This window comes from Thalassophryne amazonica, chromosome 23 (genome assembly GCF_902500255.1).
Source record: "Thalassophryne amazonica chromosome 23, fThaAma1.1, whole genome shotgun sequence".
NCBI lineage: Eukaryota > Metazoa > Chordata > Actinopteri > Batrachoidiformes > Batrachoididae > Thalassophryne > Thalassophryne amazonica.
Genome location: NC_047125.1, coordinates 12,884,918 through 12,948,490, shown reverse-complemented (window position 1 = coordinate 12,948,490; position 63,573 = coordinate 12,884,918). Strand labels below are relative to the sequence as shown.

Below are 63,573 nucleotides of genomic sequence, written 5' to 3'. Positions count from 1 at the left end.
GGCTGAAACACGTGCCAACCAGCGTACCTTCAAAGATGAAGGAAGGTGAACGTATCCAAACTGGCGTTTGGCTACTTGGCAGCTAGATCCAGCAAAGCAAGAACAGACTGATGAGTTCAAGATGAACAAGAATCTTATCCTGCATGTCACTGGAGTGTCCAAGAAGTTGTGAATTTGTGAAAAAATGTACATACGTACTTCTTTTTCCTCAAACACCCAGACTGTACATTCCAAGAAGAGTAGTGCTGTTTATCCAAAAGACAAGCTTCTAAGATCTGATGGGATCAGATTTACACAGAGCAGAATCCTGCAATTGCTTCAGAAAATATGGTCTTGAAAAACATAATCTATACAAACCGTTTCAAACCACACAAAACGCCAAATGAAACAACTGTTTCAAAACATTTGAAACATTAAATGCAACAATTGTTTCATAAGGTTATCGCTTATTTTAAAGAACTACAGCCAATCAATGATGCAACTGCTTCAGAAAATGATTGTCTTGAAATGCAAAGTGTAAGCTATCTGCACAAATTGTTTCAAAAAGCTTGAAACATTAAATGAAACAACTGTTTCAAAAAGCTCGAAACATTAAATGCAACAATTGTTTCAGAATTTGATCAATTATTTTAAATCACTGAATGATCTAATTGCTTCAGAAAATGATTCGGTCTTGAAAAGCTAGGAAAAATGTAAGCCATCTGCACAAATTGTGTCAAACCACATAAAACTGCTTCAAAACGTTTGAAACATGAAATGCAATTTTTTTTTCAGAATTTGATCAATTATTTTAAACCACTAGAGCCACTGAATGATCCAATTGCTTCAGAAAATGATTCAGTCTTGAAGAGCAAGGAAAAACGTAAACCATCTGCACAAATTGTGTCAAACAACATGAAACAGTAACTGAAAGAACTGTTTTAAAATGCTTCAGACATTAAATGCAGTAACTGTTATAGGTCATCAATTATTTTAAACTACGAGAGGAACTGCATGATCCAATTGCTTCAGAAAAATGATTCAGTCTTGAAAAGCTAGGAACGCGTAAGCCATCTGCACAAATTGCGTCAAACCACATGAAACAACAGTTTCAAAATGTTTGAGACATTAAATATAATAACTGTTTTAGAATTTTATCATTTTAAACCACTAAAACCACTGAATGGTTCAACTGCTTCACAAAATGATTCAGTCTTAAAAAGTGAAGAAAAACATAAGCCATCTGCACAAATTGTGTCAAACAACATGAAACACTAAATGAAACAACTGTTTTAAAATGCTTCAGACATTAAATGCAGTAATTGTTATAGAAGGTCATCAATTTTTTTTAAACTACGAGAGTCACTGCATGATCCAATTGCTTCAGAAAATGATTCAGTCTTGAAGAGCTAGGAAAAAGTAAACCATCTGCACAAATTGTGTTAAACAACATGAAACACTAAATGAAACAGCTGTTTTAAAATGCTTCACACATTAAATGCAGTAATTGTTATAGAAGGTCATCATTTTTTTTTTTAAAGTACGAGAGTCACTGCAAGATCCAATTGCTTCAGAAAATGATTCAGTCTTGAAAAGCTAGGAAATGCGTAACCACATGAAACAACAGTTTCAAAATGTTTGAGACATTAAATGTAACAACTGTTTTAGAATTTTATCATTTTAAACCACTGAAACTACTGAATGGTCCAACTGCTTCAGAAAATGATTCAGTTTTAAAAAGTGAAGAAAAACACAAGCCATCTGCACAAACTGTCAAACCATGTTAAACACGAAATGAAACAACTGTTTCAAAAAGCTTGAAACATTAACTGCAACAAATGTTTTAGAAATTCATCCATTATTTCAAACCACTAGAGCCACTGCATGATGATTCAGAAAATAATTCATTTTTGTTTACCCCTGCCAACAAAGTTGGAGGAGGCTCCATTTTCACCTGTTTGTTTCTGAACAGACTGTAGCCCACATTATGGCATTTTTACTGAAGATTAATATCCTGATAGGCAAGAACTGATTCAAATTTTAAGGTCATAGGTCAAAATCAGGAAAAATCCGTTTTTAACGTTGAACGAATTTTCAAAAATCATAACTCTGTCAAAAAAATAAACATTTCTTTCATATTTGAAAGCCTTTATCAACTGAGAAAGTTTGATCCAGATCTGATCCGGATTGTGGATTTTGTAGATATTTGAATTTAATATTGAAAAGCCCATTTGGTGTACATTTTACATTATGTCTCAGTCAAAAGTGTCTCAATCCTTCAAATAAATTATTTTTTTCGTTATAGATTTATGGATTTTAATGACAGTACGTTTATTTATTCAAAGTGAAAGAATAATAAATCAACTCTAAGCGGACAAGATTTAGAGATGAAAAAAATAACTTTTTTTTTTTTTTTGCAAATATATTAAAACTCTATTTGAATCTGGGTTTCCTGCCAATTACACACATCATGTAAATTTATTACCATTGAGGGACGGCCAACAATCTTATCTTGTTTTCCTTCTGCAATTTGCTCTGTCCTCGGTGGAATAAGTTAATTGACTGGATCGTTGTCAGATGTGCAGAAAAACTGGTGCAGATGGAGCTTTAAGGACTGAGGCGGTGAAGACTCCTGATTGGAGAGGAGGAAAAGTTTCCCAGAGAAAAGCATAAAACTGATTGATGACTTCCCTCGAGGAATGTTTCCCCAGGTGTGCTTCAGGGGGGAAAAAAAAAAAAGTTCTTGGAAGCAGGACAAAAGGCAATAAGGAAAATTTGAGGGAGAAAACGGCACGTCTCCGCGTCAATACTGTGCTCGATTTGGCACTGAGATGTCAGTGAGCCGTGAGGTAAATGTCTGTGTTTAACGACTGACTTAACATTAATACTCACTGATATCTGCAGAATAAAATGCTTAAAGGTGCTCAACCTGCCAACTTTTATTTTTTCCACCCTGCAGCCAAAAACACTGAATCACAATAAGCAGTCAACACTGACAGACAGAAAGTCGACTGCACACTTTGCTGGAAGCTCTCCCGAAACACTTAAAGGGGCCTTATTGACCGCAAAGAACTTTTAGATTTAAATGTGGTTTGAGCTTGAAGTTAAATATTCTCAAAATCTTGCAATTACGCCTGCACAGAGAGAAACTACACTGCTTCAAACAGAATTAAGGCTCGACACAGCTCGTTAGCAGCTTCTGTGACGTATGTCACAAAAGTCCTTAGACAGACTTTTCCTTTGCGAGACAACCTCACTGATCCGGCCCGCTTACAAGGTCACAGGAAGGGTTAGATTCTCTTTATTTTATTTCTGGGGGGGAGGGGGGAGGGGGCGTGCAAACAGCACAGCAAATCCTTTACATTTAAAGTGACATGCGCACACATTTTTAATCGAGGCTTGAAATACAGGTATTATTTTTTCTAAAGTGTGCGTTTCAACACGATAACTCATATTTTTTAGATTTTTGAAGTAGTTTGGCCAAATCTCGAGGGAAAAAAACGTGCATATCTCAACAACCGGGAAGCCTAGATGGATGATCCCAAACATATACTGATCAGCAGAATGTTTGTCATTGATTGGTATCAATGACTACATAGTCAAAAAACACTATGTATATTTACTTCTACATTTATATTGTGGCGTGTGCGCACCAGTTCGGATACTTAGGGGTGCCTATTTTTGTGGCGACTGAACATAGCTTGTTAGACTGAATTAAAGTAAGTCATTATGGACTTTTGCTCCATTGTTTTATACTGTATGCTTGTATCTCAACTAAAAAGCCACAAAAAAGTGTTTATAAAAAAATAATTTATCACATTCTTGCCCACATTTCACCTAAACAGTCTACGATGTAATGAAACGCACAAATGTTAAAAAAAAAAAACATGTTTGCATTATTATAAGTTGCTTTTTTTGTTTGAAAGCACTAAAATGATTCAAGTTGTAAGATCTCCAAAAAAAAAAAAATAAAAAAAATAAAAATTGCTGAAATGGGCGTTTTTTCATCTAAAAGCTGAAACCCTGCATAATGCTGTTGTGGCACAATTCAAACACTAGATGGCAGCATTAAACAATGTTAAAGCAGCTTTTTTTTTTTTTTTTTTTGCAATATCACATTTACACTAATATAGGCTCAAAACAACATTAAAGGTGTTGAGCAAAAATGAATATCCTAAATTTTTTTTTAAAAATAGCTGTTTTATTGACAATAATAATAATAAAAAAAAAAATGTACATATTGCTATTTCAAGGATAAGAATAGATGTAGTGTAACAGCATTAAAAATAGACTGTCAGCTTTCATATGAAAATACTGAGATGTGGAAAGAAATTCTGAACTGCAAAATTCCACATTATTCTCCTTCTCATTTTGCTAAAAAGATGCAAAGAGAAAAAAAGTGCAGCGCGCATTATTGCATCACAGCAGCTGCACCGAGTTTGTGAAGCTTTCTGTGCAAAAGGCGACTCTGAGGCCGTCTGTCGCTGGTTTTAGTGCAGATGTTCTCCTCACAGCTCGGAGACATCGTGCGACTTGTTCAACTCCTCTGCGCTGTCGTTTTGCGGCTCCTCTGTGCCTCCTGCGTCGCCTTTCCACACCTCCTTCAGACATTCTGCGACAGGCACAAAGACGAAAGTTGCCTTTAGGTGTTAAAAGTAAGCACATTTTAATGCTCGCTTTTTAAACTGAGCTGCTGCCGGGGTGTGAATGTCTCTGTGGACTTGACAAATACCTCGTTCGGACATCTTGAGGACGCGTTGCTCACAAAGGAAGCTCTCCAGCCTCTGGTCCTGATGGTGGAAGTACCAGTCCTCCACCACCTCCTCGTACTGCTCCAGCATCTTCTCACACTGAACACGTCGTTACAAGTGCGTGCGTTAGAGCGAGACAACAGGATTAAAAACATTTGCAGCAGGCTGGCAAACTCTGACCTGTCTTTTCAGGTCGGACACCTCTACAGAGGGCTCGTCCCACAGCTCGTAGGGCATGCCCAAGTCTACTTTAACACCTTTATGGACCAGGTCCTTCAGTGTTGCCATGGTCTGACTCGTACCCTGAAACATGTACAAGAAAAAGAGTATTATTCGCATAAATCTGCACTCTAATAATGCCAGTTGACTGTCATCACACTGTAGTGATGATCAGATGCGCATATTGTGAATATAAAGTCTATAATAGCATAATGAAGTCATAGATGCATCAAATATAATATGCACCAAATCACACTAAAACATAATCAGCTGATCTTGTCCATGTGGGTTACCTATGGTGTAAGTACCAACTGCCCATTATGTATTGTTCTTGAATTATTGTACACAGAAATTGAAGAATGTAAAATTTATCATAGCATTCTGAACCTCATACCTGTTTAAAAAATACCTTAATCTTCATTCATTTGGAAATATGTACCAAACAACACTAAAACGTAATCACCTGCTCTAGTCCATGTGGGGTACCTATTAGAGCCCGACCGATAGCCGATATTATCGGCTGATATAAGCCCTTTTCAAAGTACTCACTATCGGCCAAAATTTTGCCGATAGAACATAGATAATTTCTCATAAACTGAAATAATGTTTGTGTCGGCAATGTAAAGTGTCCTTGCACCGTTTGTCCAGTAGATGGAGCTCTGACTCCATTCAACTGAGAGCTGCTTACACCCCTTCTTAAATGTGTTCATCACCGGCCCCGTAGTTCGCCGTCACACTGCACTGATCGGCTGAAAAAAGCATACAAGTAAGTTTATAAAGATGTTGTTGGTAATAACATTGCGATTACATTCACCCCACATTTCTCCTGTTTCAGTTCAACTCAGTTTGATTAACTCAGTTTATGTAGTAATGTGTCAAATGTGCTTTATTGCATAAAAAAAATAAATAAATAATATCGGCTGATTTTCTTCCTGTTAAAAGGGAGTTTTCCTTCCCACTGTCGCCAAGTGCTTGCTCATAGGGGGTCGTTTTGACCGTTGGGGTTTTTCTGTAATTACTGTATGGCTTTTGCCTTACAATATAAAGCGCCTTGGGGCGACTGTTGTGATTTGGCGCTATATAAATAAAATTGATTTGATTTGATTTATCGGTTATCGGCAAATCAGCCGATTTATCGATTATCTGCATTTTTTCCATCCAAATATCGTTATCGGCATCGGCCTAAAAAAAAATCCATACCGGTCATGCTCTAGTACCTATGGTGTAAGTACCAAGTGCCTATTATGTATTGTTCTTGAATTACTGTACACAGAAACAGAAGAATATAAAATCTATCATCACATTGTTAAGTTATAGCTGTTTAAAAACCTTAATTAGCATTAATTTGGAAATATGCACCAAATGACACTAAAACATAATCAGCTGATCTAGTCCATGTGGCATACCTATGGTGTAAGTACCAAGTGCCTACTATGTATTGCTCTCAAATTTTTATACACAGAAATTGGAAAATGCAAAATCTATCATAGCATTCTGAAGTCACACTTGTTTAAAAATCCCTAATCTTCATTAATATGCACCAAATTGCACTAAAACATAATCAGCTGATCTAGTCCATGTGGGGTACCTATGGTGTAAGTACCAAGTGCCTATTATGTATTGTTCTTGAATTACTGTACACAGAAAATGAAGAATATAAAATCTATCATCACATTAAGTCATAGCTGTTTAAAAACCTTAATTAGCATTAACTAGGAAATATGCACCAAATGACACTAAAACATAATCAGATGATCTCGTCCATGTGGTGTACCTATGGTGTAAGTACCAAGTGCCTACTATGTATTGTTCTCAAATTTTTATACACAGAAAGTGGAAAATGCAAAATCTATCATAGCATTCTGAAGTCACAACTGTTTAAAAATCCCTAATCTTCATTAATATGCACAAAATTGCAATAAAACATAATCAGCTGATCGACTCCATGTGGGTTACCTGTGGTGTAAATACTAAGTATCTACTATGTATTATTATTGAATTATTGTACACAGAAATTGGAGAATGTAAAATCTATCATAGCATTCTGAACCCCATAGCTGTTAAAAAAAACCTTAATCTTCATTCATTTGGAAATATGTACCAAACAACACTAAAACGTAATCAGCTGCTCTCATCCATGTGTGGTAACTATGGTGTAAGTACCAAGTGCCTATTATGTATTGTTCTTGAATTACTGTACACAGAAACTGAAGAATATAAAATCTATCATCACATTGTTAAGTCATTTGTTAAGATGATATAATGCTGTTTAAAAAGCTTAATTAGCGTTAATTTGGAAATACGCACCAAATGACACTAAAACATAATCAGCTGATCTAGTCCATGTTTTGTACCTATGGTGTAAGTACCAAGTGCCTACTATGTATTGTTCTCAAATTTTTATACACAGAAAGTGGAAAATGCAAAATCTATCATAGCATTTTGAAGTCACAACTGTTTAAAAATCCCTAATCTTCATTAATATGCACAAAATTGCAATAAAACATAATCAGCTGATCGACTCCATGTGGGTTACCTGTGGTGTAAATACTAAGTATCTACTATGTATTATTATTGAATTATTGTACACAGAAATTGGAGAATGTAAAAGCTATCATAGCATTCTGAACCCCATAGCTGTTAAAAAAACCTTAATCTTCATTCATTTGGAAATATGTACCAAACAACACTAAAACGTAATCAGCTGCTCTCATCCATGTGTGGTAACTATGGTGTAAGTACCAAGTGCCTATTATGTATTGTTCTTGAATTACTGTACACAGAAACTGAAGAATATAAAATCTATCATCACATTGTTAAGTCATTTGTTAAGCTGATATAATGCTGTTTAAAAAGCTTAATTAGCGTTAATTTGGAAATACGCACCAAATGACACTAAAACATAATCAGCTGATCTAGTCCATGTTGTGTACCTATGGTGTAAGTACCAAGTGCCTACTATGTATTGTTCTCAAATTTTTATACACAGAAATTGGAAAATGCAAAATCTATCGTAGCATTCTGAAGTCACACTTGTTTAAAAATCCCTAATCTTCATTAATATGCACCAAATTGCATATAATAGCATAATGAAGTCATAGATGCATCAAATATAATATGCACCAAATCACACTAAAACATAATCAGCTGATCTTGTCCATGTGGGTTACCTATGGTGTAAGTACCAACTGCCCATTATGTATTGTTCTCAAATTTTTATACACAGAAATTGGAAAATGCAAAATCTATCGTAGCATTCTGAAGTCAAACTTGTTTAAAAATCCCTAATCTTCATTAATATGCACCAAATTGCACTAAAACATAATCAGCTGATCTAGTCCATGTGGGTTACCTATGGTGTAAGTACCAACTGCCATGGTCTGACTCGTACCCTGAAACATGTACAAGAAAAAGAGTATTATTCGCATAAATCTGCACTCTAATAATGCCAGTTGACTGTCATCACACTGTAGTGATGATCAGATGCGCATATTGTGAATATAAAGTCTATAATAGCATAATGAAGTCATAGATGCATCAAATATAATATGCACCAAATCACACTATAACATAATCAGCTGATCTTGTCCATGTGGGTTACCTATGGTGTAAGTACCAACTGCCCATTATGTATTGTTCTTGAATTATTGTACACAGAAATTGAAGAATGTAAAATTTATCATAGCATTCTGAACCTCATACCTGTTTAAAAAATACCTTAATCTTCATTCATTTGGAAATATGTACCAAACAACACTAAAACGTAATCACCTGCTCTAGTCCATGTGGGGTACCTATTAGAGCCCGACCGATAGCCGATATTATCGGCTGATATAAGCCCTTTTCAAAGTACTCACTATCGGCCAAAATTTTGCCGATAGAACATAGATAATTTCTCATAAACTGAAATAATGTTTGTGTCGGCAATGTAAAGTGTCCTTGCACCGTTTGTCCAGTAGATGGAGCTCTGACTCCATTCAGCTGAGAGCTGCTTACACCCCTTCTTAAATGTGTTCATCACCGGCCCCGTAGTTCGCCGTCACACTGCACTGATCGGCTGAAAAAAGCATACAAGTAAGTTTATAAAGATGTTGTTGGTAATAACATTGCGATTACATTCACCCCACATTTCTCCTGTTTCAGTTCAACTCAGTTTGATTAACTCAGTTTATGTAGTAATGTGTCAAATGTGCTTTATTGCATAAAAAAAAAAAATAAATAATATCGGCTGATTTTCTTCCTGTTAAAAGGGAGTTTTCCTTCCCACTGTCGCCAAGTGCTTGCTCATAGGGGGTCGTTTTGACCGTTGGGGTTTTTCTGTAATTACTGTATGGCTTTTGCCTTACAATATAAAGCGCCTTGGGGCGACTGTTGTGATTTGGCGCTATATAAATAAAATTGATTTGATTTGATTTATCGGTTATCGGCAAATCAGCCGATTTATCGATTATCTGCATTTTTTCCATCCAAATATCGTTATCGGCATCGGCCTAAAAAAAAAATCCATACCGGTCATGCTCTAGTACCTATGGTGTAAGTACCAAGTGCCTATTATGTATTGTTCTTGAATTACTGTACACAGAAACTGAAGAATATAAAATCTATCATCACATTGTTAAGTTATAGCTGTTTAAAAACCTTAATTAGCATTAATTTGGAAATATGCACCAAATGACACTAAAACATAATCAGCTGATCTAGTCCATGTGGCATACCTATGGTGTAAGTACCAAGTGCCTACTATGTATTGCTCTCAAATTTTTATACACAGAAATTGGAAAATGCAAAATCTATCATAGCATTCTGAAGTCACACTTGTTTAAAAATCCCTAATCTTCATTAATATGCACCAAATTGCACTAAAACATAATCAGCTGATCTAGTCCATGTGGGGTACCTATGGTGTAAGTACCAAGTGCCTATTATGTATTGTTCTTGAATTACTGTACACAGAAAATGAAGAATATAAAATCTATCATCACATTAAGTCATAGCTGTTTAAAACCTTAATTAGCATTAACTAGGAAATATGCACCAAATGACACTAAAACATAATCAGCTGATCTAGTCCATGTTTTGTACCTATGGTGTAAGTACCAAGTGCCTACTATGTATTGTTCTCAAATTTTTATACACAGAAAGTGGAAAATGCAAAATCTATCATAGCATTTTGAAGTCACAACTGTTTAAAAATCCCTAATCTTCATTAATATGCACAAAATTGCAATAAAACATAATCAGCTGATCGACTCCATGTGGGTTACCTGTGGTGTAAATACTAAGTATCTACTATGTATTATTATTGAATTATTGTACACAGAAATTGGAGAATGTAAAATCTATCATAGCATTCTGAACCCCATAGCTGTTAAAAAAACCTTAATCTTCATTCATTTGGAAATATGTACCAAACAACACTAAAACATAATCAGCTGCTCTCATCCATGTGTGGTAACTATGGTGTAAGTACCAAGTGCCTATTATGTATTGTTCTTGAATTACTGTACACAGAAACTGAAGAATATAAAATCTATCATCACATTGTTAAGTCATTTGTTAAGCTGATATAATGCTGTTTAAAAAGCTTAATTAGCGTTAATTTGGAAATACGCACCAAATGACACTAAAACATAATCAGCTGATCTAGTCCATGTTGTGTACCTATGGTGTAAGTACCAAGTGCCTACTATGTATTGTTCTCAAATTTTTATACACAGAAATTGGAAAATGCAAAATCTATCGTAGCATTCTGAAGTCATACTTGTTTAAAAATCCCTAATCTTCATTAATATGCACCAAATTGCATATAATAGCATAATGAAGTCATAGATGCATCAAATATAATATGCACCAAATCACACTAAAACATAATCAGCTGATCTTGTCCATGTGGGTTACCTATGGTGTAAGTACCAACTGCCCATTATGTATTGTTCTCAAATTTTTATACACAGAAATTGGAAAATGCAAAATCTATCGTAGCATTCTGAAGTCAAACTTGTTTAAAAATCCCTAATCTTCATTAATATGCACCAAATTGCACTAAAACATAATCAGCTGATCTAGTCCATGTGGGTTACCTATGGTGTAAGTACCAACTGCCATGGTCTGACTCGTACCCTGAAACATGTACAAGAAAAAGAGTATTATTCGCATAAATCTGCACTCTAATAATGCCAGTTGACTGTCATCACACTGTAGTGATGATCAGATGCGCATATTGTGAATATAAAGTCTATAATAGCATAATGAAGTCATAGATGCATCAAATATAATATGCACCAAATCACACTAAAACATAATCAGCTGATCTTGTCCATGCGGGTTACCTATGGTGTAAGTACCAACTGCCCATTATGTATTGTTCTTGAATTATTGTACACAGAAATTGAAGAATGTAAAATTTATCATAGCATTCTGAACCTCATACCTGTTTAAAAAATACCTTAATCTTCATTCATTTGGAAATATGTACCAAACAACACTAAAACGTAATCACCTGCTCTAGTCGATGTGGGGTACCTATTAGAGCCCGACCGATAGCCGATATTATCGGCTGATATAAGCCCTTTTCAAAGTACTCACTATCGGCCAAAATTTTGCCGATAGAACATAGATAATTTCTCATAAACTGAAATAATGTTTGTGTCGGCAATGTAAAGTGTTCTTGCACCGTTTGTCCAGTAGATGGAGCTCTGACTCCATTCAACTGAGAGCTGCTTACACCCCTTCTTAAATGTGTTCATCACCGGCCCCGTAGTTCGCCGTCACACTGCACTGATCGGCTGAAAAAAGCATACAAGTAAGTTTATAAAGATGTTGTTGGTAATAACATTGCGATTACATTCACCCCACATTTCTCCTGTTTCAGTTCAACTCAGTTTGATTAACTCAGTTTATGTAGTAATGTGTCAAATGTGCTTTATTGCATAAAAAAAATAAATAAATAATATCGGCTGATTTTCTTCCTGTTAAAAGGGAGTTTTCCTTCCCACTGTCGCCAAGTGCTTGCTCATAGGGGGTCGTTTTGACCGTTGGGGTTTTTCTGTAATTACTGTATGGCTTTTGCCTTACAATATAAAGCGCCTTGGGGCGACTGTTGTGATTTGGCGCTATATAAATAAAATTGATTTGATTTGATTTATCGGTTATCGGCAAATCAGCCGATTTATCGATTATCTGCATTTTTTCCATCCAAATATCGTTATCGGCATCGGCCTAAAAAAAAATCCATACCGGTCATGCTCTAGTACCTATGGTGTAAGTACCAAGTGCCTATTATGTATTGTTCTTGAATTACTGTACACAGAAACTGAAGAATATAAAATCTATCATCACATTGTTAAGTCATTTGTTAAGCTGATATAATGCTGTTTAAAAAGCTTAATTAGCGTTAATTTGGAAATACGCACCAAATGACACTAAAACATAATCAGCTGATCTAGTCCATGTTGTGTACCTATGGTGTAAGTACCAAGTGCCTACTATGTATTGTTCTCAAATTTTTATACACAGAAATTGGAAAATGCAAAATCTATCGTAGCATTCTGAAGTCACACTTGTTTAAAAATCCCTAATCTTCATTAATATGCACCAAATTGCACTAAAACATAATCAGCTGATCTAGTCCATGTGGGTTACCTATGGTGTAAGTACCAGCTGCCTATTATGTATTGTTCTTGAATTATTGTACACAGAAATTGAAGAATATAAAATCTATCATCACATTGTTAAGTCATTTGTTAAGCTGATATAATGCTGTTTAAAAAGCTTAATTAGCATTAATTTAGAAATACGCATCAAATGACACTAAAACATAATCAGCTGATCTAGTCCATGTGGTGTACCTATGGTGTAAGTACCAAGTGCCTACTATGTATTGTTCTCACATTTCTATACACAGAAATTGGAAAATGCAAAATCTATCATAGCATACTGAAGCCACACTTGTATAAAAATCCCTAATCTTCATTAATATGCACCAAATTGCACGAAAACATAATCAGCTGATCTAGTCCATGTGGGTTACCTATGGTATAAGTACCAACTGCCTATTATGTATTGTTCTTGAATTATTGTACACAGAAATTGAAGAATGTAAAATCTGTCATCACATTGTTAAGTCATAGCTGCTAAAAAAAACAAAATCTTCAATCATTTGGAAATATGTACCAAAAACCCTGAACCGTAATCAGCTGCTCTAGTCCATGTGGGGTACCTATGGCATAAGTACCAAGTGCCTATTATGTATTGTTCTTGAATTACTGTACACAGAACCTGAAGAATGTAAAATCTATCATCACATTGTTAAGTCATAGCTGTTCAAAACCCTTAGCATTAATTTGGAAACATGCACCAAACATAATCAGTTGATCTAGTCCATGTGGGTTACCTATGGTGTAAGTACCAACTGCCTATTATGTATTGTTCTTGAATTATTGTACACAGAAATTGAAGAATATAAAATCTGTCATCACATTGTTAAGTCATAGCTGTTAAAAAAACAAAATCTCCAATCATTTGGAAATATGTACCAAACAACACTAAAACATAATCACCTGCTCTAGTCCATGTGGGGTACCTATGGTGTAAGTACCAAGTGCCTATTATGTATTGTTCTTGAATTACTGTACACAGAAATTGAAGAATATAAAATCTATCATCACATTAAGTCATAGCTGTTTAAAAACCTTAATTAGCATTAATTTGGAAATATGCACCAAATGACACTAAAACATAATCAGCTGATCTAGTCCATGTCGTGTACCTATGGTGTAAGTACCAAGTGCCTACTATGTATTGTTCTCAAATTTGTATACACAGAAAGTGGAAAATGCCAAATCTATCATAGCATTCTGAAGTCACACATGTTTAAAAATCCCTAATCTTCATTAATATGCACCAAATTGCACTAAAACATAATCAGCTGATCTAGTCCATGTGGGGTACCTATGGTGTAAGTACCAAGTGCCTATTATGTATTGTTCTTGAATTACTGTACACAGAAACTGAAGAATATAAAATCTATCATCACATTAAGTCATAGCTGTTTAAAAACCTTAATTAGCATTAATTGGTAAATACGCACCAAATGACACTAAAACATAATCAGCTGATCTAGTCCATGTGGTGTACCTATGGTGTAAGTACCAAGTGCCTACTACGTATTGTTCTCACATTTTTATACACAGAAATTGGAAAATGCAAAATCTATCATAGCATACTGAAGCCACACTTTGGAAATATGTACCAAAAACACTAAACCGTAATCAGCTGCTCTAGTCCATGTGGGGTACCTATGGCATAAGTACCAAGTGCCTATTATGGATTGTTCTTGAATTACTGTACACAGAACCTGAAGAATGTAAAATCTATCATCACATTGTTAAGTCATAGCTGTTCAAAAACCTTAGCATTAATTGGAAACATGCACCAAACGTAATCAGTTGATCTAGTCCATGTGGGTTACCTATGGTGTAAGTACCAACTGCCTATTATGTATTGTTCTTGAATTATTGTACACAGAAATTGAAGAATATAAAATCTATCATAGCATTCTGAACCTCATAGCTGTTAAAAAAAAAACCTTAATCTTCATTCATTTGGAAATATGTACCAAACAACACTAAAACGTAATCACCTGCTCTAGTCCATGTGGGGTACCTATGGTGTAAGTACCAAGTGCCTATTATGTATTGTTCTTGAATTACTGTACACAGAAACTGAAGAATATAAAATCTATCATCACATTAAGTCATAGCTGTTTAAAAACCTTAATTAGCATTAATTTGGAAATATGCACCAAATGACACTAAAACATAATCAGCTGATCTAGTCCATGTTGTGTACCTATGGTGTAAGTACCAAGTGCCTACTATGTATTGTTCTCAAATTTTTATACACAGAAAGCGGAAAATGCCAAATCTATCATAGCATTCTGAAAGTCACACATGTTTAAAAATCCCTAATCTTCATTAATATGCACCAAATTGCAATAAAACATAATCAGCTGATCGACTCCATGTGGGTTACCTGTAGTGTAAATACTAAGTATCTACTATGTATTATTATTGAATTATTGTACACAGAAATTGGAGAATGTAAAATCTATCATAGCATTCTGAACCCCATAGCTGTTAAAAAAAACCTTAATCTTCATTCATTTGGAAATATGTACCAAACAACACTAAAACGTAATCAGCTGCTCTCATCCATGTGTGGTAACTATGGTGTAAGTACCAAGTGCCTATTATGTATTGTTCTTGAATTACTGTACACAGAAACTGAAGAATATAAAATCTATCATCACATTGTTAAGTCATTTGTTAAGCTGATATAATGCTGTTTAAAAAGCTTAATTAGCGTTAATTTGGAAATACGCACCAAATGACACTAAAACATAATCAGCTGATCTAGTCCATGTTTTGTACCTATGGTGTAAGTACCAAGTGCCTACTATGTATTGTTCTCAAATTTTTATACACAGAAAGTGGAAAATGCAAAATCTATCATAGCATTTTGAAGTCACAACTGTTTAAAAATCCCTAATCTTCATTAATAGCACAAAATTGCAATAAAACATAATCAGCTGATCGACTCCATGTGGGTTACCTGTGGTGTAAATACTAAGTATCTACTATGTATTATTATTGAATTATTGTACACAGAAATTGGAGAATGTAAAATCTATCATAGCATTCTGAACCCCATAGCTGTTAAAAAAACCTTAATCTTCATTCATTTGGAAATATGTACCAAACAACACTAAAACGTAATCAGCTGCTCTCATCCATGTGTTGTAACTATGGTGTAAGTACCAAGTGCCTATTATGTATTGTTCTTGAATTACTGTACACAGAAACTGAAGAATATAAAATCTATCATCACATTGTTAAGTCATTTGTTAAGCTGATATAATGCTGTTTAAAAAGCTTAATTAGCGTTAATTTGGAAATACGCACCAAATGACACTAAAACATAATCAGCTGATCTAGTCCATGTTGTGTACCTATGGTGTAAGTACCAAGTGCCTACTATGTATTGTTCTCAAATTTTTATACACAGAAATTGGAAAATGCAAAATCTATCGTAGCATTCTGAAGTCATACTTGTTTAAAAATCCCTAATCTTCATTAATATGCACCAAATTGCACTAAAACATAATCAGCTGATCTAGTCCATGTGGGTTACCTATGGTGTAAATACCAACTGCCTATTATGTATTGTTCTTGAATTATTGTACACAGAAACTGAAGAATATAAAATCTATCATCACATTGTTAAGTCATTTGTTAAGCTGATATAATGCTGTTTAAAAAGCTTAATTAGCATTAATTTGGAAATACGCACCAAATGACACTAAAACATAATCAGCTGATCTAGTCCATGTGGTGTACCTATGGTGTAAGTACCAAGTGCCTACTATGTATTGTTCTCACATTTCTATACACAGAAATTGGAAAATGCAAAATCTATCATAGCATACTGAAGCCACACTTGTATAAAAATCCCTAATCTTCATTAATATGCACCAAATTGCACGAAAACATAATCAGCTGATCTAGTCCATGTGGGTTACCTATGGTATAAGTACCAACTGCCTATTATGTATTGTTCTTGAATTATTGTACACAGAAATTGAAGAATGTAAACTCTGTCATCACATTGTTAAGTCATAGCTGCTAAAAAAACAAAATCTTCAATCATTTGGAAATATGTACCAAAAACCCTGAACCGTAATCAGCTGCTCTAGTCCATGTGGGGTACCTATGGCATAAGTACCAAGTGCCTATTATGTATTGTTCTTGAATTACTGTACACAGAACCTGAAGAATGTAAAATCTATCATCACATTGTTAAGTCATAGCTGTTCAAAACCCTTAGCATTAATTTGGAAACATGCACCAAACGTAATCAGTTGATCTAGTCCATGTGGGTTACCTGTGGTGTAAATACTAAGTATCTACTATGTATTATTATTGAATTATTGTACACAGAAATTGGAGAATGTAAAATCTATCATAGCATTCTGAACCCCATAGCTGTTAAAAAAAACCTTAATCTTCATTCATTTGGAAATATGTACCAAACAACACTAAAACGTAATCAGCTGCTCTCATCCATGTGTGGTAACTATGGTGTAAGTACCAAGTGCCTATTATGTATTGTTCTTGAATTACTGTACACAGAAACTGAAGAATATAAAATCTATCATCACATTGTTAAGTCATTTGTTAAGATGATATAATGCTGTTTAAAAAGCTTAATTAGCGTTAATTTGGAAATACGCACCAAATGACACTAAAACATAATCAGCTGATCTAGTCCATGTTTTGTACCTATGGTGTAAGTACCAAGTGCCTACTATGTATTGTTCTCAAATTTTTATACACAGAAAGTGGAAAATGCAAAATCTATCATAGCATTTTGAAGTCACAACTGTTTAAAAATCCCTAATCTTCATTAATATGCACAAAATTGCAATAAAACATAATCAGCTGATCGACTCCATGTGGGTTACCTGTGGTGTAAATACTAAGTATCTACTATGTATTATTATTGAATTATTGTACACAGAAATTGGAGAATGTAAAATCTATCATAGCATTCTGAACCCCATAGCTGTTAAAAAAAACCTTAATCTTCATTCATTTGGAAATATGTACCAAACAACACTAAAACGTAATCAGCTGCTCTCATCCATGTGTGGTAACTATGGTGTAAGTACCAAGTGCCTATTATGTATTGTTCTTGAATTACTGTACACAGAAACTGAAGAATATAAAATCTATCATCACATTGTTAAGTCATTTGTTAAGCTGATATAATGCTGTTTAAAAAGCTTAATTAGCGTTAATTTGGAAATACGCACCAAATGACACTAAAACATAATCAGCTGATCTAGTCCATGTTGTGTACCTATGGTGTAAGTACCAAGTGCCTACTATGTATTGTTCTCAAATTTTTATACACAGAAATTGGAAAATGCAAAATCTATCGTAGCATTCTGAAGTCAAACTTGTTTAAAAATCCCTAATCTTCATTAATATGCACCAAATTGCACTAAAACATAATCAGCTGATCTAGTCCATGTGGGTTACCTATGGTGTAAGTACCAACTGCCTATTATGTATTGTTCTTGAATTATTGTACACAGAAATTGAAGAATATAAAATCTATCATCACATTGTTAAGTCATTTGTTAAGCTGATATAATGCTGTTTAAAAAGCTTAATTAGCATTAATTTGGAAATACGCACCAAATGACACTAAAACATAATCAGCTGATCTAGTCCATGTGGTGTACCTATGGTGTAAGTACCAAGTGCCTACTATGTATTGTTCTCACATTTCTATACACAGAAATTGGAAAATGCAAAATCTATCATAGCATACTGAAGCCATACTTGTATAAAAATCCCTAATCTTCATTAATATGCACCAAATTGCACGAAAACATAATCAGCTGATCTAGTCCATGTGGGTTACCTATGGTATAAGTACCAACTGCCTATTATGTATTGTTCTTGAATTATTGTACACAGAAATTGAAGAATGTAAACTCTGTCATCACATTGTTAAGTCATAGCTGCTAAAAAAACAAAATCTTCAATCATTTGGAAATATGTACCAAAAACCCTGAACCGTAATCAGCTGCTCTAGTCCATGTGGGGTACCTATGGCATAAGTACCAAGTGCCTATTACGTATTGTTCTTGAATTACTGTACACAGAACCTGAAGAATGTAAAATCTATCATCACATTGTTAAGTCATAGCTGTTCAAAACCCTTAGCATTAATTTGGAAACATGCACCAAACGTAATCAGTTGATCTAGTCCATGTGGGTTACCTATGGTGTAAGTACCAACTGCCTATTATGTATTGTTCTTGAATTATTGTACACAGAAATTGAGGAATATAAAATCTGTCATCACATTGTTAAGTCATAGCTGTTAAAAAAACAAAATCTCCAATCATTTGGAAATATGTACCAAACAACACTAAAACGTAATCACCTGCTCTAGTCCATGTGGGGTACCTATGGTGTAAGCACCAAGTGCCTATTATGTATTGTTCTTGAATTACTGTACACAGAAATTGAAGAATATAAAATCTATCATCACATTAAGTCATAGCTGTTTAAAAACCTTAATTAGCATTAATTGGGAAATACGCACCAAATGACACTAAAACATAATCAGCTGATCTAGTCCATGTGGTGTACCTATGGTGTAAGTACCAAGTGCCTACTACGTATTGTTCTCACATTTTTATACACAGAAATTGGAAAATGCAAAATCTATCATAGCATACTGAAGCCACACTTTGGAAATATGTACCAAAAACACTAAACCGTAATCAGCTGCTCTAGTCCATGTGGGGTACCTATGGCATAAGTACCAAGTGCCTATTATGGATTGTTCTTGAATTACTGTACACAGAACCTGAAGAATGTAAAATCTATCATCACATTGTTAAGTCATAGCTGTTCAAAAACCTTAGCATTAATTTGGAAACATGCACCAAACGTAATCAGTTGATCTAGTCCATGTGGGTTACCTATGGTGTAAGTACCAACTGCCTATTATGTATTGTTCTTGAATTATTGTACACAGAAATTGAAGAATATAAAATCTATCATAGCATTCTGAACCTCATAGCTGTTAAAAAAAACCTTAATCTTCATTCATTTGGAAATATGTACCAAACAACACTAAAACGTAATCACCTGCTCTAGTCCATGTGGGGTACCTATGGTGTAAGTACCAAGTGCCTATTATGTATTGTTCTTGAATTACTGTACACAGAAACTGAAGAATATAAAATCTATCATCACATTAAGTCATAGCTGTTTAAAAACCTTAATTAGCATTAATTTGGAAATATGCACCAAATGACACTAAAACATAATCAGCTGATCTAGTCCATGTTGTGTACCTATGGTGTAAGTACCAAGTGCCTACTATGTATTGTTCTCAAATTTTTATACACAGAAAGTGGAAAATGCCAAATCTATCACAGCATTCTGAAAGTCACACATGTTTAAAAATCCCTAATCTTCATTAATATGCACAAAATTGCACTAAAACATAATCAGCTGATCGACTCCATGTGGGTTACCTGTGGTGTAAATACTAAGTATCTACTATGTATTATTATTGAATTATTGGACACAGAAATTGGAGAATGTAACATCTATCATAGCATTCTGAACCCCATAGCTGTTAAAAAAAACCTTAATCTTCATTCATTTGGAAATATGTACAAAACAACACTAAAACGTAATCAGCTGCTCTAGTCCATGTGGGGTACCTATGGTGTAAGTATCAAGTGCCTATTATATATTGTTCTTGAAGTATTGTACACAGAAACTGAAGAATATAAAATCTATCATCACGTTGTTAAGTCATTTGTTAAACTGATATAATGCTGTTCAAAAACCTTAATTAGCATTAATTTGGAAATACGCACCAAATGACACTAAAACATAATTAGCTGATCTCGTCCATTTGGTGTACCTATGGTGTAAGTACCAAGTGCCTACTATGTATTGTTCTCAAATTTTTATACACAGAAAGTGGAAAATGCAAAATCTATATATAATAATCTATCATAGCATTCTAAAGTCACAGCTGTTTGTGCACCAAACTCCATTAAAACATAATCAGCTGATCTAGTCCATGTGGGTTACCTGTGGTGTAAATACTAAGTATCTACTATGTATTATTATGGAATTATTGTACACAGAAATCGGAGAATATAAAATCTATCATAGGATTCTGAACTTTAAAACAACAACAACAAAAAAACCCAAACCCTAATCTTCATTTACATGCAAATATATACCAAACAACTAACATAATCATCTGATTTACTCCATGTGGGGTACCTATGGTGTAAGTACCAAGTGTCAACCCACCGTATATTTTGGGATTATTGTTCACAAGATGGAAATCATAAAGCATCCTGAAATCATATCTGTTAAAACCCCACTTAAAAAATAAAACACCCAGAATCCTTAATGCACAAATACATACAACAAACAGCGTGTATCGTTCACAAATTACTGTACTGGCAAGAATGTGTCCATAGATTGATGCAAACATGGCAACATATTATGTTTTGCACAAAAATGCATAGTATCAGGGCCAAAATATTAATAATATGGTATTTATTTAACATTTATAATGCCAAGCTGGGTTGGAAACGCTATCCGTACGTGAGTAGGAGGTAAATAAATAAACAAACAGGCTGGGAGGTGAGGTCACCTTGGCGTATCTCAGGCTGCCCAGCCTCTCTGCGTGCACGTTATAGTGCAGGATACGCTCACATATGTCATCTACAGCCTCAGTCAGACGGGTTTCACTGAAACCAGAAGACAAAAAGGCACCTTAAATTTAAGATATTAACCACTTTAATACATTCATCACCTTAAAGTTGATTCAAAACCAACATTTTCCCCATTAAACTTACGACGTGTTGTATTTTATCTTGCGTCTGCTCTTCCCAGAATCCAACACTTCTCCCACCTCCAGGACTTCTTTGGAGCGCCCAGTTTTCTCCAGCGCCCCCTGCAGCTCCGCCGAGAGAATCTTGCACACTGATGGACAGCAAAAGCGGACATCAATTACACCGGTTGAACAGTTTTTGGAAGCCTGTTTTAGTGCATGAAAAGCCTTCTCTAGTCCACTCAAACATGAATGCGCTTAAAAAGTCGAGAGGCCCACCGATACTGATTTTTGGGCTGCTGATACAATATCAATATTAGACAGTAAAAAAAAAAAAATCTGCTGATATATAAATCTGTTTATTCCTCACAAATCTTTACCGTATGTGACGGCAAACATATGAAATTAATACACAAATACAGCTGTCTGGGAGCATATTCCGCCATCTTGTATTTTTTCTTCAAGAAACTAACCGACATACATCACGCGCCACCATGTTGCATCGTTCAGCATTTGCATAAACTAGACTTCTTGTCTATTTTGGACAGTGCCCTATGTACAGATACCATTTGGAACAGACCAGTCTCACCCCTTTTTGCGTGATACGGTACCGGTATCACAAACCAATAGACTAAATCACTTTTTGTGATGTCATCAGGAATTGGTATCAGATCTGGTTGTTCTCTGCAGTGTTAAATAATAAAATAAGACTATTGGCAAAAATAACAACAGTACTGATTAGAGGTGGGCGGATCGATCCTAATATCGATAATATTGATACCAACACTGGTATTGATATTGAACGATCCTCATGTAAAAAGATCGATACTCAAGCTTTTTTTTCTCTCCCGCACACACTGACTGCTGCACACGCAGATTCACCAAAATCTACTCTCTGTCTGTAAGAGCAGCGCTGCGCTGTCACACAACACAGAGCAGCGCACCCTTGTATTGTGGTTTGTCAGCCCTCTACCTCAGGAGATTTTGTTTTAAGTTGTGTTGAGTGATATTTTTTTAAACAAAAATGTTGATTGTGATAATAAAGTATTTTGTTGTCACGTACAATGTTTGGCGAAATTCTATCCTAGGTCTTTTGGATCCTTTGGATCTATGAAGCTTAAATATGAAAAAGTATCAGTATCGGTATCGATATCGGCGATACTGAGCCTGTATTTACTTAGTATCGGATCAATACCAAAATTCCCAGTATCGCCCACCTCTACTACTGATATGTTTGTGAAAGGCTCATATCACCCAGCTGATATATCAGTCAGACTCTAAGGCACTTTTGATTGAGATATAATGCAAAATGTACACCAAATGGGCTTTTCAACATTAAATGCAAATGTCCACAAAAGCCGGAATCTGGATCAGATCAGGATCAAGTGAGTGCCAGTCTGCACCTCACTTTCAAATATGAGAGTGATTGGGGCACATTTGATTAAGATATAACGCAAAATATACATTAAATGGGGGTTTCAATGTTAAATTTAAATAGCCACAAAATCTGTAATCTGGATCAGATCTGGATGAAACTTTGTCAGTTGATAAAGAACACCATCCTACATAATGTGCTCAAATATGAAAGAAATGTAATATTTTAACAGTTGTGAATTTTTGAAAATTTGTTCAATGAAAAAGGAAAGGGATTTTTCCAAGATATTTCCTCACCCTGACCTATGACCTTGAAACTTTAATCACTTTTTGCCTATCAGGATATGAATTAGCTGTTAAAAAAAAAATCATAACAATATATGGAAAATTGTGAGTTACAGGCTGTTCACAAACAAACAGGGGCAAAAATGTAATATAAAGGCTCAAATTCCTAAATCGCTAATGCAATATCGATACTAAAACCCATGAATTAGAACAGAAAGTTAACACTACAAGCGCATCTTGAGTTATTCGATTCACTTGTGGTAGTGCAGTAACAACGTTACAAAATAAATAAATAAAATAATAACTTATAATTTTTATTTATTTATTTTTAAATCTTGTATAATGTAAAAACATTTTCTGTAATCTACAACACTAAATGGATATGGATTTATTTTGTAAAATTCGTATCTGTATAAATGAGAATAACACAAAAGTGAGTATCCAAGTGTTCAAGTACTTTTTAAGTTAAAAACAGAAGAGCCCATACAAAAAAACGTGTTTACATCATCACAATAATATGTACTTTTAAGCCCACATCCGTAATAAAAAGCTTTAAATTTATTTGTGTCCAAATATTTTTGGGCCGAGCGTAAAAAAACGGTTCTACCTTCGCATTTATTCGGAAGTCTCTCGTCGTCGTCTGCTGAAACAAAACTCCACACTAAAAAAAAGACAGAATATAACTATTTTCATTGTCCCCGGTGGTGTTTTAAATGAATTAAAGCACATTTTCTGGAACTACATTTTGAAAACAAAAGCCACATCAGCGTATTTACAGGATAGAAACTGCGCATGCGCCGTGTAGTTACCAGGCAAACCTAGTCGATACCCGATGAACAGATTTCAGGACAGATAGTCGATTTTCCCCTTTTTTCTTTAAAAATTTTGTTTTTTCCAACATTGTATCATGTACAGAGTCATGCAATAAATATTTCGTTGAATTGAGGAAGATGAAAACGCCAACATATAACTCCTAACTTTTACAAAACAGCATGAAACAAAGATTCTGTCCCAGATAGGAACTTCCCACCAGTCCTAGAGCGGGTTGTTACATTTATGGTAGGCTATATGTTGCACTAGAGTGGGTTAATGTTACAAAAGCATGACAAATAAAAAAAAACCCATTTAATTATGGTGAATTGATTTTAAGATTTATAGACAACAGTGCAATTAAAGGTGATTAATGGTGTATGTTTTCTTTATTATATTTGTTTATAGCTTAGCCTAGTAGCTATAATTTAATTTTACTACTAGTCTACAGACTAGGCATACATATACTACAATCTTCTGTATGAATATTTAGGTTTTAGAAGTTAATTCCTATGATATTATGTTGTTTATTACCCTTACTGTGTATACACTTATATACATGATGTCCATATTCTTGAGCCGCTTGGGTGGGTAGGGAGAGTTTTCATGGGATTAAAAAAAGCTTTTCAACCTACCATCCCTGGTTCTCAAGACCAGGCACCTAAGTGGCTCTACTCTACTCCGTTCTATACTCTTCTATTCTACTCTTCTTTTTTTTTTTTTTAGCTATACCTTAGTATACACTAGTAGAGTTCTCCCTTAGAAATGGAATGTATTATAGAAGACATACCTTACTGAATTTTCATATGTTTTATTTTTGTAAAGTGAACTTTAAAATCAGTTTGTACCAAATGCCGAACATTTGGCATTTGGTAAATTCCCTTTCCATCAGAATCTGTCATTTGTAAATTTGTTTAGGGACTTTTTGTAAGAGTCTTCTGCCAGTTGTGAAAGTGTTTTTGCACTTCTCAGCCACCACAAGATGCCCTTCCTGACACAACTACACATGACATGGTGAAATGTAACAAGGGTAGGATTTGAACCACAAACTTGAAACAGACATTCAAACCACCACTTGGCCAACGCCACCAGCCACAAACCTTGATGACTAAATCTAAGTCACAGTGGGTTCCAGACCTCCACTAGATGTTGCTATCATCATAGCTTCAAATGTTTTGAACCAATTAAGTACTCGTGGAACAATTTCTATTTACTGTTTTGTGTTTCAAAACGGTACAGTTTCAAACATTTTGAAACTGTGATCCCTTTCTAAACCATCTGTATTTTGGATATTTCAGCTTTCTAACAGATTTGTTTAGTGTTTCAAGCATTTTGAAAGAGCGAATTATTTTCTGAAAGTATTGTACCTTGTCATTTCAATAATTTTCAAACAGTATTGTATGTTTCGTGATCAAGCATTTTGAAATAATCGTTTTCTGACAACTGTAATGTATACACTGGGTGTTTCAAATAATTTTCAAACAGAATTGTTTTGTTTAGTGTTTCGAACATTGTTGTGAAACAGCGAATCACTTTCTGAAACAACTGTATCTTGGGCATTTGAATAATTTTATAACAGAATTTAGTGTCTCGAGCATTTTGAAACAATGAATCGCAGGGATGCATGCTAAAGTTGTCGACACTGTACTAAGTTTAGCATTGCATTAATACCTATTCGGAGCTGAGTCTTAATGCCCAACCTCACTATGTCAGCTTTGAGACTTGGATCAGAAGTTCAGGTATTCATTACCTCCCCAAACCCCCCATCCTGGGGTACATTTTTCCCTTTTACCCCACACAAATGTAGATGTAGAAAAATAAGATAAGGTACTGTGTGTGTGTAGACCACAATTCTGTGCTTTGTGGGCCACATTTGGCCCTCGGTCCACCAATTTGAGTCCCCTACATTAGCAGGTTAAAGAATTTGGTACCCATTCCACTATTTTATTTTGTCATTTATGACATTTTTCTTTTGTCTCTGTTAGTGTATTTTTGCATGTCCTGTTCCAAACAAGACACCTACTTAAATTCTAAAAAGTTGTTTCCCAATGCATTTTTAAAACACTAATCCTATTTATGGAGGAAGATAATTGATGTGCTTGATACGTGGCAGTGAAGCAGTTAAAATAGAAGGTGCCTCCTCTTGGTTTCTCAGGTGTCAGATGCACCAAGCATGACAGCAATAGATACACCAGGACTCTTGATGTGAAAAGAGGAGAGTGGAGACGTGGAATAAATAAAAAAAAGAGACCAAAATGATAAGAAATCAAAAAGAGAAGATAAGAAGTGAGAACGCAAGGAGACGATCTAAGAAGAGACTTCTGAATTTGCAGCGTCACGGAGCAGGAAGCAGCAGTGTGCAGTAACACACATAGTGGTTAAGGACAAAGTGTCTTAAATCCAAGAAGATCTGAGGTAACTCAACTGTTTCGTCGTCATGATGCGTTCACCAGCTGTAATTAAGTCACTGCTGCCTGTCTATTGTCTGTAGATTGATAAAGAGCAACACTCTGCCTCCAGAGGTAGTCGGAATTTGTTGAGACTGTTTTTACTTGCAGAATTCACTTTTCAGGTCAACAAAAATCCATCACGTTCAGAGGATGGATGTAGGAGGTTGTCAGGTGACTTTCAGTAGCTGACCCACAAACAATAAGAGAACAAAGTCTATTCCGAAAATACAGTCTAATTTCAACCATCCACGGGACACTATGATCCTGGATCCACTGAGTGGATCTTGTCTGAATTCAAAGTGAGTCACTTTGATGTATAAGGTTGTTTTGTTGCGATTCTTGCATGGAAACTGTGACAGGTGCGACGGAACCCATTAAATTTTGATGCTGATCGTATTCTAGGAAAGTTATCAGCTGTGAGAAGGGTTGGACCTGGGGTTTGAGTTAAAGTGGTTGAATAACCTTTTGCACCTTGGAATGCACTCCGATGACTCCTGTAGGTCAACATGGAATAGTATCAGAATCAGTGGTACAAAAAGGCTGGATACAAATGCTAAGCTCAGACTCGGATGGGATTCGGCCAAATGGTTTTAACGGTACAGTGAGCAGGGTTAAAACACAGAAAGGCAGTTAAAAAAAAAACAGCAACAGTAGAAGAAACATTAGGCAAAGGCATGGTCCAAAAACTGGCAGCCCATAAACACAGCAAGGTAACATGTTGAGAAAAACACAAGAAACAAGGCTATGACACGATGGCATAAGCGCAATGATCTGGCGGGGAAGGGATAGAAATGAGAGGCTTAAATACAGGGTGTGATGAGCAGGTAATAGGAAACAGGTGTGTGGGGAAGATCCAGAACAAAGCATGGAAATTTTGCCTGCTTGCTAGCCGAGACGGTCGCATTTTTCTCTTCTCCCTCCCTCCTTATCTTTCCTGCTTCTGTGGCGTGTTGTCTCTGAGGCTACCAGCTTTGCTCTTCTGGAAACAGCAAAAATGGATCTGTTAAAGTGGTCTCTGAACGCAACTGACACTATTTTTTCTACAAGACACTCGGAAGCGGAGGACCTGACCTGTCCTGCCAGGACACATGTGATGGGTTACGTGATGGACAGTTGGAGGAAATGACAGGTCATGTGCCTTTACACGCTGTCTGTGGAGGACGTCGAAGATGTGTATATATTTGGCATGGTGGTGACTGGGTTCCTGCTGTGTGGACCGGGCATAGCGCTGGTTTACCGGAAAATTAAGAAAGTGGAAGCGGCAATAATTGGCCCGTCCAGGCTGCCCCACATGATTGATTCAATTGGAAGGGCAGTGTCAGCTCAGTCGGCGGGTGTTAACCGCGTGTTGGATACCATCTCCGGAAGAATGGCTGCACTGGAAAACCGCATTGATCGTCAGTAATGACCACATCTCCTCTCCTAATTCAGATGTATTGAAAGCCACTCTGTTTCAGACTGTGGAATCTTTCAGGCGTCTGCTAATCTGGATTTTCATTCGGCTTCCCAAAACACAGCTGCACTTCAAGGCCGCTGTGATAAAAACCTCCTGGAGAAGAACAACGCTCATGCCTCACTCCCCTGGTCTTCAGTGGACTGTTCAGGGCTGGGTCCCTCCTCCCTCCAGAATGGACGAACAAGGCCATTGATGGCGCCTAAAGGCAGCCGCCGGGTGTTCTGTCTGATAACTGGACTCTTACAAATCTCGGTCGTCGTCTCTGTTGTTGTGTGTGATCATTGTTCATTGTGCTGATGGGTTTTTTCCTGCTTTGCTGCTGCATGATTCAATGCAGCAGCAGCAATGAAGGTTTTTCTTTCCCAAGTTTTACCTTGTGTGTGCTTTTTATAAGTGTTCATGTACCGGGCCGACTTACGTGTGTGTTATGTGTGTGTCGTCTGTCGTCATGACCGTCATGGCCGGTCAAGGTTTGCTCAGCCCTGCTGTTGACCCAAGGCAGGATATACATCTGGAGCTGGTCCCTGGGCGCCTAAAGGCGACTTCTGCTCCTAACTGGCAATTAGGATGGGTTAAATGCAGTAAACACATTTCATTGTGCAGGGAACATGTTCCTTTGTGCATATGACAATAAATTCTTTTGAATGCTTTGAATCCTTTGAAAACAGAAGGAGAACTGCTCACCACCAAGCACCCAAGTGACAGACAAGAGAAAGCAGTAACACCAAACCCAAGCAGAAAAGTAACAGACAAAATCAGATCAATACATAAGAAAACCCACAATCCTGACAAATAGATGAAATTATTATAAGACAAAGACTCGACCTGCCTGTAATTTTTGAAATTCAGGATAACATGGAACAATACAATTGTAGAAAGTTTAAATAGTGATCTTACAATACCTGCAAGGAGGTTGTTGTACTTGTAGGACTTGGACTCAAGAATGTCTTGACTCCCGATTTTCAAGATGCTACTCTAGTGGGAACTTGGACTCTTTTTTTGAGACTTTCACTCAAACTCAAAAATTGAGGACTCAACAGACTGTTCTTTAGAGACTTGACCACAGACTCAATCACTGAGGATTCAACCCTGACTTGTCTTTAGAGACTTGACCACAGAGTCAATCACTGGAGACTTAAACTTGACTTGTCTTTAGAGACTTGGACTCAGACGCAAACATTTTAGAGTCAACTGAACTTTTCTTTGGAGACTTCGACTCAGACTCAAACACTGGGGAGTCGACTGGATTGTCTTTACAGACCTGGTCTCAGACTTGAACACTGGGGACTTATCTCAGACTCTGATTTCAAGACTTGGTCTCAGACTCAAACACTGGGACTAAACTCAAGCTTTTTACATATTTTGACTCAGACTCAAATGCTGGGGACTCAACTTGAACTCTTCTTTAGAGACTTGCCTCAAACTGAGTTGTTTCGGATTCGACTCAGACTCTTCTTTAAAAAACTGGACTCAAACACTGGGGAGCTATCTCAGACTCTTATTTTGAGACTTGGAATCTGACTCAAACACTGGGGACTCAACTCAAAGTTCTCTTTTGAGACATGGACTCAGACTAAAATGCAGGGGACTCAACTCAAACGTTTCTTTAGAGAGTTGGACTCCAACTCAAACAGTGGAGACTTAAATCGGGGTTCTTCTTTAAAGACTTGGAATTAGACTTGAACACTGGGGTATCAAGTCAAACTCGTCATTGGAAATTTTGACTCAGACTCAACCACTGGGGCTTTGAGTTGGACTTGGAGGCTTGACTACAAAACTGCTCGTACGTTATGTGGTTCAGGTGCTTATTCACAAATTTCATAGTGTGAAGCCAATGAGAGTCTACACATACCCCCTGGATGAGCATTGGTTTGATGCAAAGTATTTCTCCAGCCAAGGCCAGTACTCATTTACAGAGTATCTGTAAAGTATTCACAGCGTGTTGCTATTTCCACATTTTGCTGTGTTACAGTCTTATTCCAAAATGGATGAAATTCATTTTCCCTCAAAATTCAACACACAATACCCCATACTGACAATGTGAAAATTTTTTTTTTTTTTTTTTTTTTTTTTTTAGATTTTTGCTAATTTATTAACAACAACAACAACTAAGAATTCACATGTACATAAGAATTCACAGCCTTTGCCATGAAGCTCAAAATTGAGTTTTGGAGCATCCTGTTTCCACTGATCATCCTTGAGATGTTTCAACACCTTAATTGGAGTCCACCTGGGGTAAATTCAGTTGACAGTGAATGTCAGAGCACAAACCAAGCATTAAGTCAAAGGAATTGTCTGAAGACCTCCGAGACAGGATCGTCTTGAGGCACAAATCTGGGGAAGGGTACAGAAACATTTCTGCTGCTTTAAAGGTCCCAATAAGCACAGTGGCTTCCATCATCCATAAGTGGAAGACATTCAGACCCACAAGGACTCATCCTAGAGCTGGCCACCCATCTAAACTGAGCGATTGGGGTAAAAGGGTCTTGGTAACCAAGAACCCGATGGTCACTCTGTCAGAGCTCCAGCATTCCTTTGTGGAGAGAGGAGAACCTTCCAGAAGGACAACCATCTCTGCAGCAATCCACTAATCAGACCTGTGTATGGTAGAGTGGCCAGGCTTAATAAAAGGCACATGGCAGCCCACCTGGAGTTTGTCAAAAGGTACCTGAAGGACTCTCAGACCATAAGAAACAAAATTCTTGAACTCTTTGGTGTGACTGCCAGGCGTCGTGTTTGGAGGAAACCAGGCACCATCCCTACAGTGAAGCATGGTGGTGGCAGCATCATGCTGTGGGGATGTTTTTCAGCAGCAGGAACTGGGAGACTTGTCAGGATTGAGGGAAAGATTAATGCAGCAATGTACAGAGACATCCTGGATGAAAACCTGTTCCAGAGACTGGGGCGACTGTTCATCTTTCAGCAGGACAGTGACCCTAAGACCACAGCCAAGATATCAAAGGAGTGGCTTCAGAACAACTCTATAAATGTCCTTGAGTGGCCCAGCTCTGCCACAGGAAAAACACCTCTGTTGAAAGCCTTAAGGACAAGTTAGAACATGTCCTGCCTGTTAAACAATTTCTTATATACTCACTCCACTGAAAGCCATCAAACGCCGCCTGGATTTTACAAATGGTTATCAACACGGAGGTGTTTTTCCTGTGCCGCCGCACTGCGCCGGCTGCGTCCCGACGCGCGGATCCGTCCGCACGGATCCGTCCGCACGTCTTTCATTAAAAAAATCTCCTTTAACAGTGGAATATCCGGATAAAATGCTGAAACCGACTTCTTCTGAAACTTCTCTGTTCTCTCACGACGTCCTGGATCAATAGAGCCTGAAATGTGGAGGTTTTCAGCTTGAACAGGCTGACGACGGCGGCTGAGAGCGCTGCGCGACGTCTCGCACCGTGGGAAGTCCTTAAAGCGACAGAATCACCTCAAAATCTCTCATCAGCCGTTAAAATTTTCACTGAAAACCAGCTTAATTTTTCGAACCGTGTCCACTTCGATGTGTCTCACAGGTTTAGAAAACATTTTGATCAAACAACGCGCCAGTCTCTCAGCAACTTCTCAGACAAAGGAATTCCGACGAGGGGCTGGACGACTCCTCCCACAAGGAGTGCTCACAGGCGAATGACGTCACCGACAGGCGTGGAAAAACTCACGCATGCGCACGAGGGTTCAAGCATGTCTGACGTAAAAACATATGAATGAAATCCATATAGTTTTTGAAAAAAATAAAAAGGACCCTTACTTTATTGACAGCCCTCGTATAGTAGTACCTTAGTTCTTAGGTTTCCATTTCATAGCATATAGATTATGCTTTTTATTTTCCTATAGTATGCTAGCAGAGTTACTTTAGATAGATAACAATACACATTACATCATAGCTTCTGTTTCTGTAATAAAATACCATGACCATGACCAAATCTTCTCCTGTATTAATATTTAGATTTCAATACCTACTCCTGTATATTATATAGTACCATAGTAAGTAAGTCCCTTCGGCTGCTCCCTTGTTTGCACTCGGGGTCGCCACAGCAAATCCAAGGTGGATCTGCATGTTGATTTGGCACAGGTTTTAGTACCATATTTATTGTATATGTTGTTTATTACCCTTAATATTTGAATATAGTTTTATATATATGATGTCTTATCTTTCTTATGTCTTATTACTTATTATATTATATATACTTTTTTCTTGAGCCACTTGGGTGGGTAGGGAGAGTTCCCATGGGATAATAAAGCTTTTCAACCTACCATCCCTAGTTCTCAAGACCAGGCACCTAAGTGGCTCTACGCTACTCTTTTCTACTCTCCTATTTTACTCTTCTTTTTTAGATATTTAGATATACCTTAGTATACTAGCATAGTTCCACCTTAGAATTGGAATAATATATAAGATATACCTTACTGAATTTTCATGACGACTACATAAATTAAAAAATACGCTTTAAATGCATGGGGAGCCAAATAAGAGCCATTTCAGGCCTAAATTCTGCTTATGATGTGGAATTTCTGTAAGGCAGACATAGAATTGTGGAAATTGAATGTTCATTATGAAACTCCAAACATACATAGCTGCTTAAAGTAGTTACATTTTGCATAATATGACCACACTGAAATGCTCTGAGTCAAGTATTTGACATGAATTTGCAAATTGGTGGCTAAAGTAGAAAGCTCAAATGTCTCTTATACATTTGATGTATTTCTTTATGTTAAATGTCAATATTCGATTGCAATTTTACTATTTCGTTTCCTCAGGTGACCCTCGCCGAACAAAATGCCAGATAAAGTGAGTCTCTTCCAGGGGCAGAGTTTTCACAAGCTGAAGCGTGACTGTTTGCATCGAGGCACGCTTTTCAAGGACCCCCTATTCCCCGCCACCACCCAGTCCCTCTTCTATAAGAGAGACCCGCCGCCGGGGCTGACCTGGAAGAGGCCGAGGGTGAGTGGAAAGTGCAGAACAAGGGGGAACAAAAGGGGTAGGAAGGTATGTGATCATCAGTATGAAATGTGGCAAACTGGCTTACACACCTGGTAACATCTTCCTGCTTCCAATCAAATGCTAAACATTGTTTTACAAATATATCTCTGCTCCTCCTACGTCTAAATCCAGTGGCAGTTTGAGCATGCTACGCTTTTATCAGATTGGTTTAATTAAAGCACTTTCTATTATAGGAGAGATGCCAGGGTTGTGAAACCTTAACCCTCGGAGAGCGTGCCGTCACTGTGCTGACGGACTGCTGTATTGGTCAGTTTTCTATGCATGGGTTTAGAAAACTCAACAGCGAACTTAAATAGCGCAAGTGTTTTTAGCACAGGCCGTGGTAAAAACAAACCTCTCAATGGGAATACAACAATGAACAAAATCAAAGTGTACATATCTATAATACAGGGTATTTAAAAAAAGTCAGTATCATTGAGTTGTAAATATCTGAGTAAGTACATAGTCTAGGCAAATGAAACTAAACAGGTTTAATGTTGAGCAAAATAGGATGTATTCCTCAAAATCTGAATGAGAAATTCCAAGGTATGTGGAATTCATGAACAATTTCACAAGTTTTTAATATACGCAAATCTGCATGGTAGTTGGTGCATTTTTAGTGAATTCCCTCACAAACGCATGCTGTACAGTCTTCAACTATGCTCTTGCATACGCTAACACACAAAATGCCTTTCCTTTTCCAGTGAATGGTATTTCTATACCTGAAAAGAAAAAGCATAAAACATATCATTTTAAGTTTTTTGTTTGTTTTTACACATGCTGTTAAAATTTGAGATTATTTGAATGAAAATTGGTTGTTATTAGATTACCAAATTATACAAATTTTTCTGAAACATCCTGTGTATCATCTTTTTATTAGATGACTTTCTGTTCTCAACTGTATATAATAAATACTTTCTAATGGTTGAGAATTGTTTATTGTTTTTAAGTATTTTTTTTTTTTTTTTTTGCATTTCCTATTTTTTTAATTAGTGTTATTTATGTGGTTTGTACTTTCTTATCCTTCTATATACGAGATTTTATTTTATTATTTATTTATTTTTATTTATTTGATACGTATTTTACTTTTTGCTTTGAATGTTCAATTTAAAGTTGTATATAAATGTTATTGTTAACTGGCTATTTTTAAAGGACACATGCTTAACCATGTCATGCTATAAATTTGGCTCTTGCATTTTATAAATTGGTACAAATTGCTATGATCCTTATTTGGCTTCCATTCTGCCTCTGAGAATTTATTGCAGTATTATATTAATAGATTGGTTTGCACTGCCCTAAAGGAGTATTGCAGTCAGTTGTTTCTTGTGTATTATAAACACAGAAAAGAACCAATTTCTGGGAAAATTAAGTGTAATAAATAACACACAATTTTTATATTTTGTGTATACACTTTGGGTTTCACTCAATAAAGGCTTGCCCTTTTTGGTGATGGCAGCTTGGTAGCATAATGGCGCATGATAACTCCATCCTAAGCTATTCATATTAGGTAATACGGTTTTATAAAACTCTGAAAGCGTTTATTCATCAGAGACACAGACAAATATATCTAAGCAGTCACTTGGAAGAACATTTTGCAGCATAAATACACTCCCTTCATTTAACTGTCAAATTAAGATAGCTCACCTAGCCTAGTAATGACTCAGCATACTAGATTTGCTAGTTAGCATATACCTGAATCATATATGATGTTTGTGAATAAATCATGTTGAACAATAGGGTCTTCACACAACATTTTAGCTGCTGCTCATGATTTTACTCAATAATTTAACCTTTCAGTTATAGCATTCAATATTTTGGTGGGATTATCTTCACACTGACAGTGAGTCATGCAACAAGACTCTACGCCCACAGTGGGATCGTTTAGTTCATAGAACTCATTTATTTTTATGATGGGGGACTGGAGGCAGTGTGCTTTTAAACATGGATCAACACAGAGTTGAATTATAGGCTGACATTTGCCGAGTCATTCTGCTGACACATGCGAAAGTGCACAGACTCACCTTAACATCCTATCAGCTATCACAGTACAAAATCTAGCTGATCTCATCTATCCAAACCAAGCTCATGATGAGTGTAATATCATCTTAGGGGAAATCAAGTTTGTAACATGAGGTCTTCTTGAAGCTTTTGGTGTGCATCTTTTTGGCTGTGTTTGACATATGTAGCAGCAGGTCTACTGTAACCCGACCCTGTCCAAAGTGACATCAGTCCTGACCCAGGACCACTCAGATCTGTATCCTCAGCAGAGCTCAGAACATTTAAATGTGCTGCTTGCAGCACATTTACATGGTCATGAAATTAAAGAGGCAGTCCTACTGTTGAGTTGTTGGTGTGTGCATTTTCTTTAATGCTAACCCAAATCCACTGTCAACCCAATGTCGCCAATATGGCGGGGTAAGGTCTAGTCTAGACCTCGTTGTGTGTAGTGCCTTGAGGCAACTTGTTTTATGAACTGGTGCTGTATACATAAATAAAATTGATTGAATTCAATCAGTCGCAGTATTGGCTTTGATTTTGGAACACTGCTTTGCCTGTACAAATACACTCAACAAAAATATAAATGCAACACTTTTGGTTTTGCTCCCATTTTGTATGAGATGAACTCAAAGATCTAAAACTTTTTCCACATACACAATATCACCATTTCCCTCAAATATTGTTCACAAACCAGTCTAAATCTGTGATAGTGAGCACTTCTCCTTTGCTGAGATAATCCATCCCACCTCACAGGTGTGCCATATCAAGATGCTGATTAGACACCATGATTAGTGCACAGGTGTGCCTTAGACTGCCCACAATAAAAGGCCACTCTGAAAGGTGCAGTTTTATCACACAGCACAATGCCACAGATGTTGCAAGATTTGAGGGAGCGTGCAATGGCATGCTGACAGCAGGAATGTCAACCAGAGCTGTTGCTCGTGTATTGAAATGTTCATTTCTCTACCATAGCCGTCTCCAAAGGCGTTTCTGAGAATTTGACAGTACATCCAACCAGCCTCACAACCGCAGACCACGTGTAACCACATCAGCCCAGGACCTCCACATCCAGCATGTTCATCCAGCCACTCGGACAGCTGCTGAAACAATCGGTTTGCATAACCAAAGAATTTCTGCACAAACTGTCAGAAACCGTCTCAGGGAAGCTCATCTGCATGCTCGTCGTCCTCATCGGGGTCTCAACCTGACTCCAGTTCGTCGTCGTAACCAACTTGAGTGGGCAAATGCTCACATTCACTGGCGTTTGGCACTTTGGAGAGGTGTTCTCTTCACGGATGAATCCCGGTTCACACTGTTCAGGGCAGATGGCAGACAGCGTGTGTGGCGTCGTGTGGGTGAGTGGTTTTCTGATGTCAATGTTGTGGATCGAGTGGCCCATGGTGGTGGTGGGGTTATGGTATGGGCAGGTGTCTGTTATGGACGAAGAACACAGGTGCATTTTATTGATGGCATTTTGAATGCACAGAGATACCATGACGAGATCCTGAGGCCCATTGTTGTGCCATACACCCAAGAACATCACCTCATGTTGCAGCAGGATAATGCACGGCCCCATGTTGCAAGGATCTGTACACAATTCTTGGAAGCTGAAAATGTCCCAGTTCTTGCATGGCCGGCATACTCACCGGACATGTCGCCCATATGAGCATGTTTGGGATGCTCTGGACCGGCGTATACGACAGCGTGTAGCAGTTCCTGCCAATATCCAGCAACTTCGCACAGCCATTGAAGAGGAGTGGACCAACATTCCACAGGCCACAATTGACAACCTGATCAACTCTATGTGAAGGAGATGTGTTGCACTGCATGAGGCAAATGGTGGTCACACCAGATACTGACTGGTATCCCCCCCCCAATAAAACAAACTGCACCTTTCAGAGTGGCCTTTTATTGTGGGCAGTCTAAGGCACACCTGTGCACTAATCATGGTGTCTAATCAGCATCTGATATGGCACACCTGTGAGGTGGGATGGATTATCTCAGCAAAGGAGAAGTGCTCACTATCACAGATTTAGACTGGTTTGTGAACAATATTGAGGGAAATGGTGATATTGTGTATGTGGAAAAAGTTTAGATCTTTGAGTTCATCTCATACAAAATGGGAGCAAAACCAAAGGTGTTGCGTTTATATTTTTGTTGAGTGTATAAAGTCCATAGCGAATTCCTGCAAACCCCCAACCAACTGACTGACTTGAATGTGAGGGCAAACATATTGATTTGTTGTATTTTCTGTCTCTGTAGGAGCTATGCAAGGACCCTCGTCTGTTTGTTGATGGTATCAGCACTTGTGACTTGCACCAAGGTAGTCTGGGTAACTGCTGGATGGTGGCAGCCATTTCTTGCCTGGCATCTGAGCCATCCCTGTGGAAAAAGGTTGTATTTTGGATATATCCAATTCTTTTTTTTCAAGAAATCATCCTTCCTTCTTTCCAGTCTCAGCTTCCTCTTCTTCTCAGGTGATTCCTGACCATGTGGACCAAGAGTGGAACCCAAAGTGTTTAGACCAGTATGCTGGAATTTTCATTTCCGATTCTGGCGTCTGGGCCGCTGGTTGGACGTAGTTGTGGATGACCGTTGCCAGTCAGCAAAGATGGCGTGCTGCTCTTCTGCCGCTCAGCCACACCACGGGAGTTTTGGAGTGCCCTTCTGGAGAAGGCCTATGCCAAGTGTGTTGGGATATGAAACGGTGTGTTTGTGTCAGAAGGGGATTTGAGACTACTGACGTCCAATATATTTCTGTTTCCATCCAGGCTAATGGCTGTTATGAGGCTTTAGAGGGAGGCAACACACAGAGGCCCTGATCGACTTCACTGGAGGGGTTTCGGAGTCCCTCCTTGTGGATCGTGAGGCACTCAGCCATCACAGCGACCAGAGGAGGTCTTCTTCTTCCAGACGTTGGCTAAGGCGCATGAACGAAAGCCCTCATCACCTGCTCTATACGAGTGAAACCCTTAAGAAGATATTGTGAAAATTTAATTTTAGGAGTAATTTTTTGAAATAAATTTAGTGTGTTGTATTCCTCAGCCAACAGAGGGGGAGACGGTGGAGTCTGTGTTGGCCTGCGGTCTGGTTCGAGGACATGCCTACGGGATCACAGCTGTGAGGAGGGTGCGACTACCAGAGAAGCAGATGGAGAAGAATCGGACATCTAGATTATTGATGGTGCGGATGAGGAACCCTTGGGGAACCACAGATTGGACGGGTGCCTGGAGTCAGGGGTGAGGACGCATGAAAACGTTACTGCTCGGGAAAGTCACCATTGACATTTTGCTATGTTTTGCAACATGGTCACTTTGGATGGGTCTTCAGCTTGTAGGCAAGAACATCTGCATTATTATTATTATTAAAATGGACCAATGAGCACTTTTCAGGAGTTCATAGTTTTAGAATTTCAAGAATAAAGTTAGAATGTGGTCCTAGCTACCATCGTGTGTTATGTTTTAAAGGGAAAGAACTTCCTTGTTTCTAATAATCAATTCTGAAGTACAGTTTTATCACATCATATGTGGCAAATACTGGTAGTTTGATTGAATCTAAAAACTTTTACTTTAATTTTGAAATGTTAAATTAGTTCTTGACATTTTGACTTATATGACAGACCGGCGTACTGTCCAGCCTGTACCCTGCCTCTCGTCCTATGACTGCCGTGATAGGCTCCAGCCCCCCGTGACTCTTAATTGGAGTAGGCGGGTATAGAAAATGGATAGATTCATGGATGGATGTACATTTTGACTTTATTCCCAAAATTGTATTTCATCTCGATCTGGAAATTTAATTCAACTTTTTCTCAACATTTCATCTTTATTTTCAAAATTGTATATCATCTTTATTTTCAATAGATTTTCTACATTTCCACTTCATTCCCGAAATCATCCATCCATCCATTTCCTATACCGCTTACCTCCAATTAAGGGTCACAGGGGGCTGGAGCCTATCCCAACAGTCATAGGGCATGAGGCAGGGTACACCCTGGACAGGACACCAGTCTGTCGCAGGGACACATATAGACAGTATGTCTTTGGATGTGGAAGGAAGGCGGAGCACCCAGAGGGAACCTACGCAAACACGGGGAGACCATGCAAAGTCCTCACAGAAAGGCCACAGGTGGGGAATCGATCCCATGACCTTCTTGCTGTGAGGTAGCAGTGCTAATCACTAATCCACCATGCTGCCTTATTCTCTAAATTGTTTTTCAATTCAGTCTACTGGATTTGACGTTATTACTCGAAATTGTATTTCAGCTTTATTCTTGACACTTTTGGCGAAACGGTTACAGCTCTTGTTTCAGTGCGGACGAAGGTTCCCAGTTCAAAGCCACCCCTGCCCATGCATCAGAAAGGGCATCTGTCTTAAATCTGGTGCCAAATCAAACATACAGATCCGAACAGCTCCGTGGGGCCCTAATACTGTTGTATATAACTTGCAGCTCAGCAGTTGGTTTCTCTTCACCTTTCCTTGGACATTCTCTGCAGGTCAATCCAGTTGCAACAGATTGCCTCGTTTGGAGAGAGAGAAGATGGGGCTCACTGTCCGAGATGTTGGGGAGTTTGGTACAGTCTTTTATTGGGCCACAATAAAATGTCCAGGTTCTCACTAGGATTTTTCACAGCATAGGTGGGAACTTAGCGGGGTAATAGCCACGCGACGAGTGTTTGTGGGCGTGAGTATTGAAGGACGGTCTGGGGGCATCTCCTGAGGAAAATTTTGAAATTCATAATCCTTTGAAACACTATTTCCTGCATTTGAGGGCCACTTTGTGTTGCTAACTGGGACGTTAAATAACGTGCTACATGTCATTTAAAAAAGAAATAAACAGAAAGCCCCCCCCATGCTGGTTAAATCACAGCTTAGGGGATCCAAATCACAGCATAGGGACCCCCTATGCTCACTGTGCTGGCGAGAACCCTGATGTCTATGTTGTGCATATTCCAAATTTCCAAGGTATTCTTCAACAGATTTTCACTCTGCTCTTCCAGGATGGACTTTGAGGACTTCTGTCACTATTTCACAGACGTGGTCATATGCTGGCTGGTGGAGCGGGCCCTCCTGTGGTTGCGGCCCACTGGAGAGAGGTGCGCTGCTACGGGGAGTGGGCCCCTGCATCTGCCACCCCTGGATCATCTCTAACCACTGTCCCCCAGAGCCAACACAAACTGACCCTGATAGAAGAGTGCTGCCAAACCTGAAGGGACCAAACAGCGATGGGAACGGAAAGGAGGCTCGTCTGGGAAAGCCAGAAAGGAGGGGAAGGAAAGGGTGAGAGAAATAAGGCTGTAAAAAAAGCGACAAATGAGGGCAGAAAGGGTGAACAACAGCTGGGAGCCACAGCTGGATAAGAGGAGTAGATTTGGAGATGGTATCAACCACAGGGACACGTTCCTGCATAATCCACAGGTACAGCTGAGTGGAACTTGGGCGATTTTGAAAATGAATGACTTTACTGATGGTAATTCTGTTGATAGTTCATGTTTGAGGTGCGAGGAAAAGAGGAGGAGGAGGGTGTGATCTGTCTGCCTAACAGGAGGACAGGAGGATACACAGGAAAGTTGGAGAGGAGAAAACCTTCCCATTGGTTTGATGTGCTGAAGGTGGGCAGTTTACTGAGCAGGATGTCCATGTGAAGGCCATCTGCAGCCTTCTATACCTGCAGCTTTACTATTTGCACAACTCACTGTCAGCCTGGTTTCACGCATCCTGCAGGTGGAAGTGAACCGCCGCATCCGGGTGCAGTGTGTGGTGGAGCAGGCAGCCAGCTCCGTCGTACATGGACTCACGCAGCGTCAGCTTGAAGGTCAACCTTGCTCCAGGCCGATACGTCGTGTTGCCCACCACGTTCCTACCAGGTGCCACAGGATGCTTTCTGCTACGCCTCTTCTCCCATCACGTCTTCAACTCAGGTATGTACAGTCAAAAGATGAATAGCCCATCAATCTCAATCAGCTTTGACATTCCTGATCGTGGTCTGTCCTCCAGGAACTGAAGGAGGATTTGCCATTGCCCTCTGTGTTTTGAGTGTTTTCTACCTCCGCCATCTGTGGTGACAAACAGTTCATCTCCGCAGGGCATCAGGACTCAGTCCACCCAAACAAACAGGTTCCTCAGCCCAACACTGATTATCACACCCCCGTTTCAGAATGTAGAAACGTTCCTGGAACACGGTTTCAGTCCACATATAGCCTCCTAACCAAACTACTCATATTTTGCACATTTTAATCAGTAGGTGCATTTCCATTACCCCACAAATTGGGCAGATTGAAATACACTTCATGGAAAGTAGAGAAGCTTGAATCTTTGACTGGACTGGGTTGCTTGATGCGAGGACGTTTCGCTTCAAATCGCAGAAGCTTCCTCAGCTAAAATTCTTGCTCTGGGTAAATAATATACAACACTATCCAGAGCAACATTCTGAAAATATCACTAAAGTTTGCACAATCTGTAATGGAAACCCATCTAGTGAAGAACCTGAAGGAACCTTGATTCTTCACTAGGTGGGTTCCTGATATTACAATATTGATGGGATCCTATGCTTAAGATAGTATTTCTGATATTTGTCATTTTTTAAAACTTTTCATTGTCAGAAAGCAGGAATCCAGAAACCATAAACCTAAAATACAAGTCTTTGGAAATATTTCTGCGATATACACTTGATCTTTTCTCTAAATGTTTTTGGAGCTGGTAGCTTATGATGATCTAGCATGTCAGTATGGTGGTGGCCCCTTAATCTTACCAACACCTTATTGGTAACATGTTGTGGTTGGAAGGATCCAAGAAGAGCTGAGATGGAGAAAACCAAGATGTTACGATTGACATGAATCCATATTGTTGAAACTCAAATGTTCTCTCTGTCTTCGCTGGACTCTAACAGAGTTCCTCTTTGTCATAGATACTTTTTACCTGTAGGTTTGGTAAATGTTTGTTACAGGTCTCAGAACTGCATTGCTGATTTTTAAATATTACGTAGTTCTGGGCATTCTTCAGAAAGTAAACTTAAGTGGGCATTAACTATTTGAGTCCAAGTGGGAAGCAATTGGAATGAGAACTGATACCTCCAGATCTCAGTTTTGGGTACCCTGCTGAAAACTGGTGGGTTGGTTATGACTTGGGACTGAGGTATCTTGAGGATTGTTTCTCAAGTGAGGGTAAAATGGACGGATGAGACTGGTTCTGAGAAAGTACATTATTTCCAGCACACGAGGGCTGTGTTTTACATGAGATGTCTGTGACGTGGATTAAGGTCTACAACGTCTCCGAGAGGGATGCTAGCCCATTATTGGTTACTCCCCAGCTGAGGATTTATAGTTGTGGTGGACATGAGGCAGTGCAAATGAAATTTGTCCATGGGGCACACATACAGGAAGCTTCAAGTGGACAAACCAGAACCAAATCCCTGTCTTTAAACTGGTAGCCAAATCCAACTGAAGTCTCGAGGGTGGAAGAACACAAAGATGGGCTTAGTAGACCTACGATTTTTTTGCATTTGAATACTCCAATTAACTTGTTTCAGGCATTCAAATCAGATGCCTCGTAAGTGTCACCTAATGGGGTTTCCCAGGTACAGCCAATCCCTAGAAACATCACCAAAGGCCCAGAGTATCTTGGAGATATTTTTATACTATCTTGTAATACCTTGAAATCCCCCTGGAGGGTCTGTCGGATGTGGCTGAGTTGAACAGTGCCTTTTCCAACCTGGACAAGTGATGGAGAATGACAATAGTGTTGTTCATCTAAGTTGGCCTGGCTAACAAGGTGGAAATGTGCTTTACGGACAGCTCCGAATTCATGAAAATGTTTGCTAATGTGTTGTGTGACCCACAGCTCCGGATGTTTATGCAGTAGTGCGTTGTGAGGCTGACGTCATAAGAACGCGGGTGTTCAAGGCAGAAGAAAACCCTGAATTCAACCTCAGAGCCATTTTCTACAGGAGATACCCCAATGCCTACATCTCTATCGAGGTTAGTCTCAGCCGTCACTCCCTCAGAGACCCACATCTACAGGCTCATTCTTAGTCTCCCTTTTGATGTGTGCAGTTGTGGAGTAGAGGTCTGATGTGGGACTCATTTCTGGGAGTGGCCCAATTTCAGACAGCAGAAGTTGAGAAGAGGCGGAGTCATGTGATTGACCTATGCAATAACCAATCCTGCTCAGGCATCCATGGATGTGTCTACATTGAGACATCCTCTAGTGTGTGCCTGACAGACCTTTGACAGTTTTGGAAAATCATCTAGTTACCCTGGTAACAGCATCACTGCAAATGAAGCACTGATAACCAGATTGGCACAACTGATGCATGTAAATGGACACATGGATGTATTGTAAAATTTGGTATTTTGGAAAAAGATTGAGGTGCTGTTGTTGTTTTTGACAGTATTAGTTATTGGTGCACATTTTCAAACAGTCTGCTGGTTAGACATCTACTAATATGAGCAACAGGTTGGTCACTGCTGTTTTCCTGCATCGGCCGATACTCAAGGTTCTTGAATGGAGCAAGGTCTCCACCAAGTGGACATTTACCGTTAGTGCAGATACAATAGAGTGTCACCAAGAGCTCCAGTACAGTACGTATATACAGCAGTTTCTCAAAAACAGTTGACACTGCTGCCAAAGTGTCTCTGTAAGTTGTAAATATTTAGTGGCGCTATTGCTGTCATTTTCTTTTAGTTTAAATTACGACACTTAGATTGGTTATTATGTCTGTGGCCACTAATATGTTCAAATGTACATTATACATTATATTTTAGCTTATGAAACCCACTTCTAATAGGACTTTGAACTTGAAAATTATTTTCAAGGTACACATTTGTAAAATTGTAAACTAGCGTTGGCGGAGGTTTGCGCTCTATGAGTGCCGTACTCTAGTTCTAATTAGTTCAACTCTTCAGGGCAGGCAGTTGAGCTTTTTGGTAAAATCACCTGTTTTAAGTGCACAGGTGTAGAAGTTTTATTCACTGAAACTGGGGTTTTCCACTTCTGCATATAATTATGATTATTTATTGATTTGTTGGTCTCGTTTAGGTATGATTCTTCTGATGCACACAGTCACAACAATTCTGAATCTGTATCGACAACTTTTTAATTAAATAAACTGGTTGTGAATTGAAATCCCAGTGTTTGCTGTGAGAGCGGTAATTACCGACGCGTTACCTGTGCACCTGAACGCCTCGTCGCACCTGCCCGCGGGCGACAGTTAGAGCTACGCGCGCATTCACACACGGAGCGGAACCTGAGCTGAGAGCACGAGCAGCAGAAGGGAGGAGGTCCGGTCCAAAACAGGAGGTAAGTGTCACAAATAACACAAATAAAATGAGGGTTTTACTGCAATTAAACACAAGCAGGACTCAGCAGATTCACGTAAGGTCGAGTTCCATTATTGGACAGCACCAGTGGGGGCGTGGCCAACCAAAGAATTAAGAACTAAACAAATGAAGGTGAGGCTGTGGACTAGTTTGGAAAAGAAGAAAGAAAAAAGAGCATGTTTACACCTTTTTTTAAAAATGAAACTGTAAATTCAACAGTCAGTAAAGGGTTAACCGCTGTAAAATAAACGTTTACTGACTATTGAATTAGGCTCTACCATCTGATAAGGTCATCCCTTTAGACTCCGTCAGGCCCAATGTCCTACTAGACATTGTTTGTTTGTGTGCTTGAGATCATATCTTGTGTGTTTTTTGCAGTTTCATTTCTCGGCAACTTGCAGCTTGTCAAACTGGCTTGGTTGAGAATGCAGTTACACCACATTGGCTGTGACTCTGCAGCTGCAACCGACATCGAGTGCAGCAGATAAGAGAAATTTACTGAGGAATCCGTCAAAATCTGGCACTAAAATACACCTTAGAGTGCCGCGGCACCCGGTTGAGAATCACTGCCTTAGACATTTACTGTTTTGAAAAGGGCAGGGTGTCCCCTTGAATATTCAATAGGAAGTCAATTGAAAGATTACACAGGGGTCAAACTTAAAAAATTCCCCAATCATCTTAAACACTATACCACATTATTTGTCTGATTATAAAATTTCCAAAAAGGTATAGTTTCGACTAGCTATGAATGAATTCTATGGAGTTATGGGGTAAAACTAGCAAAAATGGTGAGAAAGGTCCATTTCAGTTTGTACAGGGGTCAAAAGTTAAAGTTGCTCCAATTTTGGTAAAAAGTGAAGCAAATTATTGGTTGAGCAATAGAGTTGTGAAGAAGAATAGTTTGCATCATCTGTCATGCTTAGTTATCATATTACAGGGTAACATACGTTATATGTCGTCGAATCCAATGGATGGCGACATTCAAATGGACACCAAACATTTAACACGGTCAAAACTATTCCATTTATTAAACCTATTAGCTCAACCAATAATTTGCATGGCGCATTGCAGCGCAGTATTCTTTGTTTATTGGTTAGCTAAAATGGCTAATTTCTCCAAAAATATTAGCCCTATCAACGGTACGTTCTTTGCAGCGTTCATCCTTGACCCAAAATGCATAAGTATGCCAAACGGCAAATGTCAGCTCTACCTGGATTTGGCATGATCAACCCCCCAAACACACACACACACACACAACTTGGCTATTTGGCCTATAATGTATAAACTAAACTAAAATTTTAATGAGTGATACAAACCAATAATTAAAATTATACACCCTCTCCGATTGTAAATGGTAGAAAATAGGTATATCTTGATTCTGGATATGAAGATACTCACAGAACTTGAATGAATAATTTCATCTAGCAAACTGTTCCAAAACATTTGGTACTTGATACACAAACGCTCTACCACCTGGCGTTTTCTTACGCACACAATGGTTTACAACCGCAACTATATTTAAGCAGACATCTGTTTAAAGTGATTAAAAATGAGAGGAATTTTAAAATGCATTTTCACACCCTGACAGTGAAAATTAAAAATAAGTCGGGAAGCAAGAATAAAAGTTGAGTTTGCACCAGAGGAGTGAAGTACAGGATGAGCTCAACATATTCAGGCTTTCTTTGTGTGAGCTGGACAAACAAAACCCCAAAGTAGCAATCAGAGCTAATCAGTACCTCAGTAATTTGATTTAACTCTGGTTCTGTGTGTGTTCCCATAAAAGAGGAAATTTAAGGTGTCATTTGACTTGTCTTACGTAAAAATGTGCTGGTCACAAGTTGTGTATTTTAGCCCAGAGGAACAGGTTGTTATTATTAGAGCGGTGAGAACGAGCAAGGCGTTACAGCTAATGGCAACGCTGTTGCTACAAATAAGGTAACAGAGGAATGAATTTTTTTTTTTTTTTTATAAAATGCCTCGTGGTGTAACTTTTGTAAGTTTATATATTTAACCAGTCTGCGTTTATGTGGCAGATTTCAAAATTATACTCGGATGTGCAATTAGTTGTGATCATGTCAATAACTTTTAGTTTTAAATTGTATAAATTAATCATTGGTGATAGATAGATACAAAACTTTTTTTCAAATGGTCTTACTTTTTATTGTAAAACACCGTTAAGACCCCTCCCAGAAGTAACCTTAATCGATTGTGACATTACCAATTTGCAATATGATATATCAAAATACTTAAGTATCATGAAACAGATTAATTCACTAATTAGTGTTTCAATAGGTCATTTAAGATAAAATCCTAAACAAACGTCACTGGGCCAGATTAAATTTGTGTCATAAATTACCATCTACAAAGTGGGTATTTAATGTAGCAGGCATGCAAGGGCGTTACCAATGGCCACGCCCCCTCTACAAAGGGAGGAGCTGAACAGTCTTGTGCAGACTGTGGGGTGTGTCACACCATAGGGGAGTTCCTACTGTTTTACTTTCCTGTTTTTTTGTGTATTTCATCCTGGATTTGGCGACATAGTAGATATCATGGTTGCTGTTTTAAATTGTTAGCTTAGGTGCACATTGCATCCAGCAGGTGGCAGACTCATCTGTGTGATATTGCATAGCCCAAACAAAGTTGGTTTTTAGTTGATCTCGTACCTCAAAGTTCACCAAATGTGAATCAGTTCGTCTTTGCTATATGACTTTTGAAGTTGAGGGTGTACAAGACAATAGTATTTTATTGTTGAGTTATTGTCTACAGTCCTATCAGGACCATCTGCACATGGGGGGGGGTAATGCATTGTTACTACCAAATGTACCAGTAAAGAAGAAGCAAATCCTATTTAGGTCCAGAGGTCCATTGGTACTGGTGGTTATCTCAGGATTCCGTACCATGGAGCGGAAGAAATTCCACAAATTTGGAACCCAGATCTACATATTGGTAGCCCAACTCCTTATCCCACTGAACTAACCACTCTAGGTAAAAGAACTCAAACTAGTAAAGAAGACTGAGAGAAATACAGTCACCTCAACTTAATCACTGGTATAAACATCACTAGAATTCTAAAATGAAAAGCATTTGCCGATGTCAGACTTTGGTTTCTATCTTCTTTTTAGCAACCCTCATTTACTAAAGATGGCAAGTTCCACGCTTCTGCAACGTATTCTGAGGCCTGCTGCAGTCGCAACCCCGGTACTGGGTGAGGCCGTGTTTGAAAAAGATACACACTTTTACTGCAGTTTACACCATGTGTTGCCCTAAAGATGCCGTTTGCCTTCTTTAAGTGTTCTCCAAGGTGATCGTCTGCGTCTTGCCCATTGCTCAGATTGCAATCGGTGAGTTCTGCAAGTAGTTTTCGGGAGTGGATTCTCAAATGCCAAAGTCAGATTTTTTTTCTTGTATTGGTTCTATTCTCCCTCCCTTGCAACAGGTGCAAAGTACTTGAAGGAGTGTCCGCGGCAGGACAACATCCCCATCTATCTGGTGGTAATGGGCATGTTCGGCTTAATGCTCACGGTGCTTTCCTGCCTGCCGTGCACGCAGGAGTCCGAAGAAGGAGCCCGCAGCACGCTTAACCGCCTGTGCGTTACGTGGAACTCCATTGTGTCCCTCTTCCTTTTCTGCTGGTTTATTGCAGGTGACATAATGTAGTGACATTTCCTGACCATTAGATGTCGCTGTTTCACACCCACAATCATGATGTGTACCTGCAGATTAGAGGCGGGCGATACCGGGAATTTTGGTATTGATCCGATACCAAGTAAATACAGGCCCAGTATCGCCGATATCGATACCGATACTTTTTCATATTTAAGCTTCATAGATCCAAAGGATCCAAAAGACCTAGGATAGAATTTTGCTAAACATTGTATGTGACAACAAAATACTTTATCACAATGAACATTTTTGTTAAAAAAATATCACTCAACACAACTTAAAACAAAATCTCCTGAGGTAGAGGGCTGACAAACCACAATACAAAGGTGCACTGCTCTGCGTTGTGTGACACAGCGCAGCGCTGCTCTTACAGACAGAGAGGAGACTTTGATGAATCTGCGTGCGCAGCAGTAAGTGCGTGCAGGAGAGAAAAAAGCTTGAGTATCGATCTTTTTACATGAGGATCGTTCAATATCAATACTAGCGTTGGTATCGATATTATCGATATTAGGATCGATTCGCCCACCTCTACTGCAGATTTCAACAGTTCTGTGAAAATTGTTTTCCTTCCTTCTTTTTCCCCTCATCTTTCTGTCTTCATCTTTTTCCTTTCTTATTTTTCTCCTTTTTTCTTCTCCTACCTTCCTTCTTTCTAATAGGTAACGTGTGGATCTACTCTATTTACGAGCCGAGTTATAATAAAACGACGTCCCACAACGAGATGTATTGCAACAAGACGCTGTACCTGTTCGCCTTCTGGACCACCACGTTGGTCTACATTTTTCTGGGTTTGTTCCTGGTAATCAGCTGCTGCGTTCTTGTCTGCTTCTTCATATTGGGCCGAGCCGACCCTGACGATTAGTGAGATTTTCACACCAATCGATGAGGAGATCTGTAACAATTATTAGAGTTCTTTTTAGATTATAAAGTGGAAACAGGAACACCAGACTGAGGCTTTACAAATGAAAGAACTGATAAACAAGCTCATTTCAAGCTACATTTAACTTCAACCACACCTGCTCTTAATTTTCTTCATTCATACACAATCTACCAAACATCCAGCAGGGGCAGTGTTTAACATGTGCATCATATATATATATTTAAAAAAATCTTTCTATCCTCAGTATATGTGCTTTAAATTTGGAGGCATTTTATTTTTATTTTGACTTGTGTTGACAACGTGGGGGATACACTCGTTTTCTTTTCTTCTACAGGATGCATAGTAATAATTTGAGTGTGTCTGCTGGTTTGAATATCGAATCGCTGTCGTGATTTATTTGACTTTAAAGAAAATGTCAAGTTGTTTACGTGTTGAGCTGAGAATTTGGCTCATAATATTTCACAGATGATAAGGTAACATGTGAAACGGCTGTTGAATAAAATGCCATTTATTTTCTCTGTTAATAATAAATTTGGCAGTTACAAGTGTGGATTTTTTTTTGTCTATAAGAGACGTTATTACCATAAAAAGTATTTGCTTTCTCTTTGTGATACCAATACTGCTGTTAAAACTGAATTTGTAAATGTTATCATAAAAGCACTTGCAAAATGAACATTACCATTGGTTTTTTCCTTACCAAACTTTGTAAGACCAACAAAATGTCATATTTAAACAAATAAATAACTTGAGAATAGGTTATTAATTAAATCATTTTGAAAAATGTTTGGGCTTTGCCTGGACTTAACACTATATACTTTTTGAGAACAGAACAATAGTTCTGGGACAGTTGCCATAAATGCAGTGCAATGTCACTCATCAGCCGCTAGATGTCTCTGTATGCCTCTGATGTGAATAAGTCAGGAAGCTTTGCCTTTGTAGAAACATTTATATATACATATATGTGTGTTTCATTGAGTCTTGTGCAATTACAAATTATAGCAGGGCTCATAACTGACACCTGAATGGAATTAGGAATTTGTGGCATCATATTCAATAAGACTTGAGACTGTAACTGCTGCCAAAGGTGCATCAATAAAGTATTGAGCAAAGCGTGTGAATACTTATGTACAAGTGATTTTTTTGTTTTTTATGAATTTGGAAAAAAAAATTCATGTTTTCATGGGGTATTGTGAGTAGAATTTGAGGGAAAATTTAAAAAACTATTCCATCTGGAACAACAAAATGTAGAAAAGGTGAAGCGCTGTGAATACTTTCCGGACGCACTGAAAACGCATTAACATGGAAGTTAAAGGAAAAACTGGACAGTACAAATGGAATTAACTTATTTGGTTCTTGCTCAGTTTCAGTTAGCTAGTGGCGTAGCTTAGCCGCAATTGTTCTCCATGCTAATTTGTTCATGATGGTTTGAAGATGTTAGCTATTGTTGATATCCAAATGATTTTATTCTCATGAAAATATGGCCCAGTACCCCCGAAATGATTAGAGCCTGTGTATTATTTATTTCCCAAATTGTGTGTTGGGACTGTTGCCTCTCCTGATGACGTAAATGACTCATTACCATGAACAAAAGACTGAAACTTCTTTGATCTGGGTACCCCATTGCACCCCATTTCAGTCTTTGTTCTTGGTAATGAGTCATTCACGTCATCAGGAGAGGCTCAGTCCCATTGTTAGGAGGGACAGCTACCCTGTCATTAGGGAGGGTGCTAATTAGAGCACAATAGGTGCTAATTAAAGCAATTGTTTAATCACTAGCCAATAGCAGTCTGCCTCTCGGTAGGAGGTGTCTGGTTAGGTTTAAAACTCCAGCTTTGTGGCTTCTGTTTGTTCTCTCGACAAGGGTCAGACAGAAGTCAGACTGCCAGAGCAAGAATTTTAGCTGAGGAAGCTTCTACGATTTGAAGCGAAACGTCCTCGCATCAAGCAACTCAGTCCAGTCGAAGATTCAAGCTTCTCTACTATGGAAACCCCTGGACAACTGAGAGCCTACACAGAAACATTCATAGTTTCATCCAAATGCTACCACTGGAATACCCTATTTATCAGTTTTAAAAAATTATGACAATCAGCTAGAACTTATAAAATTTCAGACCTCAAGTACCAGCATCACATTTTATATGAATTATTAATCACTGAAATACTGGCGTTATAATTACATACAAAACACAAATTAATATTGAATATTTCTCGACACACACTTGAAATTTCTTTGCGTATATATGATAATATTTTCACTCTTTAGTAAAGTTTGGAGTTCTTATAGATGGGTGGCGTAGCTACTGTGCCCGTTTCAGCTGTGATGTCAGCATGGTTGGCGAGAGAGTTTGGCCAGTGCCCCGGCGTGGATAGGCCTGTAGAGGAGAATGAAGCTAGACGGGGTGAGGAGGCCGTTGCCATGGGAGTCAGCCGATCCCATCAACACGTAGTTCAGTCCTGGTCAAAAGACAAAAATCTGGTCAGCTAATGTCCTCAAACAACATACTCCAAGAACAAGGTCAACTGACCGTGTCAGTTCCTCAAGCTGGGTGGGTTTCATGTCTGGAATGTTTCAATAACAGACAAATTGCAGGATCTTGATCAACAGCACAATCACACGGACCGTCTAGATGCTTATATTTTGGACTTTTTGCCCATTTTTGGCTTTTGTCTTCCATTCTTGGATCTCGTCAAGTCTGCTTTTGTTCTCAACCAAGTTTGATCTCTTGGCGACTGTTTCTTGTACCCACATTTGAAACCTGAACCACGATCTGCTCTGTGTAGTTCAATCCAACCACCACACGATGGCAGCAAACACACTTCGGTGGAGCGTGTGCATGACAGTTTCTAGAAGGTTGGAGTTGGGATTTTACCTTTTGTTAAACCGGGGCATCTCCTACAGGTGGACATCAGTGTGACTGACGAGGCGGGTCCTGATTTGGTAGTTTTCAGGCGTCCCGGCTTATAGACCTTAATGAGGGACACCTCAACTGTGGTGGAGCCCCTCGGACCAGAGGTCACCGATGTAACCTTTCTTTTGTTTAAGTTGTGTTGAGTGATATTTTTTAAACAAAAATGTTGATTGTGATAATAAAGTATTTTGTGTCACGTACAATGTTTGGCGAAATTCTATCCTAGGTCTTTTGGATCCTTTGGATCTATGAAGCTTAAATATGAAAAAGTATCAGTATCGGTATCGATATCGGCGATACTGACCTGTATTTACTTAGTATCGGATCAATACCAAAACCCAGTATCGCCCACCTCTACTACTGATATGTTTGAAAGGCTCATATCACCCAGCTGATATAGTCAACTCTAAGGCACTTTTGATTGATATAATGCAAAATGTACACCAAATGGGCTTTTCAACATTAAATGCAAATGTCCACAAAAGCCGGAATCTGGATCAGATCAGGATCAAGTGAGTGCCAGTCTGCACCTCACTTTCAAATATGAGTGTGTTTGGGGCTCGTTTGATTAAGATATAATGTAAAATATACATTAAATGGGGGTTTCAATGTTGAATTTAAATAGCCACAAAATCTGTAATCTGGATCAGATCTGGATGAAACTTTGTCAGTTGATAAAGACACCATCCTACATAATGTGCTCAAATATGAAAGAATGTAATATTTTAACAGTTGTGAATTTTTGAAAATTTGTTCAATGAAAAAGGAAAGGATTTTTCCAAGATATTTCCTCACCCTGACCTATGACCTTGAAACTTTAATCACTTTTTGCCTATCAGGATATGAATTAGCTGTTAAAAAAAACATAACAATATATGGAAAATTGTGAGTTACAGGCTGTTCACAAACAAACAGGGGCAAAAAGTAATATAAAGGCTCAAATTCCTAAATCGCTAATGCAATATCGATACTAAAACCCATGAATTAGAACAGAAAGTTAACACTACAAGCGCATCTTGAGTTATTCGATTCACTTGTGGTAGTGCAGTAACAACGTTACAAAATAAATAAATAAAATAACTTATAATTTTTATTTATTTATTTTAAATCTTGTATAATGTAAAAACATTTTCTGTAATCTACAACACTAAATGGATATGGATTTATTTTGTAAATTCGTATCTGTATAAATGAGAATAACACAAAAGTGAGTATCCAAGTGTTCAAGTACTTTTTAAGTTAAAAACAGAAGAGCCCATACAAAAAACGTGTTTACATCATCACAATAATATGTACTTTTAAGCCCACATCCGTAATAAAAAGCTTTAAATTTATTTGTGTCCAAATATTTTTGGGCCGAGCGTAAAAAAACGGTTCTACCTTCGCATTTATTCGGAAGTCTCTCGTCGTCGTCTGAAACAAAACTCCACACTAAAAAAACAGAATATAACTATTTTCATTGTCCCCGGTGGTGTTTTAAATGAATTAAAGCACATTTTCTGGAACTACATTTGAAAACAAAAGCCACATCAGCGTATTTACAGGATAGAAACTGCGCATGCGCCGTGTAGTTACCAGGCAAACCTAGTCGATACCCGATGAACAGATTTCAGGACAGATAGTCGATTTTCCCCTTTTTTCTTTAAAAATTTTGTTTTTTCCAACATTGTATCATGTACAGAGTCATGCAATAAATATTTCGTTGAATTGAGGAAGATGAAAACGCCAACATATAACTCCTAACTTTTACAAAACAGCATGAAACAAAGATTCTGTCCCAGATAGGAACTTCCCACCAGTCCTAGAGCGGGTTGTTACATTTATGGTAGGCTATATGTTGCACTAGAGTGGGTTAATGTTACAAAAGCATGACAAATAAAAAAAACCCATTTAATTATGGTGAATTGATTTTAAGATTTATAGACAACAGTGCAATTAAATGATTAATGGTGTATGTTTTCTTTATTATATTTGTTTATAGCTTAGCCTAGTAGCTATAATTTAATTTTACTACTAGTCTACAGACTAGGCATACATATACTACAATCTTCTGTATGAATATTTAGGTTTTAGAAGTTAATTCCTATGATATTATGTTGTTTATTACCCTTATGTGTATACACTTATATACATGATGTCCATATTCTTGAGCCGCTTGGGTGGGTAGGGAGAGTTTTCATGGGATTAAAAAGCTTTTCAACCTACCATCCCTGGTTCTCAAGACCAGGCACCTAAGTGGCTCTACTCTACTCCGTTCTATACTCTTCTATTCTCTCTTCTTTTTTTTTTTTAGCTATACCTTAGTATACACTAGTAGAGTTCTCCCTTAGAAATGGAATGTATTATAGAAGACATACCTTACTGAATTTTCATATGTTTTATTTTTGTAAAGTGAACTTTAAAATCAGTTTGTACCAAATGCCGAACATTTGGCATTTGGTAAATTCCCTTTCCATCAGAATCTGTCATTTGTAAATTTGTTTAGGGACTTTTTGTAAGAGTCTTCTGCCAGTTGTGAAAGTGTTTTTGCACTTCTCAGCCACCACAAGATGCCCTTCCTGACACAACTACACATGACATGGTGAAATGTAACAAGGGTAGGATTTGAACCACAAACTTGAAACAGACATTCAAACCACCACTTGGCCAACGCCACCAGCCACAAACCTTGATGACTAAATCTAAGTCACAGTGGGTTCCAGACCTCCACTAGATGTTGCTATCATCATAGCTTCAAATGTTTTGAACCAATTAAGTACTCGTGGAACAATTTCTATTTACTGTTTTGTGTTTCAAAACGGTACAGTTTCAAACATTTTGAAACTGTGATCCCTTTCTAAACCATCTGTATTTTGGATATTTCAGCTTTCTAACAGATTTGTTTAGTGTTTCAAGCATTTTGAAAGAGCGAATTATTTTCTGAAAGTATTGTACCTTGTCATTTCAATAATTTTCAAACAGTATTGTATGTTTCGTGATCAAGCATTTTGAAATAATCGTTTTCTGACAACTGTAATGTATACACTGGGTGTTTCAAATAATTTTCAAACAGAATTGTTTTGTTTAGTGTTTCGAACATTGTTGTGAAACAGCGAATCACTTTCTGAAACAACTGTATCTTGGGCATTTGAATAATTTTATAACAGAATTTAGTGTCTAGCATTTTGAAACAATGAATCGCAGGGATGCATGCTAAAGTTGTCGACACTGTACTAAGTTTAGCATTGCATTAATACCTATTCGGAGCTGAGTCTTAATGCCCAACCTCACTATGTCAGCTTTGAGACTTGGATCAGAAGTTCAGGTATTCATTACCTCCCCAAACCCCCCATCCTGGGGTACATTTTTCCCTTTTACCCCACAAATGTAGATGTAGAAAAATAAGATAAGGTACTGTGTGTGTGACCACAATTCTGTGCTTTGTGGGCCACATTTGGCCCTCGGTCCACCAATTTGAGTCCCCTACATTAGCAGGTTAAAGAATTTGGTACCCATTCCACTATTTTATTTTGTCATTTATGACATTTTTCTTTTGTCTCTGTTAGTGTATTTTTGCATGTCCTGTTCCAAACAAGACACCTACTTAATTCTAAAAGTTGTTTCCCAATGCATTTTTAAAACACTAATCCTATTTATGGAGGAAGATAATTGATGTGCTTGATACGTGGCAGTGAAGCAGTTAAAATAGAAGGTGCCTCCTCTTGGTTTCTCAGGTGTCAGATGCACCAAGCATGACAGCAATAGATACACCAGGACTCTTGATGTGAAAAGAGGAGAGTGGAGACGTGGAATAAATAAAAAAAGAGACCAAAATGATAAGAAATCAAAAAGAGAAGATAAGAAGTGAGAACGCAAGGAGACGATCTAAGAAGAGACTTCTGAATTTGCAGCGTCACGGAGCAGGAAGCAGCAGTGTGCAGTAACACACATAGTGGTTAAGGACAAAGTGTCTTAAATCCAAGAAGATCTGAGGTAACTCAACTGTTTCGTCGTCATGATGCGTTCACCAGCTGTAATTAAGTCACTGCTGCCTGTCTATTGTCTGTAGATTGATAAAGAGCAACACTCTGCCTCCAGAGGTAGTCGGAATTTGTTGAGACTGTTTTTACTTGCAGAATTCACTTTTCAGGTCAACAAAAATCCATCACGTTCAGAGGATGGATGTAGGAGGTTGTCAGGTGACTTTCAGTAGCTGACCCACAAACAATAAGAGAACAAGTCTATTCCGAAATACAGTCTAATTTCAACCATCCACGGGACACTATGATCCTGGATCCACTGAGTGGATCTTGTCTGAATTCAAAGTGAGTCACTTTGATGTATAAGGTTGTTTTGTTGCGATTCTTGCATGGAAACTGTGACAGGTGCGACGGAACCCATTAAATTTTGATGCTGATCGTATTCTAGGAAGTTATCAGCTGTGAGAAGGGTTGGACCTGGGGTTTGAGTTAAAGTGGTTGAATAACCTTTTGCACCTTGGAATGCACTCCGATGACTCCTGTAGGTCAACATGGAATAGTATCAGAATCAGTGGTACAAAAAGGCTGGATACAAATGCTAAGCTCAGACTCGGATGGGATTCGGCCAAATGGTTTTAACGGTACAGTGAGCAGGGTTAAAACACAGAAAGGCAGTTAAAAAAAAACAGCAACAGTAGAAGAAACATTAGGCAAAGGCATGGTCCAAAAACTGGCAGCCCATAAACACAGCAAGGTAACATGTTGAGAAAAACACAAGAAACAAGGCTATGACACGATGGCATAAGCGCAATGATCTGGCGGGGAAGGATAGAAATGAGAGGCTTAAATACAGGGTGTGATGAGCAGGTAATAGGAAACAGGTGTGTGGGGAAGATCCAGAACAAAGCATGGAAATTTTGCCTGCTTGCTAGCCGAGACGGTCGCATTTTTCTCTTCTCCCTCCCTCCTTATCTTTCCTGCTTCTGTGGCGTGTTGTCTCTGAGGCTACCAGCTTTGCTCTTCTGGAAACAGCAAAAATGGATCTGTTAAAGTGGTCTCTGAACGCAACTGACACTATTTTTTCTACAAGACACTCGGAAGCGGAGGACCTGACCTGTCCTGCCAGGACACATGTGATGGGTTACGTGATGGACAGTTGGAGGAAATGACAGGTCATGTGCCTTTACACGCTGTCTGTGGAGGACGTCGAAGATGTGTATATATTTGGCATGGTGGTGACTGGGTTCCTGCTGTGTGGACCGGGCATAGCGCTGGTTTACCGGAAAATTAAGAAAGTGGAAGCGGCAATAATTGGCCCGTCCAGGCTGCCCCACATGATTGATTCAATTGGAAGGGCAGTGTCAGCTCAGTCGGCGGGTGTTAACCGCGTGTTGGATACCATCTCCGGAAGAATGGCTGCACTGGAAAACCGCATTGATCGTCAGTAATGACCACATCTCCTCTCCTAATTCAGATGTATTGAAAGCCACTCTGTTTCAGACTGTGGAATCTTTCAGGCGTCTGCTAATCTGGATTTTCATTCGGCTTCCCAAAACACAGCTGCACTTCAAGGCCGCTGTGATAAAACCTCCTGGAGAAGAACAACGCTCATGCCTCACTCCCCTGGTCTTCAGTGGACTGTTCAGGGCTGGGTCCCTCCTCCCTCCAGAATGGACGAACAAGGCCATTGATGGCGCCTAAAGGCAGCCGCCGGGTGTTCTGTCTGATAACTGGACTCTTACAAATCTCGGTCGTCGTCTCTGTTGTTGTGTGTGATCATTGTTCATTGTGCTGATGGGTTTTTTCCTGCTTTGCTGCTGCATGATTCAATGCAGCAGCAGCAATGAAGGTTTTTCTTTCCCAAGTTTTACCTTGTGTGTGCTTTTTATAAGTGTTCATGTACCGGGCCGACTTACGTGTGTGTTATGTGTGTGTCTGTCGTCATGACCGTCATGGCCGGTCAAGGTTTGCTCAGCCCTGCTGTTGACCCAAGGCAGGATATACATCTGGAGCTGGTCCCTGGGCGCCTAAAGGCGACTTCTGCTCCTAACTGGCAATTAGGATGGGTTAAATGCAGTAAACACATTTCATTGTGCAGGGAACATGTTCCTTTGTGCATATGACAATAAAATTCTTTTGAATGCTTTGAATCCTTTGAAAACAGAAGGAGAACTGCTCACCACCAAGCACCCAAGTGACAGACAAGAGAAAGCAGTAACACCAAACCCAAGCAGAAAAGTAACAGACAAAATCAGATCAATACATAAGAAAACCCACAATCCTGACAAATAGATGAAATTATTATAAGACAAAGACTCGACCTGCCTGTAATTTTTGAAATTCAGGATAACATGGAACAATACAATTGTAGAAAGTTTAAATAGTGATCTTACAATACCTGCAAGGAGGTTGTTGTACTTGTAGGACTTGGACTCAAGAATGTCTTGACTCCCGATTTTCAAGATGCTACTCTAGTGGGAACTTGGACTCTTTTTTTGAGACTTTCACTCAAACTCAAAATTGAGGACTCAACAGACTGTTCTTTAGAGACTTGACCACAGACTCAATCACTGAGGATTCAACCCTGACTTGTCTTTAGAGACTTGACCACAGAGTCAATCACTGGAGACTTAAACTTGACTTGTCTTTAGAGACTTGGACTCAGACGCAAACATTTTAGAGTCAACTGAACTTTTCTTTGGAGACTTCGACTCAGACTCAAACACTGGGGAGTCGACTGGATTGTCTTTACAGACCTGGTCTCAGACTTGAACACTGGGGACTTATTTCAGACTCTGATTTCAAGACTTGGTCTCAGACTCAAACACTGGGACTAAACTCAAGCTTTTTACATATTTTGACTCAGACTCAAATGCTGGGGACTCAACCTGAACTCTTCTTTAGAGACTTGCCTCAAACTGAGTTGTTTCGGATTCGACTCAGACTCTTCTTTAAAAAACTGGACTCAAACACTGGGGAGCTATCTCAGACTCTTATTTTGAGACTTGGAATCTGACTCAAACACTGGGGACTCAACTCAAAGTTCTCTTTTGAGACATGGACTCAGACTAAAATGCAGGGGACTCAACTCAAACTTTTCTTTAGAGAGTTGGACTCCAACTCAAACAGTGGAGACTTAAATCGGGGTTCTTCTTTAAAGACTTGGAATTAGACTTGAACACTGGGGTATCAAGTCAAACTCGTCATTGGAAATTTTGACTCAGACTCAACCACTGGGGCTTTGAGTTGGACTTGGAGGCTTGACTACAAAACTGCTCGTACGTTATGTGGTTCAGGTGCTTATTCACAATTTCATAGTGTGAAGCCAATGAGAGTCTACACATACCCCCTGGATGAGCATTGGTTTGATGCAAAGTATTTCTCCAGCCAAGGCCAGTACTCATTTACAGAGTATCTGTAAAGTATTCACAGCGTGTTGCTATTTCCACATTTTGCTGTGTTACAGTCTTATTCCAAAATGGATGAAATTCATTTTCCCTCAAAATTCAACACACAATACCCCATACTGACAATGTGAAAATTTTTTTTTTTTTTTTTTTTTTTTTTAGATTTTTGCTAATTTATTAACACAACAACAACTAAGAATTCACATGTACATAAGAATTCACAGCCTTTGCCATGAAGCTCAAAATTGAGTTTTGGAGCATCCTGTTTCCACTGATCATCCTTGAGATGTTTCAACACCTTAATTGGAGTCCACCTGGGGTAAATTCAGTTGACAGTGAATGTCAGAGCACAAACCAAGCATTAAGTCAAAGGAATTGTCTGAAGACCTCCGAGACAGGATCGTCTTGAGGCACAAATCTGGGGAAGGGTACAGAAACATTTCTGCTGCTTTAAAGGTCCCAATAAGCACAGTGGCTTCCATCCATAAGTGGAAGACATTCAGACCCACAAGGACTCATCCTAGAGCTGGCCACCCATCTAAACTGAGCGATTGGGGTAAAAGGGTCTTGGTAACCAAGAACCCGATGGTCACTCTGTCAGAGCTCCAGCATTCCTTTGTGGAGAGAGGAGAACCTTCCAGAAGGACAACCATCTCTGCAGCAATCCACTAATCAGACCTGTGTATGGTAGAGTGGCCAGGCTTAATAAAAGGCACATGGCAGCCCACCTGGAGTTTGTCAAAAGGTACCTGAAGGACTCTCAGACCATAAGAAACAAAATTCTTGAACTCTTGGTGTGACTGCCAGGCGTCGTGTTTGGAGGAAACCAGGCACCATCCCTACAGTGAAGCATGGTGGTGGCAGCATCATGCTGTGGGGATGTTTTTCAGCAGCAGGAACTGGGAGACTTGTCAGGATTGAGGGAAAGATTAATGCAGCAATGTACAGAGACATCCTGGATGAAAACCTGTTCCAGAGACTGGGGCGACTGTTCATCTTTCAGCAGGACAGTGACCCTAAGACCACAGCCAAGATATCAAAGGAGTGGCTTCAGAACAACTCTATAAATGTCCTTGAGTGGCCCAGCTCTGCCACAGGAAAAACACCTCTGTTGAAAGCCTTAAGGACAAGTTAGAACATGTCCTGCCTGTTAAACAATTTCTTATATACTCACTCCACTGAAAGCCATCAAACGCCGCCTGGATTTTACAAATGGTTATCAACACGGAGGTGTTTTTCCTGTGCCGCCGCACTGCGCCGCTGCGTCCCGACGCGCGGATCCGTCCGCACGGATCCGTCCGCACGTCTTTCATTAAAAAAATCTCCTTTAACAGTGGAATATCCGGATAAAATGCTGAAACCGACTTCTTCTGAAACTTCTCTGTTCTCTCACGACGTCCTGGATCAATAGAGCCTGAAATGTGGAGGTTTTCAGCTTGAACAGGCTGACGACGGCGGCTGAGAGCGCTGCGCGACGTCTCGCACCGTGGGAAGTCCTTAAAGCGACAGAATCACCTCAAAATCTCTCATCAGCCATTAAAATTTTCACTGAAAACCAGCTTAATTTTTCGAACCGTGTCCACTTCGATGTGTCTCACAGGTTTAGAAAACATTTTGATCAAACAACGCGCCAGTCTCTCAGCAACTTCTCAGACAAAGGAATTCCGACGAGGGGCTGGACGACTCCTCCCACAAGGAGTGCTCACAGGCGAATGACGTCACCGACAGGCGTGGAAAAACTCACGCATGCGCACGAGGGTTCAAGCATGTCTGACGTAAAAACATATGAATGAAATCCATATAGTTTTTGAAAAAATAAAAAGGACCCTTACTTATTGACAGCCCTCGTATAGTAGTACCTTAGTTCTTAGTTTCCATTTCATAGCATTAGATTTATGCTTTTATTTTCCTATAGTATGCTAGCAGAGTTACTTTAGATAGATAACAATACACATTACATCATAGCTTCTGTTTCTGTAATAAAATACCATGACCATGACCAAATCTTCTCCTGTATTAATATTAGATTTCAATACCTACTCCTGTATATTATATAGTACCATAGTAAGTAAGTCCCTTCGGCTGCTCCCTTGTTTGCACTCGGGGTCGCCACAGCAAATCCAAGGTGGATCTGCATGTTGATTTGGCACAGGTTTTAGTACCATATTTATTGTATATGTTGTTTATTACCCTTAATATTTGAATATAGTTTTATATATATGATGTCTTATCTTTCTTATGTCTTATACTATTATATTATATATACTTTTTTTCTTGAGCCACTTGGGTGGGTAGGGAGAGTTCCCATGGGATAATAAAGCTTTTCAACCTACCATCCCTAGTTCTCAAGACCAGGCACCTAAGTGGCTCTACGCTACTCTTTTCTACTCTCCTATTTTACTCTTCTTTTAGATATTTAGATATACTTAGTATACTAGCATAGTTCCACCTTAGAATTGGAATAATATATAAGATATACCTTACTGGAATTTTCATGACGACTACATAAATTAAAAAATACGCTTTAAATGCATGGGGAGCAAATAAGAGCCATTTCAGGCCTAAATTCTGCTTATGATGTGGAATTTCTGTAAGGCAGACATAGAATTGTGGAAATTGAATGTTCATTATGAAACTCCAAACATACATAGCTGCTAAAAGTAGTTACATTTTGCATAATATGACCACACTGAAATGCTCTGAGTCAAGTATTTGACATGAATTTGCAAATTGGTGGCTAAAGTAGAAAGCTCAAATGTCTCTTATACATTGATGTATTTCTTTATGTTAAATGTCAATATTCGATTGCAATTTTACTATTTCGTTTCCTCAGGTGACCCTCGCCGAACAAAATGCCAGATAAAGTGAGTCTCTTCCAGGGGCAGAGTTTTCACAAGCTGAAGCGTGACTGTTTGCATCGAGGCACGCTTTCAAGGACCCCCTATTCCCCGCCACCACCCAGTCCCTCTTCTATAAGAGAGACCCGCCGCCGGGGCTGACCTGGAAGAGGCCGAGGGTGAGTGGAAAGTGCAGAACAAGGGGGAACAAAAGGGGTAGGAAGGTATGTGATCATCAGTATGAAATGTGGCAAACTGCTTACACACCTGGTAACATCTTCCTGCTTCCAATCAATGCTAAACATTGTTTTACAAATTATTCTGCTCCTCCTACGTCTAAATCCAGTGGCAGTTTGAGCATGCTACGCTTTTATCAGATTGGTTTAATTAAAGCACTTTCTATTATAGGAGAGATGCCAGGGTTGTGAAACCTTAACCCTCGGAGAGCGTGCCGTCACTGTGCTGACGGACTGCTGTATTGGTCAGTTTTCTATGCATGGGTTTAGAAAATCAACAGCGAACTTAAATAGCGCAAGTGTTTTTAGCACAGGCCGTGGGTAAAAAACAAACCTCTCAATGGGAATACAACAATGAACAAAATCAAAGTGACATATCTATAATACAGGGTATTTAAAAAAAGTCAGTATCATTGAGTTGTAAATATCTGAGTAAGTACATAGTCTAGGCAAATGAAACTAAACAGGTTAATGTTGAGCAAAATAGGATGTATTCCTCAAAATCTGAATGAGAAATTCCAAGGTATGTGGAATTCATGAACAATTTCACAAGTTTTTAATATACGCAAATCTGCATGGTAGTTGGTGCATTTTTAGTGAATTCCCTCACAAACGCATGCTGTACAGTCTTCAACTATGCTCTTGCATACGCTAACACACAAAATGCCTTTCCTTTTCCAGTGAATGGTATTTCTATACCTGAAAAGAAAAAGCATAAAACATATCATTTTAAGTTTTTTGTTTGTTTTTACACATGCTGTTAAAATTTGAGATTATTTGAATGAAAATTGGTTGTTATTAGATTACCAAATTATACAAATTTTTCTGAAACATCCTGTATATCATCTTTTTATTAGATGACTTTCTGTTCTCAACTGTATATAATAAATACTTTCTAATGGTTGAGAATTGTTATTGTTTTTAAGTATTTTTTTTTTTTTTTTTTTGCATTTCCTATTTTTTTAATTAGTGTTATTTATGTGGTTTGTACTTTCTTATCCTTCTATATACGAGATTTTATTTTATTATTTATTATTTTTATTTATTTGATACGTATTTTACTTTTTGCTTTGAATGTTCAATTTAAAGTTGTATATAAATGTTATTGTTAACTGGCTATTTTTAAAGGACACATGCTTAACCATGTCATGCTATAAATTTGGCTCTTGCATTTTATAAATTGGTACAATTGCTATGATCCTTATTTGGCTTCCATTCTGCCTCTGAGAATTTATTGCAGTATTATATTAATAGATTGGTTTGCACTGCCCTAAAGGAGTATTGCAGTCAGTTGTTTTCTTGTGTATTATAACACAGAAAAGAACCAATTTCTGGGAAAATTAAGTGTAATAAATAACACACAATTTTTATATTTTGTGTATACACTTTGGGTTTCACTCAATAAAGGCTTTGCCCTTTTTGGTGATGGCAGCTTGGTAGCATAATGGCGCATGATAACTCCATCCTAAGCTATTCATATTAGGTAATACGGTTTTATAAAACTCTGAAAGCATTTATTCATCAGAGACACAGACAAATATATCTAAGCAGTCACTTGGAAGAACATTTTGCAGCATAAATACACTCCCTTCATTTAACTGTCAAATTAA

The 63,573-nt window shown here is 38.4% G+C and overlaps 3 protein-coding genes and 1 pseudogene across 3 annotated transcripts in view; 3 read left to right on the top strand and 1 right to left on the bottom strand.

Moving 5' to 3' along the window:
• Window positions 1–4,167: 4,167 nt before the first annotated feature.
• Window positions 4,168–23,851, bottom strand: cnpy4 (canopy FGF signaling regulator 4). Its single transcript, XM_034165027.1, has 7 exons — window positions 23,834–23,851; window positions 23,665–23,740; window positions 21,424–21,550; window positions 21,219–21,315; window positions 4,911–5,033; window positions 4,712–4,829; window positions 4,168–4,591 (listed from the first exon to the last, which is right to left on the bottom strand). The coding sequence occupies exons 1-7, from the start codon at window positions 23,849–23,851 to the stop codon at window positions 4,488–4,490; spliced, it is 663 nt and encodes a 220-aa protein (XP_034020918.1). The 3' UTR covers window positions 4,168–4,487.
• A 2,156-nt stretch (window positions 23,852–26,007) lies between these two features.
• LOC117505000 lies at window positions 26,008–43,091 on the top strand (annotated as a pseudogene).
• An 817-nt stretch (window positions 43,092–43,908) lies between these two features.
• LOC117505006 (transmembrane protein 272-like) lies at window positions 43,909–48,837 on the top strand. The gene is made up of 5 exons (XM_034164531.1): window positions 43,909–44,052; window positions 47,195–47,277; window positions 47,363–47,413; window positions 47,509–47,715; window positions 48,395–48,837. The coding sequence occupies exons 2-5, from the start codon at window positions 47,214–47,216 to the stop codon at window positions 48,595–48,597; spliced, it is 525 nt and encodes a 174-aa protein (XP_034020422.1). The 5' UTR covers window positions 43,909–44,052; window positions 47,195–47,213; the 3' UTR covers window positions 48,598–48,837.
• A 6,407-nt stretch (window positions 48,838–55,244) lies between these two features.
• Window positions 55,245–63,573, top strand: part of LOC117504999 (calpain-5-like) — a 17,823-nt gene continuing 9,494 nt past the window's right edge. The window contains 3 exon segments of the mRNA XM_034164520.1: window positions 55,245–55,496; window positions 61,724–61,812; window positions 61,815–61,906. Coding sequence (XP_034020411.1) covers window positions 61,743–61,812; window positions 61,815–61,906 — 162 coding nt within the window. The 5' untranslated portion in view covers window positions 55,245–55,496; window positions 61,724–61,742.

Coding starts and splice junctions, on each gene's coding strand:
- cnpy4 (XM_034165027.1), bottom strand. Junction 21,316..21,423: donor AAGATAAAATACAACACGTC/GTAAGTTTAATG, acceptor TTCTGGTTTCAG/TGAAACCCGTCTGACTGAGG. Junction 5,034..21,218: donor GCAGCCTGAGATACGCCAAG/GTGACCTCACCT, acceptor TACATGTTTCAG/GGTACGAGTCAGACCATGGC.
- LOC117505006 (XM_034164531.1), top strand. CDS start 47,214: ATGGCAAGTTCCACGCTTCTGCAACGTATTCTGAGGCCTGCTGCAGTC. Junction 47,278..47,362: donor AGTCGCAACCCCGGTACTGG/GTGAGGCCGTGT, acceptor GCCTTCTTTAAG/TGTTCTCCAAGGTGATCGTC. Junction 47,414..47,508: donor CATTGCTCAGATTGCAATCG/GTGAGTTCTGCA, acceptor CCCTTGCAACAG/GTGCAAAGTACTTGAAGGAG.